At 46.0% G+C, this 72,089-nt stretch overlaps 2 protein-coding genes across 4 annotated transcripts in view; both read left to right on the top strand.

The window, feature by feature from the left end:
* LOC136576373 (uroplakin-3b-like) overlaps nt 1–9,300 on the top strand; it is a 13,564-nt gene extending 4,264 nt beyond the window's left edge. For both annotated transcript variants that reach the window (XM_066575627.1, XM_066575619.1), the window contains 4 exons: nt 471–684; nt 2,657–2,733; nt 5,366–5,495; nt 8,466–9,300. In XM_066575627.1, the coding sequence (XP_066431724.1) occupies nt 471–684; nt 2,657–2,733; nt 5,366–5,495; nt 8,466–8,580 (536 nt within the window). In that variant the 3' untranslated portion in view covers nt 8,581–9,300. The remainder of the gene's footprint in view (nt 1–470; nt 685–2,656; nt 2,734–5,365; nt 5,496–8,465) is intronic.
* Nucleotides 9,301–46,599: 37,299 nt separating this feature from the next.
* RBBP7 (RB binding protein 7, chromatin remodeling factor) lies at nt 46,600–67,493 on the top strand. Of its 2 annotated transcripts, none has more exons than XM_066575598.1 (12): nt 46,600–46,677; nt 52,111–52,255; nt 52,545–52,690; nt 53,530–53,703; nt 56,820–56,935; nt 57,079–57,239; nt 58,060–58,186; nt 60,246–60,323; nt 61,583–61,659; nt 61,871–61,928; nt 62,047–62,157; nt 67,214–67,493. In XM_066575598.1, the coding sequence occupies exons 1-12, from the start codon at nt 46,608–46,610 to the stop codon at nt 67,280–67,282; spliced, it is 1,332 nt and encodes a 443-aa protein (XP_066431695.1). In that variant the 5' UTR covers nt 46,600–46,607; the 3' UTR covers nt 67,283–67,493. The 2 variants fall into 2 exon arrangements, with proteins under 2 accessions (XP_066431695.1, XP_066431704.1); XM_066575607.1 differs by lacking the exon at nt 46,600–46,677 and adding an exon at nt 46,684–46,835.
* Nucleotides 67,494–72,089: the final 4,596 nt, after the last annotated feature.

Genomic DNA, 72,089 nt, shown 5'->3' with positions numbered 1-72,089 from the left:
GTTACATATATGAGGTATAGCCGGACATCAGCTTCCGACACCCTTCCTGGGGAATCTTAGACCTTTTCTACTGGCGTTTAGTATACTAATATTCTTGGGATTGCATGCTAAAACCTCCTTCCCATCCCATCACAGAATTTCTATGGGGTTCAAGTCAGGCGAACAGGAAATTAGAATCATTTTCTTGCAGCTTTCTTTTATGCAATTTTTGTTCTTTGCTTAATTCCTATTTGTGTTTAGGATTTCTGGATGATTGTGTGGGATTCAATTAATTTTACTGTAACATGTGTAACTATATAAAGCTATGGTTATGAGCTGGAAGTGATTGATTGCTACAAACATCTCTTCTGTTTTTCTGTGCAGGAGTTGCCCAATGGTTTTGATGAATGTCCCCATTGTATTCATAATTATCAGGAATGTGGTGATCAAAAATCTAACTGGTTTCTTGTTCTACAAATGTTTTCTTACAGCATTTTCTTCCCTGAATGACTCAGATCTTGGTACTCCAGTTCCATATTCTTCATACAGAAATGGCCATCATGAATATTATCATACTCTTCTTCTCTCAGCTGGACAATACCCTTGTTCAACTACTAATTCAACACTCAACGTGATCCAAATTGGTTCTGAGACTTGCAAAGAAAAGTTCTGCAATGGTCCATTAAGTAATAACCAAACCTACAGGTAGGGACAATCTAAATCTATTTTTCAACCCTGCAATAGCATGGGAACCTCTCATATATACAGATCTTCATAAAGCCTAGCCTACTGTCCATGTTCAATATAAAGTTCACTAAAAGTATAGCTCCAGTTCTGAACTTCATCTCATGATACATCTAGTAAAGGCCCATTTACGCTGAAAGATGACCACTCAAAATCTCTCTCTTCCCCCCCCCCCCCCCCCCCCCCCCCCCCACTCCCCCACGACCCCCCGGCGCCCCCAAATCTTTTTGCTCGATTAGGCAGTTACTCGAAAAAAGCGATGCTCAATTGAGTAATTGTCCTAAACGAGCACGGTCGCTCATCACTAGTGCCGACCTTTTCAAAAGGCTAACGTGTTCCTTCTGACGAGATCCAATCTAATTTCTGGTACAAATCATAGAGTTCCTGTATGGACACCATTCTTATTTTTGTGTAAGTCAAGCCTTAGGGCTTTTACCACAAGCGTTCTTTTTTAACGCTGTGATAACGCTGCGTTTTTTTCAATGGGACTTTCTAATGTTAAAATCGCATCACACAAACTTGCGATTTTTGTGCGATGCAATTTTATCATTAGAAAGTCCCATTGAAAAAAACGCAGCGTTATCGCAGCAGTAAAAAAAGACACTATTGGGTAAAGGCCCTTAGACTGACTAAATAATCATTATTCTTTACACTATGTGGGAATGCCAATATTTCCAGAGAAAAATCACCATGTACAAAGCATTTAACCCCTTCCCGCCCAATGACGTAAGGGTACGTCATGGCAGGCTGGTACTTCACGCAAAATGACGTACCCTGACCTCGCGCTATCCCGCAGCGGGAGCTGGCTGTCAGTCACAGCCGGCGTCCCGCTGCAACAGCGGGGGGGCATCGGAGATGCGTCCCCCGCTGCTAACCCCTTTCCCGCCGCGATCTAAGTAGATCGCGGCAGGAAAAGAGTTCACAGAGGGAGCGTGCTCGCACTGTGTCTCTGGCCGACTCTCGCGATGTTATCACGAGAGCCCGGCCTGTCACCATAGCAACAGGACGCCAGACACTGGCTTCCTGAAGTTCCAATGCCTATGATCGCTGTATAAGCGATAAGGCATGGCAGGGCAGTAGCTCTGCCATGCCTTATCACAGCGATCATAGGTGCTGTGCTGCAAGGCCCTCAGACGGACTCAAATAGTGTAAAAAAAAAGAAAAGAAAAAAACCCTTTTTTAATGCTTTTTCTAAATATTAGCCTAAAAAAGGTTAAAAAAAAATTAAAACCCCACATATTTGGTATTTGGTATGGTAACGACATGTACAAAAAGTTGAACATGCTTTTTATTTTGTATGGCAAAAAGCGTTAAAAAAAAACACTTAAAAACAGAGGCAAAATGCTAATTTTTAGCATTTTTCCTCCCAAAAAATGCAACAAAAGTGATCAAAAAAGCTGTACATTCCCCAAAATGGTAGCAATAAAAACTACAGCTTTTCACGCAAAAAACAAGCCCTTATAAGACCGCGTCGACGGAAAAATAAAAAAGTTATGGCTTTTGAAAAATGGAGATGGAAAAATACCAAAAATCACTTGGTCCTCAACGCTAAACTAAGCCATGTCCTTAAGGGGTTAAAGTGTATACAGCCATCAGCACCCACATCATCATATATTATGCTCTTTTTGGCTGACAATCACCAAAGTACTTGACATTTAATAAAGTATTTATAGTCTGTATCACAAATAGAATACAGTCGATACTGGCGGCATTGATTCTATCACTCCGTCACTTAGGGTTGGGAGATTGGCCACCTTTGACAAATGCCTCTCATGCTGGTCACATGACCGTCTCTGAGGACCGGAGGAGAGGTGTTGACTACCCACTTACTCCAGTAAACAACCATAAATGGTGGAGTGATACATTTAAAGCCACCGCTATGGGCTGCAATCTCTTCAAAAGACAGACTAGAATATATATTTCTGTATTACAGAGTACGATTTGTTCTGCTAAACAGCACTGGAATATTTGACAAAACACAATGGTCAAATGAAATGATCCTACAGCAAGGTAACGCTATTTATTGTGTCTTCATTTTACCATTCTCACCCAATTATGAATTGGTTATTAATTTGATTCTAAATTTTATTTCACATTTTAAAACATTGTGGTGAATGAATATTGACTTAAAGAGGTTGTTCACTTTGGCCAAGCATTTCTCATATGCGCTATAATGGGTTATGGTGGAAATAGAGCAGACACTCTATTACTGGTCTCTATTAGACAGAACAGACAGCTGTTGCACTAAGAAACTTTTAAGCTGGCGATACACAGTAGACTAAAATCAGCATTTTTGTATTTGCAAGTGCTCAAATATGTGAGGGAAGAAGGCCCACGAAGGAAAGATTGATATGTTGGAGACTAACATGTTTGATCCTTTGGTCCTACAGGGAGATAAACTGGGGAAAAGGTACCTGCTAGTGGATTATTCTTCAATGAAATGCAACCATGTATGCTTATTGGATAGTCAGTAGAAATAGTGTTCAGCCATTAGATGTCTAACATATATGGCTGGAGTTACCCTGTAGGGCTGTTTGCATTCTTACAAACCTGACATTTAATTTCAGTATGAATGTGCTCTAATGGATACAAATCAATTTTTTTAATGACCTATGCATGCAGAAGCCCAGGTTAACAGTTGCAGAAGGAAAAAGTATTGAAGACTTGAAAAGTTTTGGAGCTATTAATTTTGCTGCCAAGACAGGAGTACAGATTACACTTACTTCTCAGACAGAATGCGCAGCCAACAAGGAAGTCTGTATCTGCGGATTATAAGCCTATGTCTGATTTCCTGATTACATGCATTGAAGCAGAGCTGCTTCTGCCTAGTGGCCCACACAAGCAGCAGAATATTAGGCAAAAAGGTAGCAGAGATGTGGGTACTCCAGGTTTCAGCACAGTGAGCAGTAAGCATAATGTTGTAGATTTTGCAGAATGAGAGTCTTAGTAGAATAACATGGCTCAAGAAAAATTCTATGCTGATTACATTCATAACGGGGATTGAAACTCTTTTTCTGAGAGCTGTATATGCTGTAAACCATAATATCAAAGGATAACATTCTAGAGCCACCACTTGAAATGTTTAAGAATTTACTGCACACAACTCTGTTATTGAGTTCAATATGAGCTGTACAAACTGTTCCCCTCCACCTGTTTCCAGCGGTCTGCTGTACATAGCACCTGTCCAATCACTCTCTGCCACTATGATGTGTTGGGTACTGGTGTATCTTGACGCCACCAAGAAGCACTGGTGGAGTCAAGATTGACAGGGGGATGACGCCCCCTGTAAGTGATTGGCTGCAGAGCTGGATGGCTGGAAGTCCTGGCAGCCTACTAAGCCCCAGTTGCAAGGTCCTTCCCTGCTGGCCGGCCAGAAGGCGCTCATACCGCGGCCCCCACTGCAGGTAGGCAGCCCCAGCACTGTGAAGCTCATTTTTAATCGGTGCCCCATTCACCGCAGAGGAGGGGGGGGGGGGCGTCAGCAGGGACACCACAGCGGTGTCAGGCGCCCTCCCTGCCGGCGCTGGAGCATGGAGGTGAGAGTGCCGTGGGACACTGATTGAAAGCTGGACGCCACTGTAGCATACCACAGTAGGAGGGGGAGAGCTGGGAGCCCATAAAGCACACTGCCACCGACGGCGGCTGCTGAGTAGCGCCAGAGGACAGCAGGGAGGCCACAAAACAGTGTGACAGCCACCGCTGGCAGAGTGGCAGAGTACTGCAGGAGGACCAAAGCAGGGAGCCCATACAGCACGGGGGGACATTTAACAGCAGGGAGCCCATAAATCGTGGGGGGGGGGGGGCAGTCACTCACTGCTGTAGGGAGGCCACAGCGGCTGGGGACAGGGAGTGTCAGTGTCAGTCGATGCATGCACAGCCACCTTCCAGGACCTTCAATTCTTGCACCAGTCCAGAGCTTGGGGTGTGACAGGGGTGTTCCTTCATGGAAGCCCTGTCAAACCTCTAGCTTCCGGGGGCGTCAAGATACACCAGTACGGTTGTGTTGTGCACAGTGATCTTGCCACTGTGGACAGCTATTGATGGTCATTGTCAGTTGCTGTAGATGAGACAAGATGAGATGAGGCTGTAAACAAGTAGAGGCAGTGGACAGAGGACACGGATGATAGGGAAATTGGGAAGCATTCATTAGTTAAGCATATTAGGAAAGTTTTTAATTTTCATATATTGGCTTCAAATATCCATTTTCTGAATCCGATTTAAAAGGGATTCAGTTCTCATATGTCTATGCACTGTAATGCTGTTTAGCTAAGGTTCAACCCCATGCATTTTGTTGAAAGGAACACAGACACAGTACACAGACTAGAACGCTGCAGGTCCTTGCATTACTTATATAAGGAAAAAATATTGCCCTGGCTGTTCTATTCTGTCTTTAAAAACAATTTAAAAAGTTATGTCAATGGTATTAACTATTTTGCTGTTGTCACATGCTTTGTTCGGGGCTCCTACATATTAACCCTTATTGTTGTGTCTCAAAGAAGGCAGTTAGCCTTTCCTGACATACTAGTATACAGAATTGTATATTTACCAAAAACATGCTATTTCCAATATGTTTAATCTGTTTTTATTAAGTTTTTTGCTAAATACAGTATGCTATTTCTAATATAATACATTTTCATAATAGACAAACCATTTCAAGAGAGCATTATTTGGCCTTCAGGTCGAAGCGGAGGAATGATTGTCCTAACTTCCATACTCAGCGTCCTACTGGCTATTTTGCTGGTGTGCCTCATTGCTGCTTTAGTTTTTGGAAGGTAAAACCTTTTGAAGAAGTTGATTAAACTCATGTTATTATGTTTAAGAGAGAAGAAAAGCATACTGAATTGGCTTTTTACATACACTATGTGTATTCATAGACATCAATAGTAAATTATTGCCACCTAACATTAAGCCTATAGAACTTTGGTGGCGAACGTATGGCATGTATGCCAGAGGTGGCACTCACAGCCCTCCCTGCTGGCACGCGCCGCCATCGGCCGCTCACTACTTGTGAATACCGGTAGGGACCGCGGCTCCCCTGCCGGCATTCACACAGCTGCGCTGCTAGCAGTGCTGGGTACTGGTGTATTATGTCGCCACTGGAAGTTAGGGGTGGCGACATAATGCACCAGCATTGAGACTTGTTACCGCCCCAGCTTCTGATTGGCTGGGGCGTGTTTGTTCCCACAACTCCCGTCTTGCTCAGGGAGCACAACGGGAGCAGCAGAAGGGCCAATTTTAGTGCCGTCCTGCTCCTGGAGGAGGGGCCGAACTTCGGCAGCATCAGCGGCAATGGCACAGGCATGGGTGGCAGAGACAGCGCGGCCCCTATTGCAGATCTGTCCTGGGAGCCATCCTATCCGCAGCAGCACGGGCGGCAGAGACGACGCTGATGCAGGGGGGACCCTCAAGGCCAGGTAAAAAGTAATAGGGGCCCGCAGCAGGCATCCCCCTTCCATGTGGGCCACTGTGGGATGTAGCTGTTACACGGGGCACCGCTGTGGGATGTTGCTGTTACACGGGGGGCGCTGTGGGATGTCACTGTTACATGGGGTACCGCTGTGGGATGTCGCTGTTACATGGGGGGCAGCTGTGGGATGTTGCTGTCACGCGGGGGGGGGGCACCGTGGGATGTCGCTGTTACACGGGGGGCTGCCATGGGATGTCGCTGTTACACTGGGGGGGGCCGCCGTGGGGTGTTGCTGTTACACTGGGGGGGGGGGGCTCCATTGGGTGTCGCTGTTACACTGGGGGGGTCACTATTACCACAGGGGCCGCTGTGGGGTTGGGGTCACTCTTATCGCTGGGGCCGCTGGAGGGGAAGGGGGGTCACTATTATCGCTGGGCCATTGGGGTGGGATCACTATTACCGCTGGGGTATGTTTACATATGGTGGAAGTGGGTAGAGCTGTTTCAAAATAGACCGGATGCAGATTTTGACTGTTTTTTGGATGCGGAAATGCTGCAGAATTTTCCACAGAAATTTCAGCTGAGGACATTCTGCAGTATTTCCGCATTCAAAAAGCAGTCAAAATCTGCACGCTGTCTATTTTGAAGCAACCCTGTCCTTTTTAGAATGATGGAGGTCAAATCAAACATTGTGATAAGCCCCGCCCCCTGACGTGTTGGCACTTTGCGATAAATAAGCGGGTTTTGGGTTGCAGTTTGGGCACACGGTCTCTAAAAGGTTCGCCATCACTGCTATAGAGCTTATAAAGTCAATTTAAAGATTATTTGCACTTTTCTATATCTAGACTTAGGGTACCTTCACACGGAGCAACTATTGTTCAAATAGTGGCCCAGAAAAGTCATTGAAACAGGCAAACAACAGTGATTTGCTTGTTTTTACACAGACGATGATTGTTCATTAGCAGTTTGTAGAGATATCATTCATAATGGGGACCTCAATGCAAATTTGATCGTAAGTTGTTCACATACAAATGACTATGACTTTACAGCAGGTGCCTTTTGATTAATCAGCGACTGTTTGTTTAATAGTCTGAAACGAAACCGCTGACCATAATTATAAGCGATTATTTGGCCGGTAGTTGTCTCATGCAAGGGTACCATAACTCCAAAGAAGAAATAATAATTTCTCAGGTCTCTTCTATTTATCATGCTTTCCTGCATTCCCAAGCACACCTAGTTAGTAGAAGTATTTGATGTGTAAGGGCTTTTTTACTAGCACCACAAATCATCAATACATCTGTAACAGATGCACGATATGACACTGTAAATACAACCCCAATTCCAAAAAAGTTGGGATGCTTGTAACATTTTTTTAAAAATTGCAATGATTTGGAAATCTCATATAACCATATATTAATCATAATAGAGCATGGGACACATATCAGAAGTTAAAAGTGAGACATTTTTTCATTTCATTTTAAAAAATTTACTCATTTAGAAATTGATGGCAGCAACTATTCTCAACAAACTTGTGACAGGGGTAACAAAAGACTGGAAACGTAAGTGGTACAAATGAAAACAGCTGGATGGTCAATTTTCTTCTATATCATATGACAGAGTCTCTCAGAAACAGAAGATGGTCCGAAGTTTAATAATCTGTGAAAAACTGCATCTAAAAATTGTGGAAAAATTTAGGAAAAATAATCCTCAATGCAAAATTCCTAAGAGTTTAAACAGTTAAAGCTGTATCATGCACAGAAAAAGCCATATATCAACACATTCCCAAAATGCTGGCATCTTCTCTGGGCCAAAGCTAATTTAAAATAGACAGATGCAAAATAGAAAACTGTTTTGTGGTCAGATGAAAATATGGAAATATTAGCTTCGACAACAAAAAAATACTGGAATTCATTGACTTGTGTGATGGCTGTGCTAATGGGTGAGACAAGACCTAGACTACCGATGATTGTCTGCCAATAGTATCCACCAAAGTAAGAATAGTATCAACCTTGCTATATGAAGGAGTCTTACAGTGGTTACACACATGTACATTTTTCATGTCCTTTGAGCCCCATAAACTAAAGTTATAGGCTTACTGGACAGGGATCACTAAGTTCAGGGATGGGACTTTCATACTGGTCTCCCTGTTTCCTCATTGTCCGCCCCCAAATATTCTCCTCTTCTTCATTGCATAGGCGCACAGACACTATCCTCTCCTTATGGACAGACTTTCTTTAAAAGTACCAAGACTGAGTTCCAGTGCAATATACAATTACTTTCTAGCTATCATAGCTACAACTGTTGCTCTTTTTAACTTGTGTTTCTCTTGTTTGCAGCCGGGACATTTGCTGGAAGCGGACAATGATCAATAAACAACGTATGGCCAATTGGGATTTCATGTCTCCTTCCACATACAGATCACAACGTGACCATATGTATTTAGAATCTTAAAAGTACAAAAGTTTAAAAAAAATGTAAATACTGCTATAACAAACATCTTTCATTTTCTTAAACCTTCCTTATCACAGATTGCAATCTAAAGACATCTGTTTGTCATGTCCCCAATGCCAGACCTAGGGTATAGCTTAAAAGGGTTATCCAGGTTAGGAAAAAATATTTTTGAAAACTCAGTGTGATGGAAAAACATAAGAAAAGTCTTTGTCACCTCATCTGTACCCTGACATTTCCATTCCAATGGTCCCTACTTCCTACTGCCGCAATGACATCCCAACAACAGGACACATGACTGCTGAGGCCAAACACTGGCTCAATATTCTTCCAAGTTATAATGGTTACTGCTCACCTGCTAAGGCAGACTTCAAAGAACACATCTACAAACAACAGTTCTAGAGGAATAAGGCGAGACGGCCAATGTCTGAGGATCACCTTGTAACAAATGTATAATTGCTGTTGTTTGCATTCTGAGCAATAGGCACAGAACTTGAAATACAGCAGGCAACTTTCAAGGCAAAAAGAAGACGAAAAACTCCTTACGATTTCCAGTAAAGTGAAAAGTCAGATTGGGTTGAGACAGGCATTCAGCAAGATGTTCCGACAATCTGTTCACCAGACCTGTTTGCAGTTCAGATCATTGCTTTGTTCCTGTAAGGCGTTGGGACAGTTCATGCATCAGACCTTGCATTTTAATAAACACTTGTTTCTGTTCATCAAGGCGCCTAGCGAGAGACTGCATTTTATTCTAAAATAACTGTATTTGATCTACAATATTTGGTATTTTACCAGTTATTCTGTCATTTATTGCTCCCCTGTTAATGGCAGACTTCATAAATTTGTTAAGCTAGGCTGTAGTACCAGGTAAGTATTTAGATGCAGGATGGATCAGCACAACCAGATAGCAGAGGAATAGAGCCACAGGTTGTAGACGAGGTATTAGAAGGATTGAGCAGGTACAAGTCAAGATCCAAATCCAGACAGAACACAAGTTATCAGTAGAGATGAGCGAGCACCAAAATGCTCGGGTGCTCGTTGCTCGAGTCGAACTTTCCGCGATGCTCGAGGGTTCGTTTCGAGTAACGAACCCCATTGAAGTCAATGGGCGACTCGAGCATTTTTGTATATCGCCGATGCTCTCTAAGGTTTTCATTGGTGAAGATCTGCAAAACCCAAGAAAGAGATGGAAACGACACAGAAACGGATAGGGCAGGCAGGGGGCAACATGGTGGGCTGCATTTCAGGTTCCCAGGTCCCACTATTAAGCCACAATAGCGGCAAGAGTGCCCCCCCCAACAATTTTTACTTTGGACAAACCCTCATTAGTAAGCCACACCTTAGCTAAGCCCCACACTACCTCCAACTAAGCACAAGCACTGCCTGTGGGACACACCGATGCCTCTTCTCCTGGGTTACATGCTGCCCAACCCCCCCCCCCCCCGCACGACCCAGTGTCCACAGCGCACACCAAAGTGTCCCTACGCAGCCTTCAGCAGCCCTCATGCCACACGCTTGCCTCATAGCCACACCACCCTCATGTCTATTTATAAGTGCGTCTGCCATGAGGAGGAACCGCAGGCACACACTGCAGAGGGTTGGCAGGGCCAGGCAACGACCCTGTTTAAAAGGGGCGGGGCAATAGCCCACAATGCTGTACAGAAGCAATGAGAACTCCAATCCTGTGCCACCTCTGTCAGGAGCTGCAAACGTGGGCATAGCAATGGGGAATCCATGTGCCACACAGTATTCATTCTGTCAAGGTGTCGCATAGCTCAATCCACACTGCAAGAGGAAAGCCGTCTGCCTTCTGCCCCCTACCCAAGTCAGTCAGTGTCTTTGTGCCAGACAGGTCAAACACCACGATGGGAACTAAGTTTGCACCAACAGCATAGGTGGGTCCTAGGAAACCCAAGACATGAACAAAAAATTGATCTGAGAGGCCAAACATGGCAGACTTGCACCACGCCCACGACATAGGCCTCAGCCCACAGCTTCAGCAATCCTAGGCAGGAAGCGAACTGTCACTGTACCCAGGACATAGGCGTCTGCACAAACCCTCAGCAATCGCGGGCCTACAGCAGACTCCAATGCTAGCGTAGCTGTGCACGTCTCATTAGCGCTGTATTGCTCCTCTAGTTTGTCCCAATGCAGTGCCCCGGATAGTAGAGCTAACGTCACATTAAATACAGGTGGGCTTCGGCCCACACTGCATGCTCCAGTCTGACCGGGGTTTTTTATAAATAGTCACAGGCAGGTACAACTCCGCAATGGGAATTCTGTGTGCACCCACAGCATGGGTGGCTCCCTGGAACCCACCGGCGGTACATAAATAGATCCCATTGCAGTGCCCTGGACAGCAGAGCTAACGTCAGATTAAATGCAGGTGGGCTTCAGCCCACACTGCATGCCCCTGTCAGACTGGGGTTCTCTATAAGTAGACACAGGCAGGTACAACTCCGTGTGGACCGACAGCATGGGTGGGTCCCAGGAAGCCACCAGCGGTACATAAATAAATCCCATTGCATTGCCCAGTACAGCTGAGGTAACGTCAGATTAAATGCAGGTGGGCTTTGGCCCACACTGCATGCCCCAGTCACACTGGGGTTCTTTATAAGTAGACACATGCAGTTACAACTCCGTGTGGACCGACAGCATGGGTGGGTCTCAGGAAGCCACCATCGGTACATAAATAAATCCCATTGCAGTGCCCAGCACAGCTGAGGTAACGTCAGATTAAATGCAGGTGGGCTTCGGCCCACACTGCATGCCCCAGTCTGACTGGGGTTTTTAATACATAGACACAGGCAGGAACAAATCCCTAATGTGAAGTCCCTGTGGACCCACAGCATGGGTGGCTCCCTGGAACCCACCGGCGGTACATAAATAAATCCCATTGCAGTGCCCTGGACAGCAGAGCTAACGTCAGATTAAATACAGGTGGGCTTCAGCCAAGAATATTTTCATTGTTGGAGGAGGAGGACGGGGATGCTTTTGAGGCAGTACGTGTCCTGTCCCCGTGTTCGTGGTTATATGCACCTTACCAGTAACCGCGTTGGTGAGATAGTGGTCGCGACTGTGGACCTATTAGCGCGGTTTTATTCCGTTGGTTTTCGGAATGGGGCCAGGATTAAGTGGGCCGTGGTGGGGGGCTTTCTTATTGTGTCGTTTAAGGTGAAATTCTTGAACTGCTGCCAGACGGACCACTGCGAAAGCATTTGCCAAGCATGTTTTCATTGTTGGAGGAGGAGGACGGGGAAATTTGTGAGGCAGTACATGTCCTGTCCCCGTGTCCATGGTTATATGCACCTTCCCAGTGACCGCGTTGCTGAAAAGTTGTCGCGTCTGGGGAACCTAGTAGCGCAGCCTCGCCACCATCATGTCTTTGGGAAGCCTCCGTTTCCACTACCCTGTAACATTGCAGTAGCAGCAGTATAGGCAGAGCCGAGAATTAGTCACATTTCAGCGGTAAGAGTATGCACAAACCCCTGTAGCATTTCATTGGCAGCAGTGACGACAGACCCCACTAACACTTCATTTGCAGCAGTATACACAGACCCCTGTAACATTTCAGTAGTATCTGTATAGACAGACCCCAGTAACAGTTCAGTAGTATAAGTCTAGACAGACCCAAGTAACAGTTCAGTAGTAACAGTAGGGACAGACCCAAGTAACATTTCAGTAGTATTAGTTACGACATGCCCCAGTCACATTTCAGTTCCAGCAGTGCAGACAGACCCCAGTAACAGTAACGTAGAAGCAGTATGGGCAAAGCAGCAGATAAACATTTCCCTGGCAGCAGTGTAGGGAGAGCATAGTATTTGTAACATTTCAGTAGTAGCAGTATAGTCAGACCCCAGTAACAGTAACATAGAAGCAGTATGGGCAAAGCAGCAGATAAACATTTCCCTGGCAGCAGTGTAGGGAGAGCAAAGTATTTGTAACATTTCAGTAGTAGCAGTATAGTCAGACCTCAGTAACAGTAACGTAGAAGCAGTATGGGCAAAGCAGCAGATAAACATTTCCCTGGCAGCAGTGTAGGGAGAGCAAAGTATTTGTAACATTTCAGTAGTAGCAGTATAGTCAGACCCCAGTAACAGTAACGTAGAAGCAGTATGGGCAAAGCAGCAGATAAACATTTCCCTGGCAGCAGTGTATGGAGAGCAAAGTATTTGTAACATTTCAGTAGTAGCAGTATAGTCAGAACCCAGTAACAGTAACGCAGAAACAGTATGGGCAGAGACCACTATTAGTTACATTTCTGTTATAGCAGTATAGACCTGCCCCAGTAACATTTCCGTTGAAGCATTATGGGCAGAGCCCAGTATTAGTAAAATTACAGTAGAAACAGTATACACCAACCAAGGTAATTTCAGGAGCAGAAGTATCGGTAGACCGAAGTAACATTTCTGTTGCTGAAGTATAGTCAGACCCCTGTAGCATTACTGTGGCAGAAGTATAGGTAGGCAGAACAGAGTTACATTTCTGTAGCAAAAGTGTAGGCCAACCCCAGACACAGTGGTGTACCATGAGTGCAGGCGAAGCCCATAAAAATTACTTGGATTACATTGTAGGCAAGGGCCCGAAAAATTGGTGTACCGACAGTACAAATGTACCCCAGAAAAATTGCCCATGCCCAACCCAGAGGGCAGGTGAAACCCATTAATCACTTAGCGTACTGTGGCTTAATTTTTAACTAGGCCTGGAGGCAGCCCAGTCTAAAAAACAATTGGTTCAGGTGGAAGTTTCAATGCTTTAATGAGAATTGAAACAGATAAATATTATTTGGAAAAGTTATATGAGCCTTTTGGCCCACAGAAAAATTGCCCATTCGCGGTGATTACGAGAGGTTTCAGGAGGAGGAGCCGGAGGAGGAGGACGAATATCATACACAGATTGACAAAGGTCTTTAGGTAGCGCTGCTGTCCGCTGGTGGAGAAGAGAAGTCTGGGGAAATCCAGGCTTTGTTCATCTTTATGAGTGTAAGCCTGTCGGCGCTGTCAGTTGACAGGCGGGTACGCTTGTCCGTAATGATTCCCCCAGCTGCACTAAACACCCTCTCTGACAAGACGCTAGCCGTAGGGCAAGCCAACACCTCCAGGGCATACAGCGCGAGTCCAGCTTTGACACCCAGTAGTTGTACGGAGCAGAGGCATCACGGAGGATGGTGGTACGATCAGCTGCGTACTCCCTCACCATCTTTTTGCAGTGCTCCCTCCGACTCAGCCTGGACTGGGGAGGTGTGAGACAGTCTTGCTGGGGAGCCATAAAGCTGGCAAAGGTCTTGGAGAGTGTTCTCTTGCCTGCGCTGAACATGCTGCCTCATCTCCGCGCCTCCCCTTCTATTTGGCCCTTGGCACTGCGCCTTCTGCCAATAGCGCTGTCAGATGGGAAGTTTACCATCAATTTGTCCACCAGGGCCCTGTGGTATTGCATCACTCTCAAACCTCTTTCCTCTTCGGGAATGAGAGTGGAAAGGTTATCCTTATACCGTGGGTCAAGCAGTGTGTACACCCAGTAATCCGTAGTGGCCAGAATGCGACTAACGCGAGCGTCATGAGAAAGGCATGCTTACATAAAGTCAGCCATGTGTGCCAGGGTACCTGTACGCAACATATGGCTGTCCTCACTAGGAAGATCACTTTGAGTATCCTCCTCCTCCTCCTCAGGCCATACACGCTGAATGGATGAGAGGCAAGCAGCATGGGTACCCTCTGCAGTCGGCCCAGCTGTCTCTTCCTCCTCAGGCTCATCCCCCTCCTCTTCCTCCTCCTCCATGCGATATAGACATGAGGGTGCTCTGACTATCCAGCGACATACTGTCTTCCCCCGCCTCCATTTCCGCCCACAAAGCATCAGCCTTTATGCTTTGCAGGGAACTTCTCAACAGGCATAGCAGAGGAATGGTGACGCTAATGATTGCAGCATCGCCGCTCACCATCAGGGTGGACTCCTCAAAGTTTCCAAGGACCTGGCAGATATCTGCCATCCAGGCCCACTCCTCTGTAGAGAATTGAGGAGGCTGACTCCCACTTCGCCGCCCATGTTGGAGTTGGTTTTCCACTATAGCTCTACGCTGCTCATACAGTCAGGACAACATGTGAAGCGTAGCGTTCTACCGTGTGGGCACGTCGCAAAGCAGTCGGTGCACTGGCAGATTAAACCGATGTTGCAGGGTGCGCAGGGTGGCAGTGTCCGTGTAGGACTTGTGGAAATGTGCGCTGCTCCGGCGCACCTTGCCGAGGAGGTCTGACAAGTGTGGGTAGCCTTTCAGAAACCGCTGAACCACCAAATTAAAGACGTGGGCTAGGCATGGCACGTGCATGAGGCTGCCGAGCTGCAGAGCCGCCACCAGGTTACGGCCGTTGTCACACACGACCATGCCCGGTTGGAGTCTCAGTGGCGAAAGCCAGCGGTCGGTCTGCTCTGTCAGACCGTGCAACAGTTCGTGGGCCGTGTGCCTATTCTCTCCTAAGCTGAGTAGTTTTAGCACGGCCTGCTGACGCTTGCCCACCGCTGAGCTGCTGCGCCGCACGACACCGACTGCTGGCGACGTGCTGCTGCTGACAAGTCTTGATTGTGAGGTAGAGATTGCGTTGAAGGAGGGGGAGGAGGAGGAGGAAGGTTTAGTGGAGGTGGCATACATCGCCGCAGATACCAGCACCGATCTGGGGCCCGCAATTCTGGGGGTGGGTAGTACATGAGCGGTCCCAGGCTCTGACTCGGTCCCAGCCTCCACTAAATTCTCCCAATGTGCCGTCAGGGAGATATAGTGGCCCTGCCCGCCTGTGCTTGTCCACGTGTCCGTTGTAAAGTAGACCTTGGCAGTAACCGAGTTGGTGAGGGCGCATACGATGTTGTGTGAGACGTGGTCGTGCAGGGCTGTGATGGCACACCGTGAAAAATAGTGGCGACTGGGGACAGAGAAGCGCGGGGCTGCCGCCACCATCATGTTTTTGAACGCCTCAGTTTCCACCAGCCTGTAGGGGAGCATCTCCAGGCTGATCAATTTGGCTATGTGGACATTTAAAGCTTGAGCGTGCGGGTGCGTGGCGGCGTATTTGCGCTTTTGCTCCAACGATTCTCTTAGCGACAGCTGGACGCTGCGCTGAGAGACATTGCTGGATGGGGTCGAGGACAGCGGAGGTGAGGGTATGGGTCCAGGCCAGGAGACGGTCGTGCCTGTGTCGTGAGAGGTGGGTTGGATCTCAGTGGCAGGTTGGGGCACAGGGGGAGAGGCAGTAGCGCAAGCTGGGTCAGTGAACGGCCTTCGTCCCACCTTGTGGGGTGCTTGGCCATCATATGCCTGTGCTTCTGGTGGTGGCTCCCCGGCTGATCTTGGCGCCACAAAGGTTGCACACCACTGTTCGTCGGTTGTCCGCTGTCCCAGTGAAAAACTGCCACACCTTAGGGCACCTTGGCCTCTGCACGGTGGCTTGGCGCGAGGGGGTGCTTTGGGAAACAGCTGGTGGATTATTCGCTCTTGCCCTGCCTCTACCCCTGGCCACCCCACTGCCTCTTCCAACCTGTCCTGTGGCTGCAATTGCCTCCCACTCTGAAGACCGGTCCTCAGTTGGCTTATCACACCAGGTGGGGTCAGTCACCTTATGGTCCAGCGGCCCTTTCTCCGAATCCTCTGTGCGCTCCTCCCTCGGACTTACTGCCCTCACTACTACCTCACTGATAGACAACTGTGTCTCATCGTCATCGTCCTCCTCACCCACTGAAAGCTCTTGAGACAGTTGCCGGAAGTCCCCAGCCTCATCCCCCGGACCCCGGGAACTTTCCAAAGGTTGGGCATCGGTCACGACAAACTCCTCTGGTGGGAGAGGAACCATTGTTGCCCAATCTGGGCAGGGGCCCGAGAACAGTTCCTGGGAGTCTGCCTGCTCCTCAGAATGTGTCATTTTCATGGAGTGAGGAGGCTGGGAGGAAGGAGGAGCAGCAGCCAGAGGATTCAGAGTTGCAGCAGTGGATGGTGTAGAAGACTGGGTGGTCAATAGATTGCTGGATGCATTTTCTGCCATCCACGACAGGACCTGCTCACACTGCTCATTTTTTAATAAAGGTCTACGACGTAGACCCAAAAATTGTGATATGAAGCTGGGGACCACAGAAACTGTCCTCTCTCCTAATCCCGCAGCAGCTGGCTGCGATTCACCTGGACCAGGAACTCGTCCTATGCCCACACCCTCACTTGGGACTCCGCGTCCTCGACCGCGTCCACGTCCTCTGCCCCTACCCCTACCCCTCAGCATGCTGGATTAAGAATTGAGCAGAGACAGAGCGGTGTAAAAATGTTTGTGAATAGAGATGAGCGAACGTACTCGTCCGAGCTTGATACTCGTTCGAGTATTAGCGTGTTCGAGATGCTCGTTACTCGAGACGAGTACCACGCGATGTTCGACTTACTTTCACTTTCATCTCTGAGACGTTAGCGCGCTTTTCTGGCCAATAGAAAGACAGGGAAGGCATTACAACTTCCCCCTGCGACGTTCAAGCCCTATACCACCCCCCTGCAGTGAGTGGCTGGCGAGATCAGGTGTCACCCGAGTATATAAATCGGCCCCTCCCGCGGCTCGCCACAGATGCGTTCTGACAGAGATCAGGGACAGTGCTGCTGGTGCCGGAGCCGCTATAGGGAGAGCGTTAGGAGTTATTTTAGGCTTCAAGAACCCCAACGGTCCTTCTTAGAGCCACATCTAACCGTGTGCAGTAGTGTGGAGGCTGCTTTTTGCAGTGTTGCAGTTTTTTTTTTTTTGTATATCGGCCGTGCAGAGCATTGCGCAGTGCAGTAATTATACATAGTCCAGGGCCAGTAGTGCTGGTGAGGCAGGGACAGAAGACATATTTATTGAATATAGGCAGTGGGCCTTTCCAAAAACATTTGGGAAAAAAAATCTATTTGGGCTGCCTGTGACCGTCCTCAGTGTACTGGGTCTGTGCTGGGGGTAGTTGTCCTAATTCATACACAGCCAGCTAAGTGTTACAGCAGGCTTGCGCAAAATTATTTCCTGGCTCTGTGTTGGCTGTTAGATCACCGCTGTATTCCAGTCCACAGTGCAACAGTCTGCAGTTATTTTACATACTCCAGGGCCAGTAGTGGTGACGCAGAGAGAGAAGACATATACAGTGTATATAGGCAGTGGGCCTTTCCAAAAACATTTGGGAATAAAAATCTATTTGGGCTGCCTGTGACCGTCCTTAGTGTACTGGGTCTCTGCTGGGGGTAGTTGTCCTAATTCATACGCAGCCAGCTAAGTGTTACAGCAGGCTTGCGCAAAATTATTTCCTGGCTCTGTGTTGGCTGTTAGATCACCGCTGTATTCCAGTCCACAGTGCAACAGTCTGCAGTTATTTTACATACTCCAGGGCCAGTAGTGGTGACACAGAGAGAGAAGACATATACAGTGTATATAGGCAGTGGGCCTTTCCAAAAACATTTGGGAAAAAAAATCTATTTTGGCTGCCTGTGACCGTCCTCAGTGTACTGGGTCTGTGCTGGGGGTAGTTGTCCTAAATCATATGCAGCCAGCTAAGTGTTACAGCAGGCTTGCGCAAAATTATTTCCTGGCTCTGCTGTGCGTTCCGTAAGCGAAGTCAGCCTCCAACCACAGGCCAATAAGTGGCACATTTAATTACAGCGTTCTGTTTCTGCACTACTGGTAATACAGCATGCTGAGGGGTAGGGGTAGGCCTAGAGGACGTGGACGCGGGCGAGGACGCGGAGGCCCAAGTCAGGGTGTGGGCACAGGCCGAGCCAGTGCGGTGGCCAGGGGTAGAGGCAGGGCCAGACCGAATAATCCATCAACTGTTTCCCAAAGCGCCCCCTCGCGCCATGCCACCCTGCAGAGGTCAAGGTGCTCTACGGTGTGGCAGTTTTTCACAGAGACACCTGACGACCGACGAACAGTGGTGTGCAACCTTTGTCACGCCAAGATCAGCTGGGGAGCCACCACCACCAGCATGCGCAGGCATATGATGGCCAAGCACCCCACAAGGTGGGACGAAGGCCGTTCACCGCCTCAGGTTTGCACCACTGCCTCTCCCCCTGTGCCCCAACCTGCCACTGAGATCCAACGCCCCTCTAAGGACACAGGCACTACCGTCTCCTGGCCTGCACCCACACCCTCACCTCCGCTGTCCTCGGCCCCATCCAGCAATGTCTCTCAGCGCAGCGTACAGACGTTGCTGGCGCCACTGTTTGAGCGCAAGCGCAAGTACGCCGCCACGCACATTGCCAAATTGATCAGCCTTGAGATGCTGCCGTATAGGCTTGTGGAAACGGAGGCTTTCAAAAGCATGATGGCGGCGGCGGCCCCGCGCTTCTCGGTTCCCAGTTGCCACTACTTTTCCCGATGTGCCGTCCCAGCCCTGCACGACCACGTCTTCCGCAACATTGTACGCACCCTCACCAAAGCGGTTACTGCCAATGTCCACTTAACAACGGACACGTGGACAAGCACAGGCGGGCAGGGCCACTATATCTCCCTGACGGCACATTGGGTGAATTTAGTGGAGGCTGGGACCGAGTCAGAGCCTGGGACCGCTCACGTCCTACCCACCCCCAGAATTGCGGGCCCCAGCTCGGTGCTGGTATCTGCGGCGGTGTATGCTTCCTCCACTAAACCTCCCTCCTCCTCCTCCAACGCAACCTCTGTCTCGCAATCAAGATATGTCAGCAGCAGCACGTCGCCAGCAGTCGCTGTCGCGCGGCGTGGCAGCACAGTGGTGGGCAAGCGTCAGCAGGCCGTGCTGAAACTACTCAGCTTAGGAGAGAAGAGGCACACGGCCCACGAACTGCTGCAGAGTCTGACAGAGCAGACCGACCGCTGGCTTTCGCCGCTGAGCCTCCAACCGGGCATGGTCGTGTGTGACAACGGCCGTAACCTGGTGGCGGCTCTGCAGCTCGGCAGCATCACGCACGTGCCATGCCTGGCCCATGTCTTTAATTTGGTGGTTCAGCGCTTTCTGAAAAGCTACCCACACTTGTCATACCTGCTCGGAAAGGTGCGCCGGGTCAGCGCACATTTCCGCAACTCCAAGACGGACGCTGCCACCCTGCGGACCCTGCAACATTGGTTTAATCTGCCAGTGCACCAACTGCTGTGCGACGTGCCGACACGGTGGAACTCTACGCTCCACATGTTGGCCAGAGTCTATGAGCAGCGTAGAGCTATAGTGGAATACCAACTCCAACATGGGCGGCATAGTGGGAGTCAGCCTCCTCAATTCTTTACAGAAGAGTGGGCCTGGTTGGCAGCCATCTGCCAGGTCCTTGGAAACTTTGAGGAGTCTACCCAGATGGTGAGCGGGGATGCTGCAATCATTATCGTCACCATTCCTCTGCTATGCCTCTTGAGAAGTTCCCTGCAAAGCATAAAGGCAGACGCTTTGCGCTTGGAAACGGAGGCGGGGGAAGACAGTATGTCGCTGGATAGTCAAAGCACCCTCATGTCTATATCTCAGCGCGTTGAGGAGGAGGGGGAGGAGCATGAGGAGGAGGGGGAAGAGACAGCTTGGCCCACTGCTGAGGGTACCCATGCTGCTTGCCTGTCATCCTTTCAGCGTGTATGGCCGGAGGAGGAGGAGGAGGATCCTGAAAGTGATCTTCCTAGTGAGGACAGCCATGTGTTGCGTACAGGTACCCTGGCACACATGGCTAACTTCATGTTAGGATGCCTTTCTCGTGACCCTCGCGTTACACGCATTCTGGCCACTATGGATTACTGGGTGTACACACTGCTCGACCCACGGTATAAGGAGAACCTTTCCACTCTCATACCCGAAGAGGAAAGGGGTTCGAGAGTGATGCAATACCACAGGACCCTGGCGGACAAACTGATGGTAACATTCCCATCCGACAGCGCTAGTGGCAGAAGGCGCAGTTCCGAGGGCCAGGTAGCAGGGGAGGCTCAGAGATCAGGCAGCATGTACAGCGCAGGCAGGGGAACATTCTCCAAGGCCTTTGCCAGCTTTATGGCTCCCCAGCAAGACTGTGTCACCGCTCCCCAGAGTTGGCGGGAGCACTGTAAAAGGATGGTGAGGGAGTACGTAGCCGATCGCACGACCGTCCTCGGTGACGCCTCTGCCCCCTACAACTACTGGGTGTCGAAGCTGGACACGTGGCCTGAACTCGCGCTGTATGCCCTGGAGGTGATTGCTTGTCCTGCGGCTAGCGTCTTGTCAGAGAGGGTGTTTAGTGCGGCTGGGGGAATCATCACAGATAAGCGTACCCGCCTGTCAACCGACAGTGCTGACAGGCTTACACTCATCAAGATGAACAAAGCCTGGATTTCCCCAGACTTCTCTTCTCCACCAGCGGACAGCAGCGATACCTAAGCAATACGTAGGCTGCACCCGCGGATGGAAGCATCGTTCTCTATCACCATCAAAAACGGGGACATTTTTGCTTCATCAATCTGTGTATAATATTCATCCTCTTCCTCCTGCTCCTCCTCCTGAAACCTGACGTAATCACGCTGAACGGGCAATTTTTCTTAGGCCCACAAGGCTCAGTCATATAATTTTTGTAAACAATTTTTATACGTTTCAATGCTCATTAAAGCGTTGAAACTTGCACCTGAACCAATTTTTATTTTAACTGGGCTGCCTCCAGGCCTAGTTACCAATTAAGCCACATTAACCAAAGCGATTAATGGGTTTCACCTGCCCTCTTGGTTGGGCATGGGCAATTTTTCTGAGGTACATTAGTACTGTTGGTTCACCAATTTTTTGGGGCCCTCGCCTACAGTGTAATCCAATTAATTTTTTGCCCACCTGCATTACAGCTGACATTACATCAGCTGTGCTGGGCACTGCAATGGGATATATTTATGTACCGCCGGTGGGTTCCAGGGAGCCACCCATGCTGTCGGTCCACACGGAGTTGTAACTACATGTGTCCACTTCTAAAGAACCCCAGTCTGACTGGGGCATGCAGTGTGGGCCGAAGCCCACCTGCATTAAACATGACATTACCTCAGCTGTGATGGGCAATGCTATGGGATATATTTATGTGCCGCCGGTGGCTTCCTGGCACCCACCCATGCTGTCGGTCCACAGGGACTTCACAATAGGGAGTTGTACCTGCCTGTGTCTATGAATTAAAAAGCCTGGTCAGGTTGGGGCATGCAGTGTGGGCCGAAGCCCACCTGCATTTAATCTGACGTTAGCTCTGCTGTCCAGGGAACTGCAATGGGATACATTTATGTACAGCCGGTGGGTTCCAGGGAGCCACCCATGCTGTGGGTGCACACGGAATTCCCATTGCGGAGTTGGGGATTCCCAGTTGTACCTGCCTGTGACTATTTATAAAAAACCGCGGTCTGACTGGGGCATGCAGACACCTTGACAGAATGAATAGTGTGTGGCACATAGGTTCCCCATTGCTATGCCCACGTCTGCTGCTCCTGATGGCGGTGGCACAGGATTATATTTCTCATTGCTTCTGTACAGCATTGTGGGCTATCGCCCCGCCCCTTTTAAAGAGGGTCGCTGCCTAGCCGTGCCAACCCTCTGCAGTGTGTGCCTGCGGTTCCTCCTCATGGCAGACGCACTTATAAATAGACATGAGTGTGGCGTGGCATGAGGGCAGCTGAAGGCTGCGCAGGGACAATTTGGTATGCGCTGTGGACACTGGGTCGTGCAGGGGGGGGGGTTGGGCAGCATGTAACCCAGGAGAAGTGGCAGCGGAGTGTCATGCAGGCAGTGATTGTGCTTTGTTGGAGGTAGTGTGGTGCTTAGCTAAGGTATGCATTGCTAATGAGGGCTTTTCAGAAGTAAAAATTGTTGGGAGGGGGGGGGCCCACTCTTGCCTCTATTGTGGCTTAATAGTGGGACCTGGGAACTTGAGATGCAGCCCAACATGTAGCCCCTCGCCTGCCCTATCCGTTGCTGTGTCGTTCCCATCACTTTCTTGAATTGCCCAGATTTTCACAAATGAAAACCTTAGCGAGCATCTGCGATATACAAAAATGGTCGGGTCGTCCATTGACTTCAATGGGGTTCGTTACTCGAAACGAACCCTCGAGCATCGCGATAACTTTGTCCCGAGTAACGAGCACCCGAGCATTTTGGTGCTCGCTCATCTCTACACATAACATATCAAAGAAAGATATGGAGAATGCCGCGGACTTCTGCCACAGCTGTGGCAGGAGTTTCCTTCATCCCCGCGGGGGATGAAGTGCAGAATGTGGCAGAAGTGCAGAATGATATCCCACTGCAGTGCTTTCTGGCAAGCCCCACAGTATGATTATCGGGGAAGGGCTTGAAATGTAAGCCCTTCCCTGAAAATCATCAATAAGGGGTAAAAAAAATTTAAAAAAATCTTTACTTACCGCTCCGCTGCTCAGACGCGTCCTCCGGCTGGCTCCCAGCACTGCTGTCCAGCGTTTTTAGTAAGTGGGGATTTAAAAATCCCTGCCTCCTGAAAGGGCTGTGCTGATTGGCAGAGGGCTCAGCCTATAGCAGCTAGTGCTTAGCTATTGACTGAGGGCTCAGCCAATTACAGATAGTGTTTAGCTATTCATTCATGAATAGCACTATCTTAGCCAAGCAGCACAGCCCTTTCAGGAGACAGGGATTTTTAAATCCCCGACTGCTGAAAGTGCTGGATAGCAGTGTCAGGGAGCCAGCCGGAGGACGCGTCTGATTGGCGGAGAGGTGAGTAAAGATTTTTTTTTAAATTTTTTATCACTTATTGATGATTTTCAGGGAAGGGCTTACATTTCAAGCACTTCCCCGATAATCATACTGCGGGGTTGCCAGAAAGCACTGCTTTCAATGGGATCGGCAGCAGTGCTGATCCCATTGAAAGCAATGGATAATCATTCTGCACTTCTGCCACAGCTGTAACAGCTGTCACAACTGTGGCAGAAGTCTGCGGCATTCTCCATATCTTTTCAATGGGGCTAGCTCTGCTGACGCTGGCCCCATTGAAAAGACTGCCGATGTTCCAGAGATTTACCAGCGTTTTTCTCGCACTGCGCTGTGAGACTTTTCACTTACTCTCGCAGCGGAGAAAAAACGCCAGTGAGTGTCCACCTTTAGGGTGAAGTTGGAAGAAATAGCTGTTGGCAGCACTAACATTCGGCCATTATTTTAGGCGTATGGCATCCTTTACTTCAACCAGATGACAAGCTTCCTTCGTGTTCACATACAGGGCCACAGATTCAGGAGAACTGGCCTTACTCCAGTGGGGCTTTCCCATTACTTAAAATTGCTCTATAGCCTCTCTGTCCTTCCTGATTGTTGCTGAGAAGGACATGTGACTGATGTAACCAATCACGGGCTGCAGCAGTGACCTTGTAAAGCCTGTGATTGGCTGCAGCTGTCAAATGTCCTGGTCAGCAGCAATCAGGAAGGACAGAGGCTGTGGGGCAATTTTAAGTAATGGGAAAAGTCCTTTAAAAGGGAGTTTTGTCATTAAAATCCACTTTAGCCAGAAGTAACTCACTTCCCGCTGCCACCAATTCCTTCATGCATTAGCATTTTGCTCTGTTTCTTTGATTTCAATGCTGATCACATTACACATTAGCACATTTTGCAGTTTCGTCATGTAATATAATATAATAATTTTTATTTGTATAGCGCCATCTTACTCCACAGCTCTTTTATTTCCGTCCGGGAAAGCAAACACAACATCACTAGTGACATAGCGTTCACTGCCCGGGACGGAAATATGGATCTCGCAGCTGTCTTATTGCATGCGCATGCTCGTTACCGATCAGAGAGGACCTTGCTGGGCGAATGCAGGAGTACCACGGAACCATTAATGGGGACCTAGACAAACATGAAGTGCGAATGTACTGCTAAACGGTAAGTGTCACAGCGTTGCGATACATGTAATAATTACTTGGAAACATATCTAACACTTTGCTGAGTGCAAACGTAGGCATTGCAAACTTTACCTTGTGGTGATGTAGTGACCCAGCTCTTCATCCTGGTCCCCTCCATAAATGTCATACATGTATGTCTTATGTTGATGCACTATGTAGAACTGTCTTGTCATTTCCAGTATGTGTGCTGCACAGCTGCAGCGCTTGAGAGGTTAACCTTTAATAAAATCCAAAGTCTGCATGCAAATATATGAAGTATGTCATGTCATGTGGTATGAGAGAGTTTATAAAAGTGAGTGATTGAGAGTGGGAAAGGGGTTTCATCTTATAAGGCTGCTAGAGGAAGCACAGATACACATGGGGGCACCTATAGCCCTTGTGTGTTGAAGATGCAGGAAAAGGAGAGATTTCCCAATCTGGATGTGAGCTGATTTTTAAGGAGAGTGAGCCCCAGGAGAGAGAGAGCATCTGTGAGTTCTAGTGTGTGTTTCTTCAAGGCCAGTGCAGAGGTACTATCTATCTCTTCTGATTTTCCTACGTTACCGTCTGAAGTCTGGATCACCACGTAGAGGTACACCCTTTATTTTTCATACCCACACGTCTCCAAGGCTGGATGTAGGTACTACAAGATAATAATCTCTGTTCACACGTGTGTGTCTTTGAGCCTGTAAGAGCCGTTTGACGGTACTCAGTTCTGAAGTCTATTAATTTGCCTGCACTGTGAAGTCTACAATTGACTTGCATTGTACTATTTAATCTTTATTCAAATAAAGTTTAGACCAGGCTCTGACCATTACCAGACACCCATGGTACTTAAGAACTGTCTGAGGCTGAATTATTTATTCGCCGAGGGTCATACCGGTGTGAGTGTTGGAACGGTGGCGTCACACGTGACAATTACCCCCCACCCTGTTATCCAGTTTGGTGGGTATTTCCTATCCTAGGGGTGTCTGAAGTGGACTGAAGTGCTACTCTGGCCTTGGCTGTGTGTGTCCCTCTGGGAAGGAGCATGGTAAGTGCCACCGTGACAAGTTAGCACTTTATCCTCCCAGCTCCCCATGTATGTCAGGTGTCCGGGGCCTCCCTATGTGGTGCTGCAGTAACAACCCCTATAAATAGCCGGACATGACTGCTATTAGAATGGGACTGTATTAACCCCTTAAGGATCAAGGGTGATAAATTTATGGCGCTTAGTCCTAGATTTTAATTCTGACTATTAATAGAATGACAGTAACAGAATAGTGTGGGATTAAATCTCCTGCAATCAAGCAGTAGCACGTCTGCTCCTTAGCTGCAGACCAGGAGGAGAAGGGAGATGCAGTTTTTAAACCACTTCTGTCTTCCTTCTAGGCTATATAGCGCTCAATGAGCTCTATATACTAAAAAGTGAAAGCGGAAGTGTTAGTTCTGCTATGCGACCCGGTGATCACATGACTGTCGAAAACCCTGTCACAGCAGAGCTGCAGGGCCCTAGCAAACCCTGATCAGCTCTACCAGTGTTTAAAGGGGTTGTCCCGAGGCAGCAAGTGGGTCTGTACACTTCTGCATGGCCATAATAATGCACTTTGTAATGTACATTGTGCATTAATTATGAGCCATGCAGAAGTTATAAAAAGTTTTATACTTACCTGTTCCGTTGCTGGCGTCCTCGTCTCCATGGTGCCGACTAATTTTCGCCCTCCGATGGCCAAATTAGCCGCGCTTGCGCAGTCCGGGTCTTCTGCAGTCTTCTATGGGGCTCCGTGTAGCTCCGTGTAGCTCCGCCCCGTCACGTGCCGATTCCAGCCAATCAGGAGGCTGGAATCGGCAGTGGACCGCACAGAAGAGCTGCGGTCCACGGAGGAAGAGGCCATCTTCAGCGGTGAGTAGAGAAGTCACCGGAGCGCGGGGATTCAGGTAAGCGCTCCGGTGAGCTTTCTTTACCTCCCTGCATCGGGGTTGTCTCGCGCCGAACGGGGGGGGGGTTGAAAAAAAAAAAAACCCGTTTCGGCGCGGGACAACCCCTTTAATGTCACTACAAGGGGAGGTTTTCTTCTGTAACTGGGGCTACTATAGATGCGGCTTGACCATAGACTAGTGGGAACGTTCTTATTTGAATAGAAGATAGATGCTCTGTATTTCCTAAATCCACCCAGGTGGAGAGCTAGCAGCCCAGACATCTGAAAGTATATAAGACGATCCAGGATAAAGAACAAAAGTAAAAGAAAAAGGACTTATGCTCGCAGGAAGTTTGATACAGTTTACAAAGTGAATGAAAAGGATGAAGACTCTCCTTGAGGCTCCCTATATGGTGTCAAAATCAGAAGAAAGTCTCCTTTTGTCCATGAAGTTCAATCACAGGCTTATTTCAATCACGACAAGTAGAGGGTACAAGAGTATGGCAACGCGTTTCGAGGATCACAAAACATCTTTATCAAGCATAAACACAACATGAGAAGAGCTTACCTATATAGTAAAGCAAGTCATGAAATGCTTGTGTGCACGGAACCTGTGTGTGGCACATAGAAATGACCTCACTATCGGTTGGATATGTAGGAGACACAATCCCACATGCCAGAGCGACTGGGGACTTATACCCGAAGCATCATCCCGAACCCGGAGCGCCAGCGAGCGATCCCTGACATGTGATCACTTCAAAACATTCTGTCTTTTTTTGTTTCTCTACATTGCAGGTTATAATAGAAACCTCAATTAACAACTATGCTTGGGGTTCCATGCGCACAATCACGCCATGCCATACTCTTGTTCCCACTGGCGTACTGTGAGGGGAAGCAGGGGTCGCAGCTGCAACCCGGCCCCTGCGCTGAGGGGGCCCAGAGGCCTCACCATATTCAACATGCACAGTGCGTGCATTACCGGCACTGTTTGCCGCATGATCACTACGGCCGACAGTGTGTTTGTAGCTGGAGAGAAAAGGAGAGAGGTGAGAGGCAGCGCCGCAGGTCAGCACTCACAGAGGGGAGGGCTGTTACACGTGGAGTCAGCAGCCAATTACAGGCTGCAGACTCCCATGACACGCGGCCCTCTCACTGATAGGCCGCAGCTGTGAGTGGTCACAACTGCAGTCTATCAGTCTCTGCCGGCCAGCGATTTCCAGGGGGAGGGGTTAGTGTGGCTCTACTTACCTCCGCAACGATGGATGCACAGCCTGTACATAAGAGTGCAGGAGGACCTATGGTTGCAGATCACATGACCAGGCTCTGGTCGTGTGATCAGAGGATGGGACTTTCATTTACAGGCTGCCCACACACTGCTGCAGAGGTGAGTAGAGGAAGGAGTGTAATTACATATGTATAGCTGGTATAAGTTATACCAGCTGTATATATATAATTATATACAGGAGATACACAGGTCACACCAGCATGGGACATAGCACTATATACAGGGATACAGGGAATATACATCCTGTGTTTAGTGATATGTACCATGCTGATGTGACCTGTGTATCTCCTGTATATAATTATATATATACAGCTGGTATAACTTATACCAGCTATACATATGTAATTACACTCCTTCCTCTACTGACCTCTGTAGCAGTGTGTGGGCAGCCTGTAAATGAAAGTCCCAATTATATATGTGCAGCTGGTATAAGTTATACATCCCCTGTATATAGTGATATAGACCATGCGGGTGTAACCTGGCCCAGTTTATATCAGCATACCCTATATTACTATATACAGAATGTATAACTTATATTCAGCTGTACATGTATAATTATATACAGAAGATATCCAATCTTGTTTGTTTTTATACCTGCACTGGAGAATTCCACTTTGGGAGCAGGAAAGGGGAATCCCTGCGGACGAACGATCCGCCTGTGAACAGAACCGAATAGCGCTGGAAGGACTCCATTTACTATAATGGGGTTCATCCGATTTTGGACCCTCATGCAGCTCTTTTTCCCGGTATTTGGTGGTGGATCTGTGATGGAATCGCCGTCCAGAGGTCCCGACACAGATGTGAGACCGGCCTTACACCAGCATGGCTGATATCACTGTATACAGGAGATGTATATACATCTCCTATATGTACCATACTGGTGTAACATAACGTGAAGATCTCCTGTATATAATTATATATGTACAGCTGGCATAACCTGGGTATATACTGTATATAATTATATATGTACAGCTGGTATAACCTGGGTATATACTGTGGTAGACATGATGATTAGTCAGTGTAAAATGTCTATTGATTTGTAATGAACTGGAAGTATTATGCAGCTGTAGTGATTTGACTCTATAGAGGCTAATGACTGCATAATTTCATTATGGTAGTTGCTGGACAATGGCATGGTGAAAGATGTGTGTTTTGTGACTTCAGCCAAATGTGGAGTTCTGCTGCATAAGGAAAGAGTTAAATCACAGTGCTATATGGATTGCTTGTGTTCATCTTGGATGTTTTCCCAGCCCTGCCCCCACACAGAAACTTCTTAAATAACACAGAAACTACTTAAACAATGACTTGTCACGTACACAGAAATTCCCCCCTGTGTGGGCGGGTAGATGTGTGATTTTTTTTATTCTGGAAAGATACAGAGACTGGCAGATAACACGCAGAACTCATGGGCCCGAAAATCTACAGAACATGGTAAGATTGCTTTATGTTAATCTACCTGTGTGATGACTTCTGTCGGTTTATCTGTCTGCCTCTACAGCCAGAGTAATAAATCACTGAAAGGCAGGTAATATAATTCTGTCTACCCGATTATCACCGTGTCTAGGGGTATTCTGTATGCTGTGAATATTGTGTCTGAGACAGTTTAAAGATTGTGTATACAAGACCAAGAGACAAATTCTGTGAGGGTTAATGTGCGTAGACAGGCGGACTTGAGTGTATAGCAGGACATAGTCTGTGTTCCTATACGCTTTGAGGGCGCACGCCAGAGAGGCGCACACTCCTAGGTAATACTTTGAGGTCAGGTAGTTTTAAAATACGCGTATTCACTTGTATGATCGAGCATGGTATATGCTCTTGTACAAACGGAAGGATATGCAGGAATTATAGCCGTGGTGTGACGGCTGAAGTCTCCGGATATTGTTGAGGTCTTTATCACTGAATATAATCGTCAGTCTCTGTGTATAGCTAAATGTCCTGTCCAAATTGTGTGCAGGGAGTGCTGTTGGGGATTACTAGTAGAGGGCGGGCTGTTGCAAAGGTAAGTGAGATATATATACCTTGAGCCATTGTGGGTATTCTCCAGTAATCCCGTCTGTCCCGTCTGTTCAGTGTTATAGAATTAATGTGCATTGTGATTTGTGAGGGATATAAGAAGAGATGGGTGGAATTTGGTAAAAGAGTTTTACTGTGTCCAGAAATTTCAAATAGGATAGAATAAGCAGGCAGAATTGAATACGGGATCAGTGCAGGATGTTTTGGAATATGCAAAACATGTAGAAACGTTTTACAAAGAAAAGGATCAGGAAAGTTGCTGAAAGAAATGAATGTCGGGTTATAGAAACACTGCAGAAAGTTTTCAGAAGATAAGCAGGAAGCCCTAGCAGAAAGGAAGGTGCTTTAGATTGCTAGGAGGTTGTGTAATGTAGGAAAGGGATTCACGAGGAGAGAGTGTAGTGGGGGATGTGTATTGCCTGTATCATGAACAATGTAATGCCTCTGTGTTGACTATAGCCCATCCCTATAATGGCGGCCGCACTTGCAATGTTTTAAAACCCCCACGTAGTGTGACTCTGCAGCAAGTGTGGTGAGCTCTGCCCCCACCCTGAAATTACTTCCCCCCATGTGCTCATTTTCAGGGTGTGTGATGTTACTTCCAGCCATTCCAATCAGGAACAGGACTAAGCCCCGCCCCTTCCTCCCCCAGCAGCCATCTTGCCTCACCTGGGAGATGTGTAGCCCTGCCCCTTTCTGCCTCTGGCGGCCATCTTGCAGCACTTGGGAGGCCTACATTCCCCAATGCCACTGTATCCAGTGCTAACATCATGATTGTCTGAAGTAAGGTCTTGTTTGACCAGACTTTGTTACACTCCAAAATGTGGCCACCATGGATGTGTAATAAGTTCAGGGAAACAAACCTTTGTTCTTTGTGAAGATGCAGCTTAGGACATAGTAGATGACTAAGCTGGTTTATAGTGTATAGAAGATTGGAGTTGATGCATGGGGGACAGAGGCCAGGGACGCATGAGCAGGGGACGCCCTCTCATGGTGTGTTCCCAGGGACTCTGTTTTCCACTGCCTGCTTCTCCAATGGATGTTCAGACAGATGATGTTAAGGAAGGCTCCTACAGATGGAATAATTTCCCTATAGTCACCCAGCAAACTTTTTCACGCAATTTGATGAAGTAATTTTGGTTTTTACGTGAGAAAGAGGGACTGAATTGCTCAGAGAAGAGTGTCAATTCATCTGTATTCTTTAGTTTTTTTCCTTATGTCTTTGTATATTCTAGTGTCAGTCTACACTGAAGCTATAATTATATTCCGACAGCAGAGTGAAAGTTAAACATTGAAATTCCCTGAAATACTATTTCACTGAGTGACTGTAAATTTTGCTTGTGTTGCACCCACTTGTGTTAAAATTGCTAACTGCGACTTGAAAAAGAAAAAAAAAATCTTAAGGATATTTTCGCTCAGACTTTTTACAATGTCACCTTGACCAACAAAGTGCTTGTTTTTGTGCCTTTTGGTTTCCTTTTTCAACGTTGTACTAGTTGGAACACAATTACTCTTTTTTCCATTGAGCATTCCGGTTCAAAAGGGGGGAGGCATAGGTGATCTGGGTCATAGATGATCTAGGTGTTGTAGATCAGCTATTGATTTAAAAAAAATAAATAAATGAAATAACATAAAAAGGAAATAAATGATTTTGTGCTACAAGATTCTGATCCATGTGAAATAGAACATCAACATGATTATTTAGTACTGATGCAGCAAGAAACTGCAGGTATGCAAACAGTTACCGGAACCTCTGTTGACAATGCATATGTTGAGCTTTTTGCAGATGGTACCAGGGTGAGGATTGATGACTCCACATCGGATATGCAGTGGTTACACAACAAGATGTCCTAGAAGCAGAAGCTCTGCCTCCGCATGTCTCAGCACAAGAAGCGGAATTGAAGGCCCTCACTGAGGCGTGTAGAGTGGCGAAAGGTAAGACGGCAACCCTTTACACTGACTCCTGGTATGCATTTGGCATAGCTCATGATTACGGCCCAATATGGAAGGCCAGACAGTTTTTTACCTTAGCGGGACAACCAATTGAGAATGGTGCAGCGGTGCAGAGTCTCATGGAGGCCCTACTTCTACCTGACAAAGTTGAGTGCTCACACTGATTCCTACACTGGAGAAGCGAGAGACGACACCCTCGCCGACAGCACAGCAAAGGCAGCGGCCCTCAAGCCGTGGAAGAAAAAAGAAAAGATACTGACAGCATGAGTCAGTGGTAAAAACTTTGGGCATTGACAAAATTTGGACTTTGATATGCTAAAGACTTTACAGTTACAAGCCAGCAAGGAAGGAAAGGATAAATGGACTAGTGTGGGAGCAGCAGAAACAGGACCGTGTATGGTGAACAGTCAACAGCACTTGCCTACCACAGTTCCTGTATCCCATGATGGCCCAGCTGACGCACAGAAAGACCCACCTAGTAAAGCAGCAATGACGTCGACGCTTGAAAGAGGCCGAGCGACTCCTGGGTTCTCTGTAGCTGCTGCATCATTTGTCCAGTTTAGCATGATCTATGCCATGGGTAAGACAGGGCAGAAGTAAATTTGCCACATCACACTTGCCGGGACCACTCTACCCATTTCAGGGATTGCAAATTGACTACATTCAGCTCCCTCTTGTTGGGAAGTATGAATATGTGCTTGTTGATGATGATGTCATTGCAGGTTGGAGGCCGACCCTGTTACCAAGGCAAACAAGTAGGTAACCGCAAAGAAGCTCATGAACGAGGTAAACTGTGAATATAGGGTACCAGAAGTGATCCAGAGTCAGACAGAGGTACAAACTTCTCAGGTGAATGTAACATGTCATATCTGCTCTGGGTGTATCCCAGGCCTTTTACACACTCTACCACCTTTAGAGTAGTGGAAAGGTGGAGAGACTTAGTGGCACGCTAAAAAGAAAGATACTTAAAATGACGCCGAAAATGGGGCTACTTTGAAAAGACTGTAATCCAATAGCCCTATTCAGTGTTAGATATGAACCCAGGGGGGATCATGCATTATCTCCCTACGAGATTGTTTGGGCTAGCCCCAAGGCTAGGTTACTACTATCCTCAGTAGTTACAATTACAATCTGATGTGTTGACTAAGTATGTGATTTCCGTTGTTAAAGCACTAACCAAAGCCTATGCTCAGGTGTTCTCTTCCAGACTCAGAGGCAGACAGTGGGACACATATCTTGCAGCCTGGGGATTGGGTGTGAGTCAAGACGTTCCTCAGGAAGCACCCTCTTGAGCCCCGATTGATGGTCCCTACCAGGTGCTTTTGACTACTGCCACAGCTGTGAAACTAGCCGAAAGACTTACATGGATCCACGCTTCATACTGTAAGAAAGCGTCAGATCCGGGAGACCAGTCTTAGTTGTGCCGAGGACATTACTCTGGTTAGGGCTAGTGAGAGAGGAGGGTGGCAACTGGAATCCTTAGCCGGAAGAATATGAGGATATGGTTACTTTCTGGTATAACTCATCCAACACTCAAGTGGCCGCATATTCCTTCGACTATTGTACTGTGGTCCCGTGTCTAGGCGCAAGATCCCACCGCGGACCAGATTTAGCTCAGTCCAGCTGGTTATATGACTTATATACCCGGGGAATACAATATGTTTGCGCCACTGATAATGTCTGGGGAGAAGACTGCCGTTATTGGGGATTAGTGGGATGGAACGCAGGAACAGACCGGTCCTATAAACCGCGAAGTGCCTTAAATAAGAAAGATAAGAGCGGGAAATCCCTAATTAGTCGTATAACCCTCCTTGAGAATATTAAGGACAGCAGGTATTGGAAGGCTGAACTTAGTATGTTGCTTGGTTTTAATAAGGTTTTTACACTAACCTTGGGAAATCCAAGCCCGGGGGATGGGGGGACTTACAGTTTGGGGACATACCGGTTCGGGAGGACAGATCCCTTAGGGAAGTTTAAAAAAAGGGATACGGTAGATGCACCCGAATGGAAGCCTTCACTTAGTCCCGTGCCCATAATCAACCCCCTCCGCCGTAAGATAAAGACCTTGACAAACATGATGATCATAGCCGACCCTACCTTTGAGGACACCTTGACAGTAGCGACTGGCTACTCTGACCAGAATCTCTGGTTGGATTTGATGAGGTACAATGCTAACAGGAGCAACAAGTCTAACTGTTGCGTGTGCGGTAGTGCCCGACCACACTCGGAGATGGTCCCCCTAAATCTCCCTGTAGATGCTGAAGAGTGGTTTCTTAGTCTTTTCACGAACATTTCCGCTAATTACACTGCTTGTGAGAAGTGGAAAAAGGAATACTCTATAACTACTTAAGTGTTTTGCACCAGAGAGAGTATTACTGACTACACTGGAAACTACACCTGCCAGGCAAATGGGCAGGGTGGAGGGAGATTTTGGGGGAACTCACTAACGGGTATTGCACCTCCTACAGTACGATAGGAGGGGAATGGATGCAGAATCAGGTCCAGACCTTAGGAGACGTTTACAGGCTTTGTGGAGACATGAGGTAAAGGACCCGCCTGGAAGGTAATTGGGCAGGGGAGTGTGCCTTAGTAAAGCCCTTATGTTCCTCCACATCCTGTCAGACAGCATTGAGGACAATGAGGTTACCCCCAATAGTTACTTTATCTCGATCCAACTCTGTCTGTGTTCTGTGGTTATCCTGTCATGTTGGTCTATTCTTGTTTTCTGCATAGGTACGGCGGTTCCTTCCAGTCTTGTCACTAGGTAGTGTAGGGTCAGTGTTAGTCCACCTTCAGGGCTATCTCCAGGAGGGACATTGGTGTGGGTGAAGATCAGGGAGTTCCATGCCGTGCGTACCTGTGCACACTACTAGTATTGTAGCATTATACTAGAGTGAGAAGAGAGACTCCTGGTGGTAGTTTTGATCTACACGTGTACATTGACTTCATAGGACAGCCAAGGGGGGTACCTGACGAGTTCTGAAAATTAGAGACCACGTAAAGCTAGATTCAAGTCCATTTTTCTGATCATTATGGTAAATAAAATGTTGACTGGATTAATTATGTTTATTATAATTAGCAGCGCTTTATAAATTACACTAGAGATGCCTTATAGGGACTAGTCGACCAATAGGACCTACCTCGACTATGACTTTTCAAAATAGAAAGGCCTTAGATATGATTTTAGCTAAAAAGGGGAGTGTCTGTAAGATGATAGGGGAGACTTTTACCTACATCCCAGACAACACGTGACCCACGGGTAAAGACGCAGTTGCCATTAAGAAGCTGACTAGAGATGAGCGAGCATACTCGTCCGAGCTTGATGCTCGTTCGAGTATTAGGGTGCTCGAGATGCTCGTTACTCGAGACGAGCACCACGCGGTACTCGTCTCGATTAAACGAGCACTGACCATTGAATTCAATGGAGCCGGCAATACAGCCGGCTCCATTGAAAGCAATGGGCTGCAGGCGAGCGCGGGATGAATTTTCGGGAAGGGCTTAAAAATATAAGCCCTTCCTTGAAATTCATCTAGAAATGTGTAAAAAGTAAAAAAATATATATACTCACCTTATCCCGGCAGACGGAGTTCAGCCGCGGCCGGCTGGCAGTTCTCCTGAACTGCTCTGAGTAGTATTCAGCAGGTGGGGATTTAAAATCCCCACCTGCTGAATACTACAGAAGGCAGTTCAGGAGAACTGCCGGCCAGACGCGGCTGAACTCCGGCTGCAGCGGAAAGGTGAGCATACTTTTTTTTTTTAATTTTTACACATTTTAGAATGATTTTCAGGTAAGGGCTTGTATTTTTAAGCCCTTCCGGAAAATTCATCCCGCGCTCGCCGGCAGCCCATTGCTTTCAATGGAGCCGGCTGTATTGCCGGCTCCATTGAATTCAATGGGCTAACATCGTTCTTCTCTGCCACAGCTGTTACAGCTGTGGCAGAGGAGAACGATCTTTATGCTGACAGTGCGGGGGGGGGGGGTCTCACTCTTGCCACTATTGTGGCTTAATAGTGAGACCTCGGAGCCCGAAATGCAGCCCTGCATGTTGCTCCTCGCCTGCCATATCCATTTCTGTGTTTTTTACATGACTTTGGTGATTTGCTAAGATTTTCACAAATGAAAACCTTAGTGGAGCACAGGTCATATACAAAAATGCTCGAGTCGCCCATTAACTTCAATGGGGTTCGTTACTCGAAACGAACTCTCGAGCATCACTGAAAGTTCGACTCGAGTAACGAGCACTCGAGCATTTTGGTGCTCGCTCATCTCTAAAGCTGACCGCACTAACTAAAAAGAGCTAACCTTTGGGACCAGTACTCCCCATGGATGAGCGGGTGGCAAAGGATCCTGGCTCAGATGGGCGTCGCTGTTGTATGTGCACTGATTATCTTTTCCGTTCTAGTCTGCTGTGTTATCCCCTGTCAGAGAGACCAGTGGAACTGATGCTGCAAAGGCCGCTCCCACAATGAGTTTGCTGGATGCATCCCCAGAAGGAGTGTACAAGTCCTACACCCGCTTGAAGACCCTAAATCGAACCTTCAACGCGCTCCAGTTATAGGCTCACGCGCAGAGAACTGTGAAAATTAGATGGAGAGTTAGAGGATAGACATTTTAAGGGGGGATTGTGGTAGACATGATGATTAGTCAGCGTAAAATGTCTATTGATTTGTAATGAACTGGAAGTATTATGCAGCTGTAGTGATTTGACTCTATAGAGGCTAATGACTGCATAATTTCATTATGGTAGTTGCTGGACAATGGCATGGTGAAAGATGTGTGTTTTGTGACTTCAGCCAAATGTGGAGTTCTGCTGCATAAGGAAAGAGTTAAATCACAGTGCTATATGGATTGCTTATGTTCATCTTGGATGTTTCCCCAGCCCTGCCCCCACACAGAAACTTCTTAAATAACACAGAAACTACTTAAACAATGACTTGTCACGTACACAGATATTCCTTTAGCTAGACTGCATGCTGAGGGGACATAGTCCATACTACACTGGACTTGAGAGAGGGTGGGCAGGGAGGTGGGGAATTTTATATAACCAGCGAATAAGAATATGTATATGTTACTGATGTAATCTGTTGCACGCCCATAAAGGGCAGGTATCATGTGTTGCAATAAAGACCCGAGGCTCTGTAACTGGAGGGAGAGAGCTGGTTGAGATTCAAGGCTGATGACTTGTGTCTGACTGGATTCTTTCATTATGTGTGCATACTATACAATTTGGAAGCTACAGAATACCCTGAAACCTGCTGGAGGAAAATATTATCCAGATCAATACTGTATATAACTATATATGTACAGCTGTTATAACCTGGGTATATACTGTATATAATTATATATGTGCAGCTGGTATAACCTGGGTATATACTGTATATAATTACGGTATATATGTATAGCTGGTATAAGTTATACTTCTCCTGTATGTAATTATATATGTACAGCTGGTATAACCTGGGTATATACTGTAAATAATTATATATGTACAGCTGGTATAAGTTATACCTCTCCTGTATATACTTATATATGTACAGCTGGTATAAGTTATACCTGTCCTGTATATAATTATATATGTACAGCTGGTATAGGTTATACCTCTCCTGTATATAATTATATATGTACAGCTGGTATAGCTTTGGTATATACCGCATATTTGAAGACTTTACACACAACTGAAAAACACATCAGAAACCTGCATGCAGTTTAAAAACCGCAGGTATTGTTTGAATCCACATGCGGTTTTTAAATGTGATTGTAATTGTGGTTCAAAGATGCAACAAAATCCATGAACACAGTGTTAGGCCGGCTGCACACAACTGGGTCGGATTCCACATGCGTGAGCCCGCAGCAGAATCCAACCCCGTGCCCCGCTGGCATACGCGCGTACCAGTTCTTTTTCCTTTTAGGCCTCATGTCCACGGGGAAAATCAGGCCCGCTCCGGATTCTCCATGGAGAATCTGCAGCGGGTCCCTCCTGCCCCGCGGACATGGGCGCTGAAAATAAGAATAAATGAGAATAAACTCACCTCCTATCCGCTCCGTTTCTTCTCTTCGCCGCGGCGTCATCTTCTCTGCGTCGCGGCCGGATCTTCTTTCTTCGGGTCGGCGGATGCGCATGATGACGTCGGTGACGTGCCCCGCGCATGCGCCGTCCCGAAGAAAAAAGATCCGGCCACGACGGAGAGAAGATGGCGCCGCGCGAAGAGAAGAAACGGAGCGTGTGAGTAAATTCCGAATTTTGTCTCCCGCGGATCCGGACGGCTTCCATAGGCTTCAATAGAAGCCCGCGGGAGCCGTCCCCGCGGGAGACCCGCATGAAAATGGAGCATGGTCCAGATTTTTTCATGCTCCATTTCTTTTTAAATCCCTTTTATTGACGATCCGCGGGTATTTATCTACCCCGCGGGTGGTCAATGCATCCCTATGGGGTGCGGATCCGCGGGCAGGAGAAGAGTTAAAATCTGCTGCGGATTTTAATTCTTATTTTGCCCGTGGACATGAGCCCTTAATCACTGACTTTCCAGTGCCGTCGCTAGGAGATGACGTGGGTGCCTGCGACTTTTCCGCAATGTCAGGGCAGCGGGTCGCACGGCTTGCATTAAGTTCAATGGAGGCCGTCCGTGCAGAATCTGCACTAAAATTAAGCATGCCGTGATTTTTCCTCCATTAGCGGAAAACCGCAATTGATTTCTGCCCGTGTAGAGGAAAAAACGCTTTTCCATTGCAGGCTATGGGCGGTACATGCTGTGGAATCCGTAGGTGGATGCCAGCTCCACATTCCGCAATGCGAATCCAGCCGTGTACAGCCAGTCTTAGGCTAATTTCACACGAGTGAGTCTGATATCAGGCCGTGAAACTCTGCCCCTTATCACACTCGCCAACGTGTGCCGTCCCCGCGGATGTGAGGGGTTGTTGTGTTAAAACCAGCTCACATCACATCATCATATTCTCGTGCGATGCAGAGAAAAAACAAAACATTGCTCCTGCGTATGATCGTATTCAAAAGAATGGGCTTCATATTCATGTGCGATTTGTGTGTCTTGCAACGCACAAATCTCGCACAATTTTTGCAGCCGCTGTAAGAGCAGGGTGAAGAGAGTGGCTTACAGTTGCGACACCACCGAGACTCTCAGGTCAGTTTCCTGCACAGCTGAAGCAGCAGTAGGGTTTCAAAGCCAGCACCCAAAAATTTAGGATGGGGATCTTTGAGCTTCAGCAGGATGCACAAGGCCATGGCCAGATTCTATGCTTGGCAAGACCTTATAAGGTTTCCAAATGCTTCCCTAGGGCAAGCGAGGACAGCACAAGCAGGCTAACGTCTACCAACAGTAGGATGGCAGGGGAATTTTGCTGACTGGATGGCAGAGCTCTCCTGTGTGCGTCTTATCTCCTTAATGGCCAAGCCATGCCTCCTGCAGCCCAGCAATTAGAGCTATGACCTGAGCATTTTTTGAAGGTCATTGTTCACCTACTAGCTAGATATTTATCTACACAGTTGGACAAGTTCAAGGTTTAACAGGGAACTCAAAAGCATGCCCATACCTTCTGTAGCTTCTGTTTTATGATAAAGTTCATTTGTTACCTTATTCGCCTTGTTGCAGAATATTGCAACTTTATTTAAAGGGAACCTCTGGAAACCGAACATCACCATAAATAATTATGATGCTGCTCAGTGAGGTGGGGCCGGGGAGGTCATTTTTTATAGTCCCTTCTATGAGATTGTGTGCGCACAGTGGTCCAGAAAGAGTCAGATTATCAGACTGTGAGTGGACATCATTAGCGAGCACCACGAGAACTGTGGAGCAGGTGACTATTAAAAAAAAGAGATTGCCTGGCTCCCTGTCACCTCACCAAGCAGCACCATAACTTAGTTTATGATGCCGTTTGGTGGTGAGGGCTTCCCTTTAAATCAGTACTAAATGCCCATCAATAGCTGCAAGTTAAAAGCTCCTGTAGTTTTTGTAGTGCTCAATAAGCGTTAATAAATGTAAACTATCATTCATCTTGTAGATGCAGTAGAAAATCTAATTAAAGGGGTTGCACCAAAATCTATTTTTTTTAACCTATCCACAGGATAGGTGATAAAAGTCTAATCAGTTGCGGTCTCACCATTGAGACCCCTATTAATCCTGAGAATAGGGGTCCTGTGTCTCCATCTTCTCACTGAACCCCCCAATAGGAAGGAGCTTAAATGGCGTTGTAGTCAAGCTGCTATTCCATCTATTTGGTTGGTCCTTTACCCCATGGTGCTGCAGTCAGTTTTGGTAGCTACTTCTTTGTTATTTCATGGCCACATTCCAAGAGCCATAACTTTATTTTTTTTATCTGCATACCTATATAAGGACTTTATTTTTGAGGGACGAGTAGTATTTTTAACACAGTATGTCATATATAATCGCACAAACATATTTCTCATTCGACATACAGCTAGTGGGCCCGTCTGCGTTCAAATGCCAGAGCTGAACTTCAGTCCCAATCTGGACTTGCATTTAATTTATCCATCTAAAAAAACAAGGTGTTGATCCAAAACAAACCATCCCCTCCAAAAAGGACTTGGCAGAGCTTGTAATCACGTGCCAACATAAAAGAATCCTTCCAAACAGTGATCATAGGGATGAGTACAAGGGAAAATAGAATCGTGCAGCTTTAACTGTAGATTGATGTGTGATTGTTCTCAGTGAGGGCTCAGTCAGACGAGTGGAGATCCGCTCGTATTTCCGCATGGAAAAAAACACACTGCATGTGCGGGCGAAAATCTGCACCTGCCATAGATAGAACATATGGGTGGCAATGGACGTGGTCATGCGGATTTTTTCCCACACATGCTGTGCGTTTTTTTCTGCTCGGAAATACGCGCGGATCTCCGCTTGTCTGACTGAGCCTTGAGAGAAACCAAGTAATTTTGTAGATATGATACCTTTTAATGGCTAACAAAAATGCATGATATTAGTGCAAGCAAGCTTTCGGGGATATCGCCCCCTTCGTCAGGCTATTAAATGAAACTAGTTAGGATGGCACATAATTACAACATACAGATGAAGAGGGGAGGAGAAAACATTCCTGTTGATTTAAATAAATGTTCACACACAGAAATTTGAGACTGTCTTGCACTCAAAACTTAAAACAATAGACAAATAGAGACCTATATCGTAAATCAGTCCACTGAGCTCAGGACAGTTTTATGATGTGTCTTATCTTTTCTTCAACCTGCACATGGAAGGAGATGCAGCACCACCTAGTGGATGGCAACATTATTACAAATCAAGTTCTGAATTTTTATGAAGTTTTAAAGCAAAAAAAAAAAATATATATATATATATATATATATATATGTTTTACATCAAGAGGGATGTCGTCCTCCGAATGATATATATCATTCGGAGGACGACATCCCTCTTGACCTTTTTCTGAAGGAAGTCAAGAGGGATGTCCCTCCCCGAATCATAATTTTTTTTTTTGCTTTAAAACTTCATAAAAATTCAGAATTTACAAATGTGCGGGTGCTGATACATATCCTTCATTGTTGCTTCAATTTGAATATGCAAGTGGGTCAGTGTTTAATGTGTGGCACCTGACCCACTGGTTATGCTCAATGATGGCGCAATAACTGAGGCGGACAACGGCAGTAATGAAGAATACTTTATTTCACAGGAGGTACAAAGCATGGCAGTCAGTGACAATCTTTATATGAAATATATACAGTTTGATGTCCTTTGAGTGGAAACAAAAAGCAGAATTGTCGACAGATCATATCTTCTTACTCTCATATCCTCTTCTATCGTCCAATATAAGATACATTACATACAAAAGCATGATAAATACATAAATAATACAAATAAACTGTCCAATATAAGATACATTACATACAAAAGCATGATAAATATATACAATAATACAAATAAACTGTCCAATACAAGATACATTACATACAAAAGCATGATAAACACATACAATAATACAAATAAACTGTCCAATACAAGATACATTACATACAAAAGCATGATAAATACATACAATAATACAAATAAACTGTCCAATACAAGATACATTACATACAAAAGCATGATAAATACATAAATAATACAAATAAACTGTCCAATACAAGATACATTACATACAAAAGCATGATAAATACATACAATAATACAAATAAACTGTCCAATATAAGATACATTACATACAAAAGCATGATAAATATATACAATAATACAAATAAACTGTCCAATACAAGATACATTACATACAAAGCATGATAAATACACTCATGTCCATATTTATTCATATATAAACCAGCAATTCCATATATGAAATTTGGATTCTCATTATAGTTCTCGGAGATTCAGTTCCAGACCTCGCTCTTTCTCTTGCTCAGGGGGTCCCCACCGGCCCCCACTTTGTCACTGAATCCAGGAGGTCCTGACATCCTGCTTGGACCTGCAGGCTGGATGGTGTTGGGGAGGACGACCCAGGCTCATGTCTAGATGGGGACAGCAGGAGTTTACTAAACCCTGCCCTCCTCTACGGTGATGACAGTGATGTCTTGTGCAGCTCGCCATGCTGCGGCTGGGAAACCTATACAGAAGGACCCGGATCCCCAAGCCTGTTGTAGGCAGTTGGTCACTGAGTGATTTGGCCTTACAGTCATTTAATCTTCTTCTGAATATTACTTCCATTGTTGAGTCAGGCAGGCCTGTGTCTAGACAACCGTGGACGGGTACCTAAGGAAGCATAAATCAAGATGTGGCCATGACATAGTAAAAAAAGGTTTTCGCTTTTTTGTATAACATCTGTCGCTGCCATTCAATTGCTTCAAAAACTGCTGTCAGCCAAGTGGTTTCTGCTACTTATAGTCAGGGTGCAGACTAAATAACAATACTTAGATGTAGGGATTCTACAGTACAGGTAACCCTGAACCACCAGGTAGCAGCATTGAATGTCATCCAGTCAGCCAATGAGTTTCAGCCAGCGATGCCTAATATTACTGCTGAGCGGATACTGCTTATTTGCACAGTCTTTAGCATTGCTTACTACTATGTAGGGTGGCCACAGGGTATATGGGGAAAAATTTCTTGAGATTTTTGGGTGTCAATGTGAGTTGAGGCCTTACTTTCCTTGTCACGGACTACTTGTTCCTAGGGAAGGGCCCCTTTCTAAAAGGACAAAGGGAACAACCCTACCAGATATCTTCCCTTCTGCTCTTGGGGTGGGGACTTGTGTGGTGAATGGCAGGAAGCGCATTCAATATTTGAATTTCAAGTAGTAAACTTTGTATTTTTTTTTTCAGTTTTGACTTTAAGTGAAAATGGATTCAGAACCTTCGTCTTCCAGAGCAGCAGCTAGCATGAGTTTGAGGAATAAAGACAAGATTTTTTGACCGGGTACGCATCTCATCAAATTACTGGTAGTAAGTTACCATCCAATTTTCGAGTGTTGCAAAGTGTGTTTTATAATATGTGCCAAGTCAAACTGAGCATTAGAAGAAGCTTCACGACTTACTATCTTAATATTTACGTAAAAGTTTGGTTTAATGCGCCCAGGGGGGCTTCGGCCCCCAACCAAGATTTGCAATCAAAGACTGTTCATTGAAGAAGAACATTGGAACATATGCTGACATGCTTAAGATGCAGCCGGGTTTTGCTGGTGCATCCATGCCACAGAGATCAGAAGACAATCCTCAATCTACAGATTAATCTACTACAGATCTACCTGATGATAACAAAGCTCCAACTGACTGGTCTGAGATAAGGGAGCCTGGGGTTTACTTCAGCAACAGAATTCAGAAACTAAATGTCAGTTTAGGCTTTAGCACAAAGAACTCAAACACTGGTTCTCACTGGTTCTGTCTCTCACTAAACTTGCTTCTCAGACCAGTTCTCATTTTCTACGAATCTCTGGCAGATTTCCCCTTTTAATCAAAAATGCCTGAGCCACACTTTCCTAGGTTCTCAATCACTCCTAAATTCTGGAGCCAAAATCCACTTAAAGGGGTTGTCTCGAGGCAAAAGTGGATTTTTTTTTTGCCCAGTCCCCCTTCTAAAGCAAATATTACTATGCACAAGTGTAAATGGCTTTTAACGATGGTTTCTACTCACCGTTCTAGCGTTTCAGCAACTTATAAAACTTCTTCCAAAGATGGCCGCCGGTCCTTTCCCAGAGATGCACCGCGGTCTTCTCCCATGGTGCCCCGTGGATGTCTTGCGTTCCATTGCCGATTCCAGCCTCCTGATTGGCTGGAATCGGCACACGTGATAGGGCGGAGCTACGCGATGATGCATGGAAGGGGGCGGAGCCAGAACGCCGCTCATGCCCGGACCGACCAGAAGGGAGAAGACCCTTCTGCGCAAGCGCATCTAATCGGGCGATTAGACGCTGAAATTAGACGGAGCCATGGAGACGGGGACGCCAGCAACAGAGTGGGTAAGTGAATAACTTCTGTATGGCTCATATTTAATGCACGATGTATATTACAAAGTGCATTAATATGGCCATACAGAAGTGTATAACCCCACTTGCTTTCGTGAGACAACCCCTTTAAGAAACTACTCAGTGACATAGTGTAGTGACCCAGAGGGGCCTACAAGGTATTCAATAGTGCTAACCAGTCCTGTGATCTTCGCTATGAACCTCTAGGGGGACAAAGGAGGCACCTCGCAGGAGAAAGACTCTCTTTCCCTGTATGCCGGAATAGAGCTAGGCTGCCCGGCGATGGCCTTTTCTGATTGGCTGATTGCTTATAAAGTTGTGATTGGTGGAGTGGGGGTGGTTGAGTGAAGCCCAGGAAAACAAGTGGGGTGAAGGAGGAAATAAGTCATCAAGAGATACAGAAGTGCAGGAAACAGCAGGAAGTGGAGGAATTAGGCGTTGGAGGAGGAAGCAAGAGGCAGCAGAGTGAGGGGCTGCCACAATTACGAAAAAGTCTCAGGAGGTCGAGGACTGGAAGAGGGTTCGGGAGTGAGACATAGTGAGGAGGAGTGAACTAGCAGCATCTGGAATAGGGACGAAGTCTTCTGCCACCCTGCTGGAAGAAAACATAGTCAGGGCCGGTCTTGTGGTAGTTGAACTTCATGGAGCTTCGCAAATGTGAGTGTAACTTGCCTCAATGCAAACTGGAGTCGGTAACAATACAGCCTCCCCGATGTTAAAATATATAATTTCCTCTACAAGTAATTACTTAGAGCAGAGATCAGATAAATTAGACTGGTCACCTCAGTTGTTCAAAGAGGATGGATAGAAGTAGATTGAGAAAGAGAGTGATAGTCTCAAAGACTGTCAGTAAATCACTGTATAACATATTGGTGGATTCTATTGTTTGTAGGAACTCTTTCGTGGATGTTATTTTTTACCACCTGCAAGCTACAGTAAAACTGTGCACTTCCAGTTTTGCAAAAGTTGATTTGGCTTGGACTATTTATTATCTAACCACGTTTCTCTCAGAGGTACTGACGTCACGATCTGACATTATTGCAACTGTTATTGTATATGTTGCAATCCTCCTACTGCACGTGTAGCTATTTCAGTCAGAGTAGCCACCAACATGACCACGCTGCAGCTTAGCGCAACCACTAATACTAGCTCCGCACTTTCGGTTCCATGCAAAAGCACCAATTGTCACAAAATATCAAGCGCTGCGTAAGGCCCACTGCACATGGGGGGGAATTCCACGGGATTTCCCCCAGAATTTCCGCCCGTGGCCGCTGCCATAGGATTACATTAGAAAATGCAATCCTAGGCAAACGGGCGTGATTTGTCCACGTGAAATCACACGCAGAAAACAAATCGCGGCATGCTCTATTTCTCTGTCGGGCTCTGCGAGCCCCGCACAGAAATGTCACTCCCTGGCCGCTGGCTCCGTTCTGCGCATGCGCCGGCTGGTCGGCAGCCAGCACATCAAAGAGCTGGAGCCACGGGAGAGGTGAGTGCTGTGCTGGTCCCTGCAGGGGCTCGGGTTGGGTCCAGCTGCGAGAATCCTTGAATATTATGATTTAGGAATGAAGTGTCAGCCTGTACTAGGTGTAAGATGGGGCTTTCCAGGCTATGGGTGTATGGTGAATACCTCTAAGAGTTTGGTGACATGTGGTGGAAATGCTGCGGAATTTCGGCACCAAATCTGGCAGTATTTGCACATCCAAAACAATGTCAAAATCTGCACCATTTCGAAGGATGGAGCTTCCTGACTTACAAAATCTTTGGCTGCCGGCACTCCCCGGCACTTGGCGGCAGGCGGTTTGCACCGCGCTGCTGCTCAGATGACGCTACTCCCACATCACTTGACCAACACGCTGCTCTTACTCCAGGCCACCAGGTGCCGGGGAGTGCTGACAGCTGAAGACTTCAGAGGTGCGAGCTGTACCTTCTGAAATCAGCTGCGGTTATGTGGTCATGTTAAGGCTGACAGAAGGAGAGGGTTCCCTCTCTCACCAATTGGACCCCCACAATGTAATTGGGGGCCCTGATGTGTTGGTATGGCACATGGAGGCTTGGATATAGCCTCCGGGTTTGCCAGCTACCGTAGTCTATGATGCTCAGCCTCTGGGTGACCTGATAAGCTTTCTACTGCACTGCTATACTGATGTATACGGTAGTAGTGTATTAGAATAGTGATAAAAGATGCTGATACTGAAGTGTGACAAATATAAAAACTAAGAAAGTATTCAAAAAAGTGAAAAAATAAAAACACCAAACCCGTATTTTTCCACTTTACTATATAAAAAAAGAAAAATGGTATCGCTGCATTCATAGTGACCCAGGTAAAAAAGTTAGTACATTATGTCACCTCACAACAATATACTTTATTATTATAAATGCATTTTTTATAAATGGATGAAGAAAAAAAGCATTGATTGTGAATAAAAAAAATGTTCAATAAGAAACCAACTGTAGCCCCTGAAGGAATAAGAACCGTCTCGGTTATCAGGCACAGCTAGGTTGGCCACTAGAGGCAGTGTTGTCTATATTTTAAAACTGGTGCTGTCTTCTTGCCAGTACTCAATATGGCGCCCGCTGCTTCTCTGGCGCATGCGCGGTCGCCTACTCTCTGCCGATTGGCCGTAGTCCCCAGAATGGCGGCGGATGCTGCAGCGTGTCGGGGGCGGAGCCGAGGACGGCGTGCTGCTGCTGTTACAAGTAGCTGTAAGTTTGGCGCGGTTTGGCTGCTGCGTCACCTGAGGCTTTCTTTTTCACTTTCGCGCGGGAAGCGGCTCCGGTGACCGGCAGGGAGGCTCCGAGCGGCCTCTGGCTCTGCTGCTGTTGGCCGGCTACAAGAGGCGGAAAGATGGCGAATAAAGAAAGTAAGCGGGGCCTGGCCGGGCTCACACCCTTATTCTTCCTACCGCCGCAGCTTCCCGCCCGGCTGCCCCATTGTTGTGCGCGGGGAGGAGCGGCAGGACGGGGTACAGCACGCCTGGGGGAGGAAGCTGAAGGCGGCCGCACCGATGCGCCAAGCTCCACTGGCCGTAGATGCCTGCGGGGAGGAGGATGCTTCCTGGAAGGGCTTCTCCATAGGCGTCCATAGTGCTGTGCGGGGAGGGCTGAGCTGCGGCCGAGGACGTGTGCGCACACCTGGCTGACTTACTGCGGGGGTTGGCGCAGATCTGCAGCGGATTTCACCCCTTTTTAATTGAAAGGGAGAAATCTGTAGCAAATCGGCTGAATGTGAACATGCCCTTTAAGGACCCTCTGGTCCCCGGACAACTGATCCTCCTGCCCCTGAGGAGGCCTTCATAGTTTAAGATGGCCTTGGGCGCACTCTGAGCACTGGTGGTGTGTTGGTAGTCTGAGACATCGCACACTGCTGTGATTGGCCAGTGCCGACCAATCAGGGTGCAGCATGCCGTATCTGACTACCGATGCGCATATAGTGGTGACAAGAGGGCTGCGGCCATGTTTGTATTATGAAGAGGGACCCCAAGAGGACGGTACTTCAGTCCTGCAGAGCTGCTGTAAGCACAGGGCAGCCTTATGGAGCTGTGTGGCTCCTGACCAGAGGCGGTCTGGAGACTACAGCGCAGCCCCCTTAAAGACAGCCTGCCTGTCCACGGACGATTTGCTGGTGAATTGCGCTGTCTGACACTTTCCATAGTGCTATGTGCAGCGCCAGCATCCATAGGCGGAGAATCGTAGTGATTGTCCGCTCGTGGGATCTAAATCGCGGCATGCCAGGATTTGCCTGTCAGCTCCCCCCCCCCCCCCCCCCCCACGGTGGAATATTGCTAGCGCTATTCCGCCTTGGCTGTGGACAGGGGGCCTTACAGTGATGCCAAAATTATGATTTGTCTTTAGTTTTTTTGTTTTTTAACTTTTGCACAATAACAAACATCCTGTTGAAAACCTTTGCTTTGCATCGCTGCATCCAAAGTCCATACATGTATGTTGCCTCCGTGGGCGGGGCTCTGTGTGTAGTATTTATTGGTACTGTATCGGGATATATGATGTGTTTGCATTGTAGTTTTTGCTGTACAGGAGGTAGTGTTCAGTTTATTGTACAGGTTGTTGCAGATACAATGATGCCACATGTGAGGGGTTTACATCTTATATACAAAGAGGGTAAAGTGTGCAAAAAAGACGTGTTTATTTTAATTTTTTTTATTTCTGTGGGAAGTAAACAGCTCTGTTCTCATTGCACTGAACTGAATGGGTACCTGGCTTGCAATACCAAGCCTTGCCACTGCAGTGAGAATGGAGCTGTCTACTTCCTGCAGAAACAATGTCGGTGCATGAGCACAAAGGCCTGACAAATAGTATGATCAGCGAGGATCCTGAGTGATGGACCCCCACTGATCACTAATTATTGATGATCTCTCGAGCATAGGCCATCAATAGTTCAGTCCCGGACAACCCCCCATTAAAAGGTTTCCCGTGACTAAACATTACTTCACAACCACTCTTTACTGGCCACATCAATAACGCCTATAGCCAGTGTTGGCTACAGCAGTCACATGTCCTGGTCAGCAGCAACCAGGAATGACCGTGTGTGTGAAGCAATCTCACAGGGGTTGTCCTGCTGTAAACTATTTGCCTATTCACAGGACCTGCTATCAATAATATATCGATGGGGGTCTGCCGTCTGTGACCCCTGCAAATCAGATGTTGGCCAGGTCAGCGTGCTTGTGCACTGAGCTGATTTCTATAGGGAGCAGACAGCTCAGTTACCACTGCAGTGGTCAGGGTCGGTATTGCAGGCCAAGTTGTCATTGAAGTGAATGAGTGTAATGCCAAGGTTGGCCACTGCAGTAAGAACAGAGCTGTCTGCTTTCCTGCAGAAATCAGCATGTAGGAGCACACTGGCCCAGCAAACAGTTGGTCGCTGGTTGGCAGTGCGCCCACTGATCTATCTGCAGGATAGGTCATCAATTGGTTGTTTATAACTGGTCAACCCCTTTAAGTTGTAGGTAAGCCCCTTTAAATATCCCGATCACTCCATAGACCATAAAACGGCTATTGGGCAGTGTTTATATCTCCGTCTGTATTTCAGATTCCTTGTAGTCGGTGACAGATCCCTCTAACAGTGGGATCTGTGGCTGAGCCTCCAGTGCAGATATGACCCCCACCTTGGCCATGTGCACGTTAAAGAAATGATCCAGTGAAGAACTGCCATTTACTTAGTATGGTGTCAGTGTTGTGCATGTGCCCTGAACGAGGCGGGGGGCTTGCGCTCCCCACAGCCTTTTCTCTGCAGAGCAGCTGATGGTCAAGGGCCAGATCCTCTACAGTGGAGGGCAGTATAGCTGAGAGGGCTTGTGCAGGGGAGTGTAGGAAGGGGCTATAATGTCGTCTGCCAGAGGGGAAGGAGACTGATCCGGGCCAGAGTCCATATATTGCTGCGCGGTTTAAAGCATGGATACAGATAAGTGCTAAAAAACCTGCAATGTGTGAAAACTGCTATCAACATTTCAGGATGTTCCAGAATGATTCCCAGAACCATGTTACACTCTGCATTGGTAATGGCTAGAATACCTGCGTGGCTCCCAACAGCTATCATCTAGTCCAGTGTGTCCCAACTCCAGTCCTCAGGACCCCAGCAGGCCATATTGTCAGGGTCTCCTATAGTAAGAACCCCTGTGGCAACATCTGAGGCACCGACCATAATTACATCACCTGTTGGGAGTTCCTGATGACTGATCTAGCCGGCCTTTACTTCACAGCATCCAATATGTACTGTAATGTTACAGGGTTTCTGTCCGCTTCTATGAGCCCTCTGAACTAAATGTATAGGCTGGTAGGAGAGGGTGGAAGAGCCCATGGGGTCTCCATACTTCCCTTTACCCCACTGTGATCATGCAAAGTCACCATGCAGCTAACAGTCTGCACCCATTATTCTCACTGTCAAGGACCGTGTGATCAAGGAGTCTGCTGCATGCACCAAGGGGCCTGGACTCCGTTATTACATGTTACAATCACTGATCATGTCAGAAGGGTCGGTAACCCAGGGATTCTTCCAGTTGCCAGATTGGAGTTGGGAAGGCATTATCCCCTAAAATTTGGAAAATTGGCTTCTGCCTCACTGTTTTTCTTTGGGGGGGGGGGGGGGGGGTTGTCTCCCTCTGGAGCAACATTGGTGGGGTAATAGGTTGAACTGGATGGATGTGGCTTCCCCCCCCCCCTCCCCCGCATATTAGCCTTTTACTCCCCACTTCTACATGAGCCAACCTATTACTCCCCAAATCCATGGTGTGGGTTTGGGAGATAATATAGATATATTAGTCTAGTGGCAAAAAAAATGCAAACCACTGCGGAAGCTGCACTTGCACAAAAATTTAGTGACCTTTCTCTCCTGCGCAGGCCCAGCACTTTTTAAAGCGGAGTGGGTTTGTGAGGGGTGCCGCCACGCCAGACCGACATATTTGTATACTTTATCACAAACTGGTGTACATGATGCCAGAAAGGTTCTCAGGACCTGGAAATCTGTAGCAAATCGGCTGAATGTGAACATGCCCTTTAAGGACCCTCTGGTCCCCGGACAACTGATCCTCCTGCCCCTGAGGAGGCCTTCATAGTTTAAGATGGCCTTGGGCGCACTCTGAGCACTGGTGGTGTGTTGGTAGTCTGAGACATCGCACACTGCTGTGATTGGCCAGTGCCGACCAATCAGGGTGCAGCATGCCGTATCTGACTACCGATGCGCATATAGTGGTGACAAGAGGGCTGCGGCCATGTTTGTATTATGAAGAGGGACCCCAAGAGGACGGTACTTCAGTCCTGCAGAGCTGCTGTAAGCACAGGGCAGCCTTATGGAGCTGTGTGGCTCCTGACCAGAGGCGGTCTGGAGACTACAGCGCAGCCCCCTTAAAGACAGCCTGCCTGTCCACGGACGATTTGCTGGTGAATTGCGCTGTCTGACACTTTCCATAGTGCTATGTGCAGCGCCAGCATCCATAGGCGGAGAATCGTAGGGATTCTTCCAGTTGCCAGATTGGAGTTGGGAAGGCATTATCCCCTAAAATTTGGAAAATTGGCTTCTGCCTCACTGTTTTTCTTTGGGGGGGGGGGGGGGGGGGTTGTCTCCCTCTGGAGCAACATTGGTGGGGTAATAGGTTGAACTGGATGGATGTGGCTTCCCCCCCCCCTCCCCCGCATATTAGCCTTTTACTCCCCACTTCTACATGAGCCAACCTATTACTCCCCAAATCCATGGTGTGGGTTTGGGAGATAATATAGATATATTAGTCTAGTGGCAAAAAAAATGCAAACCACTGCGGAAGCTGCACTTGCACAAAAATTTAGTGACCTTTCTCTCCTGCGCAGGCCCAGCACTTTTTAAAGCGGAGTGGGTTTGTGAGGGGTGCCGCCACGCCAGACCGACATATTTGTATACTTTATCACAAACTGGTGTACATGATGCCAGAAAGGTTCTCAGGACCTGGCGTACGTTTCAGTAAGAAGCAGAGTTGGTGGCATGCCCTGAGTACATAGAGGTGCCCTCTTCATGTAGTCGGCTCACTGTGCGCCAGGGGAAATCTTACCAAGCCTGGCACAGGACATGCTGGGTTTAGTGCATTTCCCCCTTAATGCCTGAACCACAGCCCTACCAGGCAGGCACAGTCTGTAATAGTGGAGGGGGGAGCAGCAGAGAACTTACACTTGCATCCTCAGGAGTCTGTACTTTGTGAGCACAAATATGGAAGCCATTCTGTAGTACTACGGCGGCTCCGAATCCATTAGAACGGGAGCGACTCGCTATTCCAGCCCGAGTGGGGAACCAGTCTGACCATCATTTACCCTAATAAGCTACATAAACTGGCATTATGCTCTCTGCACAATCCCGTAGCTCCTTAAGCCACCAGGGTTATTGCATTTTCACCCTGATAGACCACCCTCTGCCTATAGGGTACATTAATTTATGCTGTGGTTTTACATCACCTGCCCTAGAGAAAGCAGTGGTATTGTCCTTCAAGGGGTTTTCCTAGGGACTACTGCAGTATATAAACCCCTGTGTCTACTCTTTTCCAGCCTGTAGCGATTATACAGTGAAGCAGACTGCAGAGCCCCCCGGTGTCTTTGGACCCTCCAATCGCTGGGAGCCTCTTGTGGGTCAGATGTGACTTGTTTCATTTGATCTCTCTGTAGTGTTTGAAGATACTGTGGAAGAGCGCGTTATCAATGAGGAGTACAAAATATGGAAGAAAAACACTCCATTTCTTTATGACTTGGTAATGACACATGCCCTGGAGTGGCCAAGTCTTACTGTGCAGTGGCTGCCGGATGTTACTAGGTAAGAATCTTCATATTAAAGCTTGTACTTATACAGACGTAGACGAATACTTGTCACCTGGCATTGAGACCCCTTGTGCCAGCCCTGTGGCACCAAGATTGTATTGTCCTTCCTGTCCTCATAGGCTATAATGGGAGCATGTGCTGTCCATGGAATATACAGACTGTAAATGGCCAGAAGACACAGCCATCTGAATGAGGCCTAAGGGGTGTGGCAGTACTGAAGTAATGGGCTCACAGGACATGATGGATTGCCTTTTTAATGTGCTTTTTAATTTTCCCTCCTTTAGACCAGAAGGTAAAGATTATGCCTTGCATTGGTTGGTACTTGGGACGCACACTTCAGATGAGCAGAATCACCTAGTCGTGGCCAGAGTCCAGATTCCAAATGATGATGCACAGTTTGATGCTTCCCACTATGACAGTGAGAAAGGAGGTAAGCGGTCTGCATTCAGCTGTCACCTATCATATAGCATTATGTGAATGAGCTCCTGAACAGTATAACTTAGTACCGTCCAGCATCTGATGTACATGTATGTCATGATGTCTGAAGGGGTTTATGGAGCACAAATATGTGGTCCCTCAACACACAATATTGGTTCCAGGGTGATCGTAGCACGTTAAAACCATAACTATGGACAGCTGGTAATTGGTTCTGAAGACTGCAAGTATCAACCCTAAGTAATGCAAAATGAAGATTAAAGAAAATCGTGCAGATAACTAAGAGCACCTTCATATCTGCATCAGAGGTACTGCACTGTACCATAGTCGGGAGCTCACAGCCAATCGGTACATGCCTATCAGTAATACCGGGGTTTTACCCTGTGAAATGCCCATGCTGGGTTTTACACAAGTGCATGTGCTGCAGATCCAGACTGGCATGTATGCCGCATCTAGTGTCAAGTTAGTGACCTGGGAAAGAACATTGTATGTAGAAATATTGAGGGCATTATGACTTGAAGGATTGCTGCAGTGTATTCTAGAAATGGTGAAGAGATCACATGTTCAACACCTACTAGGTGACTAAGAAAAAGCTGAAAACAGATATTTTAAAAGTATCTTCAAAAAGCCATTTCTTAATGCAACCGAACAAAAGTGAATATAACTATTAGAATATAACACTTCTCCTGCGTGGTTATTGCTATAAAGGCCAGCATTGCCTCATATTTTTTTTTTCTATAAAACAAGCTGTCCAAACTGCAGGCATCATACTATAGAGTATGGTGACCAAAGTTTTTTTTTTCTTTTCTTCATTCTGTATGCTTTGTGTTTCAGAATTTGGCGGGTTTGGTTCCGTAAGTGGCAAGATTGAGACCGAAATTAAAATCAACCATGAAGGTGAAGTGAATCGGGCCCGATACATGCCCCAGAATCCTTGCATCATTGCTACAAAAACTCCATCCTCTGATGTGCTGGTATTTGATTATACGAAGCACCCATCTAAACCTGGTAAGTACCAGCGTCTGCAGGAATGCCTAATGAGACTTGGCTATTTGATGCAAGTCATGTGACCACAGGTTGTGACTTTGTATTGGCGCACACCTCACTTTCATCTACAGTATTTTTCATAGTTTTTAACCCCTGAACACTCCATGATGTACAGTTACGATCACACTTAATACAATGTCGGTGTCGGTTGTTTCTTACAGCTGATGCCCGCCCACAATGGGTGTGATCAGCACTCTCACTGATTGTGGTTGTTAACCCTTTAAAAGCTCTAGTCAAAGTTCAGGGGTTTAAGAGGAGCAGGAACAAGGAGAATAGGCATTGCAGGAGATTATCCCTATTCTATGGATAGGGGATAACTTTATGATCAGAGGGTCACACTGCTGAGAACCCCACTGATCCTGATCATGGCAGTCCCTTATACACTGATTGCTTCTTACCTGCAGTGACATCACATTGAATAGTGATGGCCGAGCAGGCGTGGCCACCTCTCCGTTCTTTTTAGTGTGGCTGACGGAAATTGCCAATTACTTCTACCTCGGCTACAGAACGGTAGCTATTTTCCCCATAGAAGGTAGTCTGGATTTTAAGCATGCTTAAAACCTGACGACTAGACAACGCCCGCTCAGTCGTTCAGTTTCGGCATGCTTTTACACAAGACCATTACCGTTCAAACCCCTCGGTAGCGCAGGAGCCTGTACAACTAGAACAATGATCGTCCTGTGTAAAAGGGCCTTTAGCAGTGAGACCCTCACCGATTATGATCCCACCGCCATTATATGAATTAGGAGAAAACTTTAGATTTTGGAATAACCCCTTAAGGCCATGCAGCATCAGCACAATCTACAACTTGAGTACACTGCATGTGAATAGGGTCTTATTCATGTGCATATACATCTGAAAATCTACACAGCTGATGGTGTGCTACAGACTTTAAACTCCACAGCATTACCTGTTTGCATAGTAAGGGGAGGAATTCACATGTAACATATGCAGATCTTGTCCATACCACACTACCTCTGATGAAATACTTCGAGCAAGTAGTTGAAGACCTTTAGTGACCTGACCTCACATCCAATAAACTCTGGCTAGTAACAGGTCCCTTACTTAAAAAAAAAAAATCTCTAACTAATATAAATATATCACTATCGTTCACTTAATTAGTGGGAGCAATCCCCTGAATCCTGTTGCTCTGACGCCTATGGGCATTTTTCTGCAATGTAACTTCTAAACTCCTCTTTTGGGTACATGGTTCTGTTAACTGTTTGCTCCATTCAAATTTCCACTAGACTTTTTTCATTCCAGTATTTAAGGGACTGTATATTACAGAATTGATATTTAACACTTTAATGACTGCCCAGATGTCTTGACAGTGGCCTTTAAAAGGCTTTATTCTGTGTCGCCGTCTTGACAGCAACTGCATGTGAATCCTGGTGCGGGTCTCCCATGCCAGAAATAGCAGGTGCTTGGTTTTCAGATGACAGCCTGGCACTTGTTCTAACAGTGAGGGCTGAAGAAACCTTTAATCCCTGGTGTTCAAACCTTTAAACACCACGGTTGCATGGATACACATTGGACCACCGCAATGTGATCGATGGGTTGCTATGGCTCACAGAGGCTTGAATATAGCCTCTAGGTCTGCCAGCTACAGTGGCCTATGAGACTCAGCCTCTGGCATTCTAATACATTGCTACACAGAAGTATAGTAGTGTATTAGAAGAATGATAAAATATGGTCATATTCAAGTCTACCAGTGGGACAAAAATTTAGTTTTCAAAAAATGACAACTCCACTTTTTTTGTAAAAAAAAAAAAATCTGCACTTCGTGGAAAAAAATACAAGACAGCCTAAACTAGCTATTCTCACCAGATTTCACCTTACAAAAAACACAATAGTGATCAAAATGTCGCATTGGATCAACAAATGGTGCTATTAAAAGTACAGCTCATTCCATAAAGAAAATCATTTCACAGCAGCGTTGACAAGAGTCGTACTGCACGGTGAATACCGTAAAAAAAAAAATTTAAAAAGCCAGATTTGGTTAATCTTGCCTGTAGAAAAGGAAATGAAAAACAATCAATGTAATGTTCCCAAAAATGGATAAATGGAAGACTAGAGCTCATCCTGCAAAAAAACAAGCCATTATAAAGCTCAATCAATGGAAAAATAAAAATACTATGGCTCTTGGAATGCGGCGACACAAAAGCAAATCTTTAAATTGTTTTGTGTACAAAATATAGCTAAACTAACTAAACTTTATCGCTTTAATCCTGCTGACCCAGAGAAGGTTAGCACATTATTTTGCACATAAAAATGACATCCAAAAAACAAAGGGCAAAATTCCTCCCTCCCGTGATCTAAAAAAATTAAGTTATGCAAAACATTAGTACCCAAAAAGGATGCCATTAAATACAACTCGTCCCGCAAAAAACAAGCCGTCATGGCCCTAGGAATGTGACCATGAAAAAACTCGAAACAAAACCGAAATTAGTTGGTCTTTAAGGCATCAACAGGCTTTATCACTAAGGGGTTGTTTTTTTTTTCCCCCTCCTTTTTAATACTCTAATGCCCAATGTCCACGTGTGGATTTTAATTATAAAATCTGTGCGGAAGATCCGCAGCTCCAGAAGCCCATAGGGACACATTAGCGTCCGCAGGGCAAATAAATGCATGCGGATGTGATTTTGTTTTTCCCGAGGTGCGGGAAGAAATCGCAGCGTGCTCAATTTTCCTGCAGATCTCCCACACGGATGGTCCCGCAGTTCAATTGAAGCTGTCTGGACCTGCAGCACAATCGCAGCTGTCATTGTGCTGTACCACAAATCCGCGGGAGATGAAAGAAAAAAGGGTGCATGGCGCATGCGCGCGACTTGCTGCTGGCGTGCCGAGCACATCTGCCGTGCTGAAGAAAAAAGATCCGGACACGTCGGAGAGCCGCAGCATCCGGACAGTTGAGTGCTGTCATTTATGGCTGCGGGCACGGATGGAATCCGCTGCGGGATTCCACCATGTGCCCGTGGACATGAGGCCTAAGTGGCATCAAACGGACAAGGCGCTTCTAGTTATTCTGTATATAAAAGCTACATTGATTTATTGACTGCTGTATTGTTTTTCCTTAGACCCCAGCGGAGAGTGTAATCCTGATCTTAGACTGAGAGGTCATCAAAAAGAGGGCTACGGCCTGTCATGGAATTCTAATCTAAGTGGACACCTGTTAAGTGCATCTGATGATCATGTAAGCCAGAGTTCCACTATCCATATCGCCTAATGTAGAATCTAACGTAGCCAGCGATTTGGAGTACTGAAGTCCTCCATGCAGAGATTTCTAATGTGATTTGTTTTAAACTATACTTTCATAACTATTTTTGTGTTTTGCAGACTGTTTGCTTGTGGGACATAAGTGCCGGACCCAAAGAAGGAAAAGTGATTGATGCTAAAGCAATCTTTACAGGCCATTCAGCAGTGGTGGAGGATGTAGCATGGCACCTCTTACATGAATCTTTGTTTGGCTCTGTTGCAGATGATCAGAAGCTTATGATGTAAGCCACGATACTATTTTCTTGTGTTCTATGTAAATCAGTCTTGGTTCATATTTGCACACCGTTCCCTTTTGAATGTCATCTGTAATGTAAATTTCATTACCCAAAAGTGAGCAAGAGTTAAGGGGGAAAAAAAAAGTATTTTCAGGCAGGAAATGAGCTATAAAATAAAAAAAACCTTGCATCTCCAGTCCCAGGGAGCCTTATACTGCTATTACTGTGGCGTTTTGAACACCGCGGTAATCATAGTAAAATCGTGCTCAGTTTTCTCAGTTGTGTTCTTTGTGCATTGTGAGATGCACAATTCTCAAATGAATTATGAACCCCATTCTTTTGAATGGGGTCATACACAAGGGATTTTTCTTTTTTTTTTTTTTCCCCTGCATCGCAGCATGTCCTGTCTTCAGGGGTTCCCTTGGAACGTATCACCCATTGTTTTCAATGTGGGCAGCAAAGCAACGCACAGCATGTGAGTGTTGTACTTCCCATTGAAAGCTATGTGAGGAGTTCTTAAAACGCACACCTAGCATCTGCGGGGACATCGCATGTTGATGAGTGCGATATCTGGCCAAGTTTCACAGCCCAATAACAGACTTGCCCGTGTGAAATTGGCCTTAGGCTGTAGTCCATAAAAACTCAAGGCTGGCTCTGGAGGCTAGAAGGGCTTGTGGGTTTTTCCCTGCAGTGGTCAGTCTACTGAAAGTTCAGATATGTGCAGTACAACACTGACTTCCTGTTCTGCAATCATTCAGTCCCAGGCTACTTATTAGTCTTCATCTGTATGCCTTTTAACTCAATATGTAATGTTTTTCTCTACCAGATGGGACACACGGTCAAATACAACATCTAAACCAAGTCATTCTGTGGATGCACATACCGCTGAAGTCAACTGCTTATCCTTCAATCCGTACAGTGAATTTATCCTAGCTACTGGATCTGCTGATAAGGTTTGTATTATCAACCTCTTGACGATGATATTTCAAAATGATTAGAAAAGTTCTGTGTAGGTGCCGCCTCCTACTTATCTGTAGGAAACGTGTACCTCTTGGTATTCACTTTGCTTGGAATATGGATGTAATTATCACTGCTGATTTACACATGAACCCTATTACAGAATCTCCCTCCCTATTGGCCATAGTGTCAGTCAGGCGTATACATCCTGAAGGCAGAATTCTAACAGAGGCCTATGAAGAATGTCATACAGTGCAACATTAGAAAAAGGGAGACTAGGAATACTGGGAATTCCACTAACAAATTCTAAAAATTAAAAGTAGTATTGTGGACCTCTCCAATGCAGGACAAGTAGCAGTAAGTAACCCAGTGACTTGTAAGGTGTATAGGTCTCCAAATGCACCGTCACACCATAGCCCAAATTACTGGCTAAGAGTTGACCAACGGCCTAAGAAGTTTTAGTTCTGTCAGCAGTTTAGAAGATAAATAAATATTATCCCCTTGACCTGGAGGTTAAATATATATTTATATTCTTGCTTATGTCTAGATAACAGCTTGTAAGAGGGTTCACACAGAGCGGAATTGCTGCAGAGTTTCCGTGCAGACCCTTTATACGGAAATTCTGCTGCATTTACAATAGCAGAAAACTGGATAAGATTTTTGAAATCTTATCCACAAGGTGTGGAAATAACCCACACAAAACCCATGCTGAGTGACTTGTGGCGTAGAATTAAAATCCACAATGTGTCAATTATGCTGTAGTGTATGCTGCTGAATTCACCTCCTCTCAATGAGGGGGTGAATTCCACATAGGAATTTGTGATTTAAACCGACACCAAAGGGTGCGGGTTTGGAGGTGGACCTTCCACTGGAAATCAACCCTGTGTGGCCCCCCAGCCTTAAGGCTCATTTACACGCAATGATAATCTTTCAAAAGATTGAAAGTTTTAGCAATCTTTTTTCATAAAATGTTAATGGACAGTAATGATCATTAACACTTTATCTTGATTTACATGTAAAAGGGCTACTGGGAGCTGTGTGCAGAGCCCAGCGTGTGTTTAATCAGGCTGGGCTCTGCATTGTTCTCCAGGGGAGCTGTGGATTACATTGTATTCTGCCAGCACCCCCGAGGAGAACACAGTATGTGGTCAGTTGATATCCTTTAATCTTTGTGGCTGAACCTGATTAAGTTCACCTTAAAATCATTGTTCAGACGAAAACTGCACGATAGAGGCTTTTACATGTAATGATTTATTGTTCATTTGCGGCCATTTAAACAAGGCTTTTAGGTCTCATGTCCACTAGAAAAATAGAATTTTTCCATGGGTGACATCTGCAGTCAGATTTGCCCATAGGAAATCCTTGGCCATCTGCAGTCTAAGTTAAATTTAACACCCACGGATGTGTTTTTTTTTTTTTTTGTTTTTTTCCCCTCGATTTTGCGTATATTACGTGCACAAAAAAAAACGCAGCATGCTCCATTTGACTGCGGGGGAACACACACAGATGTGCTCCATTCAGCTCATTGCTTATGATCTCCCACAAGCAATAAATGAAACTAATGGTGACCTGCAGTGCACCCACTGCGGAAATCTGCACAGGTCATATTTTTCGACATGAGGCCTTAGAGATTTCTGCTGCCTATACAGCTTTAAACTCTACTAGTCATCCTACACAAGTGCTCTCCTTCACAATAAGCTAAAACCCTTTCCAACTGGTGTTGGATGCTAGTGGGATTTGCCACTTATGGAATCCCATTGTGTTAAATGCATGCACTTGGTCTTTGATAAATTTGCTTGTACAATATGGCACCTAAAAATGTCACAGGAATTGCCAAACTCACTAAATATAGGCAGCGAATACAGACTGACTGCAACCTTCTATAAGGTAGCCAGTTACAAAAAAATTAATACTGACTGTTGACTTGAACCAAAGTTTTGCAGCAATCCAAATTAGAATTTGCTGTCAACATAGGATTTGTTATTTGCTCAGGTGTGTTGTGCAGATCAGGCTGGTCTTCTATGCTCATGTGTTTTTGTTTTTCCCTCTCGCTAGACTGTTGCACTGTGGGATCTCCGAAACCTAAAGCTTAAACTTCATTCATTTGAATCTCATAAAGATGAGATATTTCAGGTGAGTGTAAATAAGGTTTTTGCTTGTCACTTTAAGTTGTGCATTTTGAAATTTAACCACTTGGTGACAATTGTGTAAGAAAAACCAAATATGGTCACTAAGAGGCCCTAGGCTAGACCACAGTCCTTGGTGACTGCAAAATCAAGTGACTTCAGAGGGATGGGGCTCCCTCTGTAAAGATGTGCAATATTTTATGCAGATGAAATGATCTCCCAAGTTTTTGTGGTCTTTAAAAAAAAAAAATCAATAAATTGTTGCCAAGTTAAAAAAAAAAAACTGCCTTTTCCCTGACCCCTTTTTCTGGTAAACTACATGTAATAAAAATTATTACGCTTGTAGTGAGCCAAACTATAAAATGATTTCTCCTACACAGAAGATGGCAATCAGTTGGAAAAACCGCAAAATGATATAAATGAAAACCTACTGCAAAATAGTTATTGTGTAAATTTAGGCTAATTTCACACAGACGAGTGTGATGTCGGGCCGTGAAAATTGGATCGCGATCACGTTCACCAACCTCGTTTCTCCTGCCTCCCAAAAGTCTAAAAAAAAAAAATTAAAAAAAAAGACAATTAGAAAGTCTCATGTATCCCAAAATTGTACCAACGTAAACTACAGCTCATCAAACTAAGCCATTACACAACCCTCTAGACAAATATATAAAAATTATTTTGTGGTACAAATGTGTAATTTTAATTTTTGGGAGGGATTAAGGATGGATAATACCCATGAAGTGTCTGTTTTTGGACTATTTTTACAGCATTCATTATGCCATGTGAGTGGGTTTATTCTCTTGGCCAATAGGATGGGACAGTTTACTTTCATATTTTACTACTTAGTACAATAAAACCCTTAATTCTATTGCTGCATTACAAGATACTTCTGTTACTGCTTTACACTACAAAAGTACTGAGAAAGAAAAACTAAACTTTATCTGTGTTCATATTAATCATGAGAATAACTTTGTTTATACTGAACACTGGTATGAAAACTGAATCCAACAGAAGACAGAGTTTTTGCACGTATCTTTCTTGATGCTCAAGACGATCATACAATGCATTGGTGTCCCTAAAGTGGTGCTCTTACAAGATTCCCTCTTAAACAAGCCTGCATGTGGCTGTTGACAGCAGTAACAAAAAGCTTGTTTTTTGGGGCCCAAAACACACCTGTCACTAAGGGGTTAATTTGCAGCTACTTGATGTAAATTATCTGCAGCCTGCATATTTGTATGGTTTTCATTTACAAGGTCTCCTTATTAGGTTCACTGGTCACCTCATAATGAAACTATCCTAGCTTCAAGTGGAACTGATCGCAGACTTAATGTTTGGGATTTAAGGTATGTTTGGTATTGATGGAAGAGGGGTGTTTACTTGCTAAATCTCTACAGAGGGGTTATCGCTGATTTCCGTTTCCTGCTATAGCAGCAGTGTAGTACTGATGGAAGAACATGTGATCACTACAGTTAATCAGTGGTCACATGTCCTTTCATCAGTTATGCATTTTATATATGGTGGTACCTTACTTGTTTTTCCCTCTCCTCCATCTAGTAAAATTGGTGAGGAACAATCGGCAGAAGATGCTGAGGATGGACCCCCTGAACTATTGGTATGGTTCAATTTTGCTTCACACTTGCCTGACTATTGAGAATGCTAATGGGATGTTGGCTTATTTGAAAAGTAAATCTAATTGCACCATTGTGTCTTTAAAATTTCCTCTTCACTAGTTTATCCATGGAGGACACACGGCGAAGATATCAGATTTCAGTTGGAATCCAAATGAGCCCTGGGTTATCTGTTCAGTGTCTGAAGACAACATTATGCAGATTTGGCAGATGGTAAGTTCATCTGGATTGGTGTACGTAACACTTTAACCCCTTAGTGACGGCCCCATCAGGAAAGTACGTCCTCAGTAAGTGGGCTTTAATCCTAGAGGATGTAGTTTTATGCATCCTCTTTGGATTAATGCCCACTTGCCTGAGGACATGACAGCTCCATGCTGTCGGTGCCCGCAGGTAGCTGACAGCATGGAGCTGTCATCCCGGGCTGTGGGCAGTCGTCCCTCCACCCCCCCCCCCCCCCCGCATTGCGATCAATTGGATAGCGCCGATCGCAATAAAGTTAAAAAAAAGTCAAAAAAAGTGAAAGATTCAGCTGCCCTGATGGATCGGATCCATCAGGGCAGCTGAAAATACTCACCCGGCTTGTCCGTGGTGTCCCCCGAAGATCGGGTCCTCCCGGACCCGCCGCCGGCCTTCTGCACATGCGCGCCAGACGATGTCATGCGCAGAAGCCTGTGAGCCCCCAGCAAATTTAAAATCTGTCTCCCAGCTCCTGAGGGTAGCCGGGAACCAGGAGATGTTACCGGGGACTGCTCTGATCCGATCCATGAGGGGAGGTGAAAATACTCACCTCGGTCCTCCCCGAAGTCCCCGTCTGCGCATGCGCGCCCGCTGTCAATCATTGGGCGCATGCACAGAGGGGCTCGAGCCCTGGGAAATTTAAAATCCCTCTGCTCCTGGCTGCCAGTGATCGTGTAAAAAGTAAAAAAAACTAAAGTTCAAAAAGCTTACGTTTCATCTCACTTCCCCCCCCCCCCCCCGGATCATATCCGTGAGGGAGGATGAAATGACGTACCTAAGGCCCGCGGATTTATCCGCTGAGCTTACCCCAGCTTCTGCGCGAGCGCCCATCGCCACAATGGCAGGCGCAGCGCAAAAGCTGTGGATTGCCAGGGTAATTTCAAATCTCCCTGCTCCTGGCTACAAAACTTAGCCGAGAGCCTGGAGATTTCACGGGGGGCCACGGTGAGCGGTTCCTGATCACGTAAAAGTAAAAAAAAGTGAAGGTTCATCTTCCCTCACCGATGCGATGAAACTTTTTACCGGAGGCCTCCGTATTTGCACCCCGACGCGATCTTCCTCCTTGAAATTTCCCGGGTTCTGCACATGTGACCCCCGGCAAAACACCGGACATGTGCGCAGGAGGCGGGGAGCCCAGGAAATTTAAAATCTCCTTACTCCCAGCAAACAATGGTCGCTGAGAGCCTGGAGCAGTGACAGGTGGCCTCGTTGAGCGGTCCCCGGTCACGTGATAAAAAGGTAGCGATCTACCTTTTGGCTGGTCTCACATGATCGGGTAGGAATTATGGATTCCGCATGCGTCTGATCCGCGGTAATACACAGATCAATTGCATTGGATTACACAATTCCGCTCACATTAGTGGGTCGGAATTGCGTAATCCACTCTCAGAAAAGGGAACGCAGCAGGTTTTTGTTTTTTTTACCGCGGATATCCGCAACAGAGCTTATTGTGCTCCATGGTCGCGGATATACCCGCAGCCCATACGCAACTACCTTGTATACGCACTGCGGGTACCCATGTGATCGCTAAGCAACGGAGCGGGAGATGCAAACAAAAAAAAATGTACTGTGCATGACCGCCTGTGTGAGTAGGCAGTTATGCGCAGTACATTACGTGGCCGTACGCAGGGTCACAGCCGGGCTCACAGCTGGGATCCGCTCCGGGCCTCTGCAAGCGGATTCCACCTACGGCTGCGTGAGCCCGGAGTTATTCAGACCACTACCTGTAATACTATATAAGAAAGCTAGGAATGCGCCACAAGGCTACCTGTAATACGTATTTTACAAGAAGCCCCGGGAACGTTCACCTTCCTGCAGTTCCAGGAGCATCTTGTTAAGCGTCTTCTGTGCGAGACCGCCGCACCTCATCAAGCTTACAGAGACTCAGAGTGCGCCACTTTTTACACCCCATACCCGCTACTGAGGTGACGAAATGACCCCCAAAAAGCATGAGAGGAGGGGGGATACACGGTTTTATTGCCCCATGTACCCATCCCAACCAGCCTCCGCAATTACCCCTGTCTTTGGAAATACTACACAGTTCACATTATTACTTCTATCTAAGATTTGGGGAACGCCGAAAAGGGCGGGGAGGGGGGGGGGGGGGGGATTTTTTTAAGGTGTCAATTTTTATTCCGTACAAGTGGGCAATGGGGCCTGGAATTCAGTTATGCCCTGCAATTCAACGGGTGTACCCTGCATTACAGGCCTTGCCATGTGGCCCTAATCTACTTAAAGGACACAAGGGGTATGTTTTTGAACATGGGACAAACGGGGGGGATCCATTTTGGGTTGAAGGTCTTCATTCCTATGTACACTGTACAAAAAAAACTTTTAAAATTGACAAAAATGAAAATCGTAATTTTTTTCCTTCTGCTTTGCTTAGATTTATTCAAATACTGTGGGGTCAAAATACGCAATACACCCCTAGATGAATTCTATAAGGGGTCTAGTTTTCAAAATGGGGTCATTTGTGGGGGTTCCTTATCGTTTTGGCCGCCCAATGGCTCTATAACTGGGCGATGGAGCCTGGAATTTATTCCGTTGTACCCTGAAATCCCACGGGTGCTCCTTCTATTATAAGCCTAACCATGTGTCCTGTAAGTAGATTAGGGCCACAAGGGGTATGGTTCTGAACACGGGACAAACAGGGGTATCCATTTTGTCGTGAAAGTCTTCATTCCTATGTGTGCTGTACAAAAAACAGTTTTTAAATTGATACAACTGACAAAAATGAAAATTGTAATTTTTTCCTACTGCTTTGCTTAGATTTATTCAAAAATTGTAGGGTAAAAATACAAAGTACACCCCTAGATAAATTCGTTAAGGGGTCTAGTTTTCTAAATGGGGTCATTTGTGGGGGTTCTCTATGGTTTTGGGCGCTCAAGAACTCTACAAGTGGGCAATGGGGCCTAAAACGCCTTCAAGGAAAATTTCTGTTCTGAAAACCACCGACTTCATTTTAAGCCCCGTTGTGCATCCAGACATAAGATTAGGGCCACAATGGGTATATTTCTGAACACTGGAGAAACGGGGGTATCCATCTTGGGGTGTCAATCTTCATTTTCATGGGCACTATAGGAAAAAATGTCTTTAAATGACACATTTGCAAAAATTATATTTTCTCCGCTAAATTGAATTAATTCCTGAAAAAAAACTGGTGGGGTCAAAGTACTCATGACACCCCTCAGTGGATACATTAACCCCTTCATGATATGGCCTATTTTGGGCTTAAGGACGCAACAATTTTTGACGGATTTTCTTCTCCGTTTATCAAGTCATAACTTTTTTATTTTTCCGTCGACGCGGCCGTATGAGGGCTTGTTTTTTGCGTGGCAAATTGTAGTTTTTATCGGTGCCACTTTTGGGTACATAGACTATATTGTAAAACTTTTTTTTTTTTTTGATAACAGGGAGAGAACACATCAATTCTGACAGATTTGTTTTACAGCGTTAATCATGCAGTATAAATGAGACATTCCATTTTTTCTGCGGACCGGTACGGTTAGAACGATACCAAAATTCTTACATTTTATTTAGGTTTTCCCACTTTTCTGCAATAAACACTTTTTTTGGAAATCTTTTTTCTATTCTAAATTGCTGCATTCAAAGTCCTGTAGCTTTTTTTTATTTTTTGATGTACAGAGCTCTGAGGGCTTATTTTTTGCGAGACGAGCTGTAGTTTTTACTGGTACCATTTTGGGGTACGTATGGCTTTTTTGATCACTTTTATTGCGTTTTTAGTGAGGCAAAATGCTAAAAATTAGCATTTTGCCTCAGTTTTTTAGGTTTTTTTTTCCCGTGCACAGTCAAAAGCATGTGCAAATTATTGTACGTGTCGTTACGGACGTGACAATACCAAATATGTGGGGCTTTATCTTTTTTACCTTTTTTATGCTAATCTGAGAAAAAGCATAAAAGAATGTTTTGGTTTTTTTTACTTTACATTTTTTTAATCTGTCTTTTTTACACTGTGTCCCTCTGAGGGACTTTAACCACAGCCCTGATGATTGCTGTGATAAGGCATGGCAGAGCTACTGCTCTGCAATGTCTTATTGCTTATACAGCGATCATAGGCATAGGCAATACAGGACGCCAGTGTCTGGCGTCCTGTTACCATGGTGACAGGCCGGGCTCTCGTGATATCGCGAGAGCCGGCCGGAGACGCAGAGGGAGTCCGCGCCCTCTGAACTCTTTCCCTGCCGTGATCTTAGATCGCGGCAGGGAAGGGGTTAACAGCGGGGGCACATCTTCGATGCCCCCCCCCCCCCCCCCCCGCTGTTGCTGCGGGACGCCAGCTGTGACTGACAGCCGGCTCCTGCTGCGGGATAGTGCAGGATCCTATGTGATCCCGCACTATCTCCAGGACGCAAGTTTACGTACTGGTGCGGGAAGTACCAGGCTGCCAGGACGTAAACTTACACCCTGCAGCGGGAACGGGTTAAGGGGTATAGTTTTTAAAATGGGATCATTTGGGGGGGGGGGGGGGGTATCATTCTGACACTCATGAGCCTTTGCAAACTTGGCTTGGTGTAGGAAAACAAAGTGTTCCTCAAAATGCTGAAAAGTAATGTTAAATTTGTACGTCATCTAAATGTTAAAAAAAACACGTTTTTCAAATGTGCATTCAGAATAAAGTAAACAGATGGAAATATATATCTTATCAAAAATTTGTACAGTATGTTTTGCAGATTTTCAACTGTAATCTCAAATATGTCCAAAGACATTTTTTCAAAATTTTCTTAATATTGGTACTTTTAATAAATATACACAAATTATATCGTTTTTTTACAACCAAAATGAAGTACAACATGTGGCGAAAAAACAATGTCTGAATCACTTGGATATGTAAAGCCTTTACAGAGTTATGCTACGTTGAACGACGCATGTCAGATTTCCAAAATTTGGCTCTGTCACTAAGGTGCAAACAGGCTTCGTGACTAAGGGGTTAATAGTATGAGGTGTATATGAAATATTTTGGGACTGTTTTTGCTTATTGTGCATTTTGCCTAAACGTTTGTCTGTCTTTCAGGCTGAGAATATTTATAATGATGAAGAGCCAGACATACAGCCTTCTGAATTGGAAGCACAAGGATCTTAGATGGTTTTGTTTTCCCCATGTCTTTTGTTTACCAGTTCAGACTTCCACACAGTGCGGAGGGGTTGATATTCATTTAAGTTATCTTTTTAATGGATAACTTTATTCAATTCACTTTGACAGTTTCCCTAACTATTGTATTGTAATGACCTTGTTTGTATTTGATATACGGCTTGTGAAATGGTGGTTGGAATTAAAAGGCTTTCTTCCTGTTTAGTAGTGTCTGAATTCAGCTTTAAAGCGTATTAAACATTTCAGGTGATTTTCTCACTATAAGCTGCCCATGTATATGCAAAGTCAGAAACGCTATCTTTTCTCCTTAGGGAGAGCACCTAGACCAGTGGTGGCGAACCTATGGCACACGTGCCAGAGGTGGCATGCAGAGCCCTCTCTGCTGGCGCACACTGCTGTCGGCAGCTCACCACATTAGTAAATAACAGCAGGGGCCACGGCTCCACTGCCGGTATTCTCTCAGCTGTGCCTCTAGCGATGCTGATCCTGGCGCACACTGACGTAAGTGTGCATTTGGGATCCTCCTCCCCTGACGTCTCCTACTTGGTTCCACGAGAGGTGGTGTCCGGTAGGACACAGTCAGGCTGGGTTCACACAGGGCAGATTTGCTGGTTTTTTCGTTGCGGTTTTGCCGCAGAACTGCTTCTGCGGCAAAACCGCTTCAAAGGTTAATTTGGGCTTGCGGATTTTCGTGCGGAAAAATCCGCACTCGTTTTTTCCCGCAGCGCTTTTTTACTTTGTCGCGCATTTGGTGCGGTTTTGGCTGCGTCCATAGAGGTCTATGGACAAAAAAGCGCTGCGGAAAAGACCAAAGAATGAACATGCTGCATCTTTTAAAACCGCGACACAGTTGCATTTCCGCACTGCGGCTGTGCAGAAAAAATCCGTCCTGTGAGAACAGCTTTTTGGCAGAACTCATTTGTGCTGCATTGCACTGCAAACGCCGCGGTTTTGCCGCAGTGCGGATATGCAACGTCAATCTGCCGCAAAACCGCAGCAAATCTGCCCTGTGTGAACCCAGCCTCAGTGTGCACCTGAAATCAGTGCCAGCAGCAGCGTTGAGCAGAGAAGGGGGGGGGGGGGGGGGGGGGGAGAGGGGAGAGATAAGTATATATGGGTCTTGGGGGCACTATTAATACAGGGGGAAGGGGCCGCTGTGTGTGGGGGCACTATTAATGCTGGCATATGTTTACACAAGGCAGAAATGCTGCAGAATGTCCTGAGGGGAAATTTCCGTGGCAAATTCCACAGCATTTCCATATCCAAAAGAAGCCAAAATCTGCACCTGGTGTAGTTTGAAACAGCCTTGTCCTTTTAAGAACAGCGGAGGTAAAAAAAATCGTACATCGTGATAAGCACCACCCTCTGACGTGTTGACACTTTGAGCTAAATGGGTTTGGGGTTGCAGTTCGGGCACTCTGTCTCTAAAAGGTTCGCCATCACTGACCTAGACGGTGCATGAGGAGACTCAAAAGGCCATTCATGCTCCTCTGGGTAATATCCAAATAAGGGAGATGGAATAATACCCCCACAGTGCCACCTATTGGAAGGCAACATTTCTTCGAGCCAAAGCTAGACTCTTTTTATACAAGCCTGTGTATGGGAATTGAAAGCCATACACAGACAGCTGTTTCAGGGTATTTGCCCTTAAACAGTAGAAAATGAAGGGCAAATATCCTGAAACTGCTTTCTGGGCATGGAGTCTGGCTTTGCTTTTAACCCTTTCCAATCCAATTTGTACCCTGGTTTTCCTAGGGGACTGACTTTTTGCCGTAATACAACGACACGATATGCTGGCTAAAGCCAGTACTGCATGAGGTAACGCATTGGATAGGCTCCGACAGCAGAGAGGCTGGCAATATACAGTAAGAGAACCCTGACGGATGTCTTCTAACATCGGAGCTGTACAGCCTTAAATTGTGTCTTCAGAGGTCAGTGGATTGGAAAGGGTTAATTCCCAGTCATTGTTACAAGGCTTGCATAAAGAGGCTAACTTTGGCTTGAAGGAATGCTGCCTTCCAATAGGTGGCACTGCAGAGGTAGTATTTCATCTCCCTTATATGCAAAGAGTAACCCTTTTGATGAAAATGCAAGATACAAGTCCAGTTTTCCCCTCTAGGCTCAATCGCTACTTTTTGTTGTGCCTGAGCTAGCAGGTGGAGACTAACCCATATAATGGTTCCCATACACTGCAATAGGAACTGTAAATTGTGCTTCCTAAGGCCTCATGTCCACTAGAAAAATATTATCCGTGCGGATTTCTGCTGCAAATTTCCACAGCGGATGCACTATGGGTCACCATTTAATTAGGTGTTTTTTGTTTTTATTGCTTGCAGGAGATCATAAGCAATGAGTTGGATGGAGTGTGATCTGCAATAAAACAAAGCACGCTGGGTTTTTTCCATGCATGAAATCTGCAAATTGACTTAAATCACATTCGCAGGTGTTAAATTCAATTTAATTTCACCACGGATGGCCAATGAAAATCTATGGGCAAATTTGACTGTGGATCTCGCCTGGGGAAAAATACGCAGATTTGAGGATTCTATTTTTCTAGTGGACATGAGGCCTAACTCCTTTTTACCACACACATAACATAAGTATAGAACACTAGAGCAGTACTGAGCAGCATAGCTGTAAATCGCTATTGGCTGCAGCCATGTTTGATTCTGTCCACCACTGCAACAGCTATTGCCTCTGCTTTCCATAGACTTCTATGGATAACACAAGACCACACCCATGGCCACATTGTTACTTGAGACAGATTTCACTAACAGGCAGTGGACAGCAAATTGGAAGGGAGATTCCTGCTGGCAGCACTTCAACTCCAAAACCTTTTAGGAAAATTAAAGTGATATGCACGTTCAGGTTATCGCACTGGCTATCAGAAGTACAAGCTTTGAATAGTCAGTGACCATTTTAATATAAAATGGTGGTCCCAATTTGCAATACTGATGGCGTGAAGCTATCAATTCCCCATTTATTGCAGTTCGGTAGAAAACCTTACTCCTTTCTGTTCAGCTTGGAACTTGTTTTCCTTTTTGTACATGGTTGTACCTTATTTCCTGGTAGGCTTCTACTCTGGTATCTAATGCCACTGGTCTGACTGCAGTAGTTCTCCTGCCAACCAATATCTTGCCAATTCTCCCTGGCCTGAAGCAAGTACATGAAGCTTGGCATCTGATGAGGGCAAGTTATTGTAATAGAGCAGCAACTTCATGGAGCCTCACCAACTACCAGCAGTTCTATGGATATACGAAGATACTGAAAAACCTGACAAACAGCTAAGCAGCTTGCTTTCTGTATAAAGCCATTGCATACGTTTAATGTAGAGCCTTGTTACATAATGGTAAACTGTTTACATTTGCAAGGGGTGTATGGCAATAATAGAGATGTTAAACCCCTTACTACAAAGTGTACATTTACGCCCTGCATGTACAGGGTATACGTAGAGGGGGGATTGCAGGATCAATCACTCCATACAGTGCGGGTGCTGGCTCATTAACCCCTTAAGGACATGGCCTATTTTGGGCTTAAGGACAACAATTTTTGGCAGATTTTCTTCATTTTTCAAAAGTCATAACTTTTCTTTTTATTTTTCCGTTGCTGCGGCCATATAAGGGCTTATTTTTTGCGTGGCGAACTGTCGTTTTTATCGGTGCCACTTTTGGGTACATTGACTATTTTAAAACTTTTATATTTATTTTTTTGATAGGGAGAGAAAACGCATCAATTCTGCCATAGATTTTTTTTTTTTTTTTTTTTAAACAGCGTTAATCATGCAGCATAAATGACACAATCCATTTTTTTCTGTGGATCGGTACGTTTACAACGATACCAAAATTCTTACTTTTTTTTAGGTTTTTCCACTTTTCTGCAATAACTTTTTGGAATTTTTTTTTCTAAATCGCTGCATTGAAAGTCCTGTAACATTTTTTTTTTAATGTACGGAGCTCTGAGGGCTTATTTTTTGCGAGACGAGGTGTAGTTTTTATTGGTACCATTTTGGGGTACATACAGCTTTCTTGATCACTCTTATTGCATTTTTAGGGAGGCAAAATGCTAAAAATTAGGATTTTGCCTCAGTTTTTTAGCGTTAACGTTTTCCCCATGCAGTCAAAAACATGTGCAACTTATGGTACATGTCGTTACAGATGTGACAATACCAAATAAGTGGGGTTTTAATTTTTTTTACTGTAATATGAGAGCGCAAGTTTTTACTTTTTTTTTTTTTACACAATTTGAGACCCTCTGAGGGACTTGCAGCACAGCACTGATGATCACTGTGATAAGGCATGGCAGGGCTACTGCCCTGCCATGCCATGCCATATTGCTTATACAGCAATCACAGGCTATGGCACTACAGGACGCCAGTGTCTGGCGTCCTGTTGCCTTGGCAACAGGCCGGGCTCTCTGATTATATCGCGAGAGCCCGGCAACTTCAGAGGGAGTGCGCTCCCTCAGTGAACCCTTCCTATGCCACGATCTACATAGATCGTGGCAGGGAAGGGGTTAACAGCGGGGGGCGCGCGGGGGGGGGGGTCGCATCTCCGATGCACCCCCGCTGTTGCAGCGGGAAGCTGGCTATGATGGCAGCCGGCTCTTGCTGTGGGATAGTGCGAGATCACAAGTTTACAAACTGTTGCGGGAAGTACTTACGCCCTGGAGCGCGAAGGGGTTAAATGCCCCCACTGATGTTCTGAGGGTTCTGCACTGGTCCCCTATCAGATCACAGTATCATGTAATGCTATGGCATTACATAATACTGCAGGTGCGATCAAAGCATCGTATAGTCTTG

This window comes from Eleutherodactylus coqui, chromosome 1 (genome assembly GCF_035609145.1).
Source record: "Eleutherodactylus coqui strain aEleCoq1 chromosome 1, aEleCoq1.hap1, whole genome shotgun sequence".
In the NCBI taxonomy this organism is placed as follows: domain Eukaryota; kingdom Metazoa; phylum Chordata; class Amphibia; order Anura; family Eleutherodactylidae; genus Eleutherodactylus; species Eleutherodactylus coqui.
The sequence above is the reverse complement of the archived record's forward strand: the minus strand, read 5'-3'. Positions and strand labels throughout refer to the sequence as shown.

Bases quoted from the DNA above. Each gene is read 5' to 3' on its own strand.
- RBBP7 (XM_066575598.1), top strand. From the start codon at position 46,608: ATGGCGGCGGATGCTGCAGCGTGTCGGGGGCGGAGCCGAGGACGGCGT. The intron at 52,691-53,529 runs GTAAGCGGTCTG...TTTGTGTTTCAG, and splicing joins CTATGACAGTGAGAAAGGAG to AATTTGGCGGGTTTGGTTCC. The intron at 57,240-58,059 runs GTAAGCCACGAT...TTTCTCTACCAG, and splicing joins GATGATCAGAAGCTTATGAT to ATGGGACACACGGTCAAATA.